Raw genomic sequence first — 72,089 nt, forward strand, 5'->3', positions numbered from 1 at the left:
CAAGCTCTCGTGCGTTAAGAGTAGCTCCCAACGCTATGAGCTTGCGCTTCTAGCCTTGTCTGCGGTACAACATAAGGTGAAACGGAGTATAGAGCGACCAATAGAGACGAACGACAGCGACAAAAAAAATCAAATTTGGGGGTTTTACGTGCCAAACCTACGATGGGCATCTGGCACGCCCCAGCGGAGGACGGAGGATTAATTTCGACCACCTGGGGATCTTTTGATGTGCAACTGAAAGCTCGGTTACACGGCGCCTTCTCCGCAATAAGCCTCCGTCATATTGCGGGCACCTCGGACGGGATTCGAACCCGCCACCTGGGGATCCGTAGGCCGGCGCTCTCGCCTCGGAGCCACCGAGACGGCTTCAACGACAGCGACAAGCCTCAAACCGGAGTTTTTCGAGATTTGACAGGCTTTGTGGAATAAAAGAGGCTATGCTCAAACACGAGCATCATGCAATCACTCGTGCTTACTTCACGAGCACCGAACGACTAAATGCCTGCCCAAAAGTACCATCGCGAGCACGCGAGCATGCTGCGTGTGTTTGAGGCTTGTCGCTGTCGTTTGTTTCTATTTGTCGTTCTAGTGGGACTGGGGCATCGGCGTTAAAATGTAACGACTGAAATATGATAATTTGTGGCCACGAAAGAGTCACGCGGCAACGGCAAACGCAGTGTGGAGTGCACTGCACCGACACCGCGATAAGGTCAGGCCGCCTCGCGAACGCGGGGTAGTTCAAAAGCTGCCGACGCGAGCAGTCGTAACGCCCGTACGAGAGCAAACCTCTTGTCTCGCGATTTGAGTCGCGCGAGTGGAACGACGACGTCGACACGCGCTCGAGCGACAAACGCAGTCTTATATCTAAAAAAACAAAAAAAAAAAAAAAAAAAACTTTTGGAAGCAGCGGGGACTAGATTACGAGGCTTCGCACACGACGACGCTATCGGACCAGACTCAAAAAGGGTTGGCAAGGTCTCTCTCTCTCTCTCTTTGTCTCGCTAGTTCCTTCCTCGGCTTATAGCCGCCCGATGAGCGTTAGATTGCCCGCGCCGGCAACGTCTGCCTGGCATCCTATCACTCTTACTTCGAGGGTGTTGTTGTGCTGACCGAGCTCCCTGTAATCAGGGGAACTGCAAGTCATCCTGGTATCTCTTTTTATTTTGCTCTCTAGCAACTGTCTTATATCAGACAGTGTGGAGTATATTTTTTTTGTGTGTAATATAGCGACACGTTAGGTCGCTAGCCATTTTTATAATGGGAGCATTAAAAAACCTCTGACACGCCAAAAAAAAATTGTTTTTTTTTCATGCTAGGCGTTGAAATGGCATGTCAGGACATTACGAAAAAATTGTTTCGCTATAGAGGTGCGTAGTTTTTTTTTAAATAAAAAATAGAAATAGGAGGCCCAATTCAAAGTTCCCTCCAGTGCAGTGTGACGTAACAGTGTACCGCAAGGTGTCGGGGCGGTCAGAAGGGAGGCATCTACCTACGTCACTAAAAGTGGGTTCGCAGGAAGTCACGTGAGTTTCACTCCTCGTGCTCTCCGCGACCGTGCCTACGACTTTTTTTTTTTTCTGCTTTTTGTACGAGCGATTGTAGGAAACGAAGTTTCAGTTCCACTAGCTCTTTATCGCTGCACCGTTGGTTAGTTTGCGTGCTGTAAAAGTTGAGGACGAAGAGTCAGTGGATCGTCGTGATGGAGGTCAATGATGAAAGCGTTGCGAGCACAAGCCAGTGTACGAGTGCGTGCCGTCAGTCCAATGATACAGAGCTATACTGGGCACAAAAAAAGCTATCAAGTTTTGAAAAAAAAAAAAAAAATTTAGAACGCTCGCAGAAATTAGGATTGCTTGCGTACGACACGTCCAATTGCATTGTTGAAGTTTCGGACACCGAGGTCGTCGAATCATCGTACACTCTCCAGGCTGAAGATGCCTGCCGTCTCTCAGAAATGCATGCAGTGTGATCTCTTCTTCAGTTGCTGAAATACCGGGACAGTCCCTCACACAGCACCTTCTAGGCATTGTAGTTGATCACGTCAATTCACTGACTCCTCTTCTTCTACCGCTACAGCAAAATTAAGCGATGAAAAGCAAATAAAAGAAACCTAGTCTGCTTGGATCGCTCGTGGAGGTGCGGAGAATAACAAAAATATAAAAAAAATTATTACACGTGCTCGCGGTAAGGACGAGGAGGGATACAACTCACGTGGCTTCCGGCGATGCCTCCCTTCTTACCGCCCCGACACCTTGCGGTACACTGTTACGTCACAGTGCACTGGCGGGAACTTTGAATTGACCCTCATATTTCTATTTTTTTATAAAAAAAACCTACGCACCTCTACAGTGAAACAATTCTTTTGTAATGTCCTGACATGCCATTTCAACATCGTTCAAAAGGGGGAAAAAAAAAGGGAAACAACAACCAACGCTGCGCTTTTTTTTTTTTAATGGAAAACAAGAAAGCAGAGGAAGTGACCATCCGGAATACGGAAAATGTATATAGTTTTGATAAAGCATATTTGAGATTTTCGCACAATCAATGCCCACGTGTGGTTCGTTTTTCTTTTCTTTTTCTTCTTTAGAAAGTTTATGGAATTATTTTAGGACTCTCAGATTTCTGTCTAATTCTTGGCTCGTCTTTTCGGGCATATATTTAAGACCTTAAGTCATAAAATTTATCGTTTAAACGCATTTATTGAGTAAAGGGGCTAAATTGCCATCTCTAGATATGTAAGGAATGATAAAATGGCACTGTGCCTGCATGCTATGAAACACGCGCTAATGAAATATACGTGATGCTTATTTTAAGGGGCTGAAAGTTTACATCTACGCTTGCACCGAAAGGTACATCAAAAGTAGCGGAGTGAGTTTCCACAAGCTCCCGTCGGACTCTGAAAGGTGCAGAAGTTAAATAATATCCGTGGATCGAAAAGAATGGTCGCCTCGCGAGGACGACCGTTTGTGGGACAAGCACTTTCTTGAAGGCAAGTGTGGCTTCCATTTCTATCTCCGTCCCGAGGCTTCCTTATGTGAAGGGAAACTGTCGTCTGATCGAGACCACCCAGATTTTGTTCCCACAGTGTTCGCGCACAAAGCACTGGCCAAGCGCTCGTCGGTGGCTCGCTACGCCCGTGCTACCAAACGAAAGGAGATAGGCGACAAAACGGACAAAGCGTTGCCGCTTGTCGTGCCTTGTGGTCATGAGGGTAAGGAAAATGCCATACCTTAGTTGGAAGGTTGCTGTGTATTTAATAAATTAATAAATACACTTTTGCAGACCCACAGTCTGCTGATCCCGCCGGCAGCGCGGAAACCGGCTCGAAGCAATCGTAGGCCTTGAGAGACTTGTACGCCTGCATCGGTCGCGAACTGGCTTGACAAAAACACTAAATAAACGACGACGTGAGCCATCGACGTCGGTGGCAGAAACTTTATGTCGGAAATCCAAGGCCTTGTTTACAGTGTACGGATCGTCCAAGGCAACCCCGTCCATGCACAGTTTGTCTCGATACCGCTGCCGTTCAGGCTCGGGTAGCGAGCTCAAATAGTCGGGCATAACATACTAAACAGGTTGTCAGAAAATACGACGCACAAATAAATTTAGAAGCGTCCCTACAACGGTCAACAACGAGCGCACGCCACACAACGCAATGGCGAAAACACGGAGAGCCTGGCCGCTTTTGCCCACATAGCTTTTGCGGATGCGCTGTTTTCCGGCCGCGTTGGTAAACAGAGTCACGGCGTGTGTCAGTCTGCACTCTAAGAAATGCCTGAGCGTCTACTTACCCGCAAAATACTCGAAGAGCCAATCTCTGATCTACGAAATCAGCTAAATGAATGATGAGGCGGAACATCTGTTTAGGCCTCAAAATGAAGTCTGCGCTGTGGCATCACGCAATGCAAGCATGACGCTTTGCATTGCGTAATGCCCATAGGTCGGCATTTTAAGCTGTCCTCACTCAAACTCACGATCACTATTTTTTCCTCAATCAGAACTCACGCCCACTCACGATCACGATTTATTCAAAATAGGATCATCACCCGGACTCACCCTCACGGCTCAACGCAAAACCAAAACTCACTCGCCGTCATCATCACGGTCGTCACGCTTACAGAACATCACGGTCATCACGCTCACAGGTCATCACGAATCATCAGACTCACAGGTCATCACACTCACAGTTCCTCACGGTCCTCACACTCACAGGTCATCACACTCACAGATCCTCACGGTTTTCATACTCACAGGTCATCACGGTCCTCACGGCACTCACACTCTCAGCTCCTCACAGTCCTCACTGTTACAGGTCATCATGCTCATCACACTCACAGGTCCTCACACTCACAGCTCCTCACGGTCCTCACACTCGCAGGTCCTCGCGGTCCTCACACTCACACAGGTCCTCACGGTCCTCACACAGGTCTTCACGCTCATCACACTCACAAGTCCTCACACTCACAGGTCATCACGATTGCCGGTTGCTTTCTTTGTGCTTTTCTTTTGTTTCTCTCAAGCCTTTGGTTTGTCTTCGCGTGAGTCGTGCGGCGGGGAAACTTCTGAGCCACTAACCCAATTTGAAAGAAATGTACTATGTTAATGTTTATGCTCCGCACATTTCTACCAAATTTCGTAAACCTGGATGAATTACGAAAGAAACTAAATGCAAGCTGACTAAAGTGGGTGCGTTTAACTTTCGCCTGCTGACAAGGGCGGCGGGAAAACAGAAACGCGCCAACAGGTTACACAGACAATGTCGCAGTGATTAGAACATCGCCTCGCTGTGCATACCTCGCTCATTTGTACACAGATAAAGAATTACTACATATATCACCTCCGTTTCTTTTCTTGTGCCACCCACAGGTACTTCTACGGAAGTTTATGCGGAATTTATATATAGTAAACATATGGGCATCGACCCATTTTTTTTTTTTTTTGTGTGTGGGGGGGGGGGGGGGGGGGGGGAGAGAACGGTTATATTAGGTAGGGTGGTTGCACGTGACGACGGTTTGAAATCTCACCATAATCCCTGTTGACAGTGGTGTCTCTCAGTCGTATGCTATTCTATGAACAGAGGCCGCGGTGGCCGAGGTTTCTTCTCACTCGAGTTGCTTCTGATTTTGTTGATCGACCGTGCTTGCCGGAGTAGGCTGCGATTTAAGGAGAATCATCGGCTGGCATTGTTTTTCAGTCATCTCGGCCTTTATAAAATACTGTCAGCATTCATTATCTTGATACATGCAGCCGTCCTTGAATTGATTTCGTTTGGATTGGTTTGACTTTGGCATGACTTTGCTTGGTTTGGTTTGGAGTGGTTTGGGGGTTTGCGGCCGTCCCCATGTGGTTCTTTGTCGCGCTCTCGATCATGTAGGGTGCACCACCTTTCATGCGGCAAACCGCGTCATTCTTGACGCGCAGTTTTATAATGGGCAATCAGTTCGTCGAACAAGGTTTCATAGACAGATTGTTTCATCGACACTGCGATGTTTCATCGGCAGATCATTTCTTCGACATTTGTTTCATTGATGTGTCATCCGAAGATCGTTTCTTCGACATTCAATGCTCGACAGAGCTTATTACTCAGCCACCATATTACTACATTTCGTCGACACTTTTTTTGTTCGTTTTGTTTTACTCGTACGTCTAACGACATTTCTCTTTCTCTCTCTTTCATCGACGCGGCGTTGGCTCCTTGACGTCATGCGTTCTTCGCGTGTTCGCAGCGCACTACGGTGTCCGCTTCGGACAGGGCGCAAGTGGCGCAAGCGCAAATGCTCCTCACTCTTTGTACGCATGCAGTGCGGTGTGCTGTGCGTGGTGTTGGCTGTGCGCTTTCGTCGCTTACGTTGCTCGAGTGGTGCGTGCGGCGCGGCGGCCTTTTGCTCACGTATACGGCCGTTTGGCCGCGTGCTCGGCCTGTCTAGCGGATACTTGTTTACGAAAGGAGCGTGCCCTATAGGGGGGGGGGGGGGGGGGGGGGGGGGGGAGGGGGGGGGGAGCTGAGGCTCGGCGCTCGGCAGCCAGACGGTCGGACGTAATTGTTGCTTTCTGTCGTGCTTTTGGCCGCGTGCACACTTGACGCTCGCGAGATGCTGAATCATTTCAAACTTTTTCTAAAAGGAGTTTTTCTCGACGCAGTGGTGGCTTAGTATACCACTCAATTTTTGTAGCGACATGTGAGTCTTATTTTGTGCCCAGTAATGCACGCGAAATTCCAAAACTGACGTTTTGCAAGTGTTCCGAAATAGGTAGTGACGTAGACGTTAATCTGTCGGTTTCGGTAGTCTTTAAAAGTCCAATGAACGAGGTATTTGCATTGTTATAGAGTCGGAGCATAAGGAGTTTGAGCGAATATAGGGGGCGCTCCGATCGATCCAACATGGCGGAAAATAGGGGATAGATTTGCGACGCCCGTAGATCGGTAGCGTATAAATTAAACAAAGGGTGCTGTTCTCTGTTTGTTTACGTATGCGAGACGATCATCGCATCAACCAAGACCTACCGTGATGCTACAAATGAAGTGTTCAAGCCAGTAGAAGGCAAGCAACCTTGCCATAGTCAAGATATGTGTGCAAGTGTTCGACGTGAGCTCTCACGCTGGTGCAGCTGTTCTCAAGTTGAACCGAATGTACTTGGGTTCAAAGAAAGGTGCACATCAACAATGTTGGCGCGTTGAAACTTTGACGCGTACTTTATCTAAAACTTAACTTATCGGTCTGCGGCTACAAACATTTTCGTTGACGTTGCTTAGATGAAGTAACCATTCAGGCCTCGCATTAAACGGTGTTGCGAACTCTTCGGTTGTTCTAGTTCATTGCGCTAAAAAGCGGTTGGATGGAAAGTATGACAACTACAATATACAAGGGACGATTGAGGTCTTTATCCTGCGTTCTATGTATGGAAACATCGGTATCCTTGGTGTTATATTGCGATCAGCTGGTTGCCGATCGTCCTGTTTTTATGCATAATGTAAACAAGCCCCGGAAGCGCCAATCTCATTTCGATGTGCTTGTGCACCCCTACAAGCCTCCTTTTGGCTCTTGTGGAAAGCTTTATTGTAATAGCAATTAGCGGCGAGAAGTTTTGGTGGCGCCCTCCTACGGTTCCCCCTTGTGACGTCATTACCTTGCGAACAACAAGTTCGATGGTGTTTGTAAATAGCATGGTGGAAGCTTGAAATCATTGCGCTCTCAAAGGAACACTGCCAACACCGTCAAAATTAAAGTTCTTTCATTCCTCTTATTTCGTCAATGATAAATCCCCTTTCCGACGTCATAGTCAGCGTTTGGCCAATCGTGGAAGGCCGACCACAGCGACGCTTTCGGTCGCGCTCGTCGCCAATAGTCTCATTGGCCGTTCGAGTTGTATGTACCACGGTGATATCTGCTGTGATTGATCTGCAAAATAAACAAGTCTGTATTAAATGCCAGAAGGAGAACAAGGGTAAAGCTTTTTTTCCTTTTTTTTTTCTTTTTACAAAAGAGGGCAAAGCTTCTGAAACAAGAGCAACCTAAGCTGATATTTGAGTGTGCTCAAGAATGAATGGCAAAAGGTGCTTATGCTAAGTGGTAGATGTACACAGTTAATTTTCTTTTGCCTCTGCATTGTAAATTGAAAGATATGTATCAGCAGAAGGCACTGTCCTTTTGAAAATGTACTTTATTAGGGCAAAAATAGGTTTTCATACACAACCGAAGAGTTCGCAACACCATTTAATGCGAGGCCTGAATGGTTACATCATCTAAGCAACGTCAACGAAAATGTTTGTAGCCGCAGACCGATAAATTTAAGTTTAGATAAAGTATGCGTCACAGTTTCAGCCTCAAACGCCAAACATTGTTGATATGTACCTTTCTTGATGACAACTGCACCAACGTGAGAGAGCCCACGTCGTCGAACACTTGCACACATATCATGACTAGGGTATGGCAAGATTTCTTGCTTGAAGTGAAGATCATCTCGCTACGACTAGCTACGACCACACACCGCAGCGATGCAGGCGTCGAAGGGGTGCACCGCAGTCAGTCGCCGTCACCCTACGCTGCTCGTTTGACATTCACGGCTTTCCGCCCAGGTGCTTTGTTTGTACTTGGAACCAAGTGTTATTTTCTGTGCTTGTGTCTGTGCTCAGTGGCTGAATATGGGCCTCAAGAGCAGTTCTTCAGGCTCAATAGCATTCGCCGAAGAACTTGCGAAGAAAATGCCACCCACGAAAAAAAGCACGAAGACACAACGCACCAGCTTGGTGGACTATGCACTGGTCGCGGAAACCAGGCCCTGCGGAGTATACACCAAATGCAAACTATCTAAAAAAAAACCATTTTTAGGCTCAAATTGGGTTCTGCGGACTAAACGCCTGGACACTGCCTGTTATCATGCATTGTATAATCACCACTGTTTGTTGCGGCTTGAGACTGCCTTCCTGTAATGATGCAGAGGGGTCAACTGAACCTTGAAATAAACATATTTAAGCACATCTAGACACGATGTTCCTTAAAGCCAGATGGTCAGGGAGAAGGTGTGCCATTACCGAATTTGCCAACAGCACACCAATGGTCACAATCAAAACTCACCGAGTCAATGGGCAGTTTTCCACCGCATTATTGCCGTGTAATCACCCATTTGGTCCATTAAAAACCTTGAGGTTGTAGCCACCAGCACACCCATTCTAGATCTGGAACGCTTATGCTGTAGACGAAATTCTCGTATTATCACATTTTTAGCAAACTGAATGGTCCCACCTGTTACACTTTTAGCTCTGGAAGTAAACCAGTTTACAATACCACCAGTAGCATACATCGTGCCAAGCATTAGTGCCGCGTGTGGCAGCAAAATGTCCTAACTAGGGAAGCAAACTTAATCGATCGTGTTGATTAAAGCATCTAGATACGGGAGAAATTATCAATCAATCAAAGAAGGACCCTCGAAAGGGAAGCTTTCTCGCCGAACGAGCATTACTTTTTATTGGGCGTTCCGCAATGTAAGGCCGAAGACAGTCACTCCGTGATCGGTACAGAAGCATTTGCTCAATAGTCGGTCGTGCGTGATAAAAACAACAGTAAAAACAAAGGTGGATTAGAAACGCGATACATTCGCCTTCGCACGGAGTACTTAAACTTAAAATCGTGTCAACATAAAGCGACTATGGCCCGCCATGCTAGCAGCTTTCTTAAATTTTACCCGTGTAGTCGTCACACCCGTGCACCAAACGAAAGCGTTGCTGCAAGCCCCTCCGCCGTCAACTTTGAGTCGCTGTTGAGTCGGAAGAACTGCTCTATGAGGTCCGTATCCAACCACTGAGCACATACACAAGCACAGGAAATAAAACTCGGTTCCAAGTACAAGCGAAGAATCCGGGGCGGAAAGCCGTGAATGCCAGACGATCTGCGTCGGGCGACGGCGACTGACTGCGGTTGCGCTCCTTCGACGTCTGCATCGCTGCGGCGGGTGGTCGTAGCTAGTCGTAGCAGATCCTGTCAGCTCTGTTGCTCGTACCGGAACACTAGAGCCGCGTAATATTCTTGCTGCCGAAGTTTATAAGCCTACGTTCGTGGCCAACGCATTTACACAAAGCCAACGCCCAGCTAACCTACCCCCCTCTTTCTCTTTCGGCGACCGGCCGCCAGGGCGGTGACATCGTCGCTGAAACTCCTCAATCGTCTACGTCGTCTTCTTTGCCATAGGGCAGCTGACCGATTCTACGTGCGCGAGCTCTCGCTGGAAGCGTAATCCTATTTATATAGTGCTCATCCGTGTGTACTGTAGCGAATATTTCAGGCCCAACATATCAATAGTTTATTGTTATCAACCAGGAAAACGCAATATCTGTAAACACCCCCCGACAAAGAAAGAAAACGAGAGCTCGCCGTTCGCTTTGACCAACGTTGGCTTTGACCAATAGACCGATCTCACCAATCGTCTAGAGCGTGCGTGACGCAGCCATAGTTGTACTCCACAGGAGGCAGCGGTAGTGCACGAGACGGCTCGTCTCGTGCACTACCGTGGCGTTTACCCTCGTGCGGAAAGACCACAAGTTAAAGTCTTCCCGGTGGTGTGGGAGGCAGGTTCCACTTCGATGGTCTGGAACGTGGTGGCACGAACGTGGCTGAGTGACGGGTCGACTCACTGCTTGAATAGAACTATGTGCATTTATTTACACTCTAGTTACAAGTCCCAACTTGGGAAACCATCCTGCCTCGTCTAAAGTCTCGACCCCCGTCCCCAATTTCTCTCCATCAAATCCAAAGTTCGAATCCCTCAAAATCCTCTCCGCGCTCCTTTTGTAGGCCCGTAGTGGCCTCCTTTCCCCTCAGGAACCGACCAATCTCTTCAAATTCCGCCACTCACACGTGGTACACTGTTCTCCAATGGTCGGCGAGCTGTCATTTTGGTGTCCTAACCGCCAAACCCAAACTCCTTGTGGAGTTGTTCTCTGCTATTTTCCCAGCCTGACTGGCGCCAACCGCTAAATTATTGCGTCGGGCAAAAAGGACAATTTTACACTAAGCGGCAAAACCCTCTGCATACACGCACATTCGGTTATAAGCCACAAGCATCTTCCAGAGCGGGCTCTTTCGGTCCCGGTCCGAGCAGACCCCCGAAACCCGAGACGCTTCTTAACGACCGCGGGGGGGACCGCTCCCGCACCGCGGCCGCTCTGGCCCCACTGACCCAAACGTAGAAAGCTAAAAAAACACAATGCCGACGCAACTCTGGAAAGATAAACTTTCCTAACCAAAAGAAAACACCTTAATTAATAAGCATGACTCCTAAATACTTAACTCCACAGTTCCCGCAATTCATTGCGACAGAGGAGGCATTGCGAAACTGGCGATGAGGTCGGTCTATTATCCCAAGCCCGGTTCACAAATCTGCGTTTCGAGCGACAGAAACGACAGAAACAACACGAACGACATGACAAAGGGGACGATTATGTTCGTATTGCAGAGCGTGACAGATAATGCAATGAGCAGCTTTGTCAAGCAATCATGTGTCACGGTTGTCCCGGTGTCATGTCGTTCATGTCGTTTCTGTCGTTCCTGTACCTCGGAACGCAGATGTGTGAACCGGCCTTTACGAGCCTACTCTGTTGGTACGCTTGAACGTCACGGAAAATCGGTCTCCTCGCTTTTCGAGGTGTCGCCACGGGTTGAAATACTGGCGGGGTATTAAGTGATTTGTTCGGCACACAAGCGTCACTACAGGTTATGACTCTGTCAACATTGCCTGAATCCTATTCTAACTGTAAAATAAAATATCGAAGGTGTCTTCCCGGGCACAATGTCCGCCTATATCAAAATCGAACTTGGCGGTTTTTTTAAATACAATATTTAGCATTATTTCGCGCATTAAGTTCCCGGAAATTAGCAGCACATTCGAAAAGTTGAAGTTGAGTGTTTTTTTTTTTTTTGTTTTTTTTTTATAACTCGCGGAAATGATGACAAACGGTTTCTCCGTACATTTAGTTGCACATTCACAAGATATATTATAATTTATGTTGCATAATTATCAAACCCGCGGCCTTTCTGTAACCATCGGTTCGAGACAGATTCTCTGTCGCTCGGTTAACAAGTGTTCATTCAACGCAGTAGCGCACTTCAACGACCCACTGATCAATCTTGCCGTCCGCTACACCATTGTAAAAATTCATTACGGGCTTGAATCATCGCGATATGTGTCATATGCCTTCCAACGATAAGAAGTGTTTCAGAATTGAATTGTAAAAAGTTGGTTATCAGATATATTATTTTTATTTTGCAAGAAATTCTTGCCTCACTCTGAGCACCTATGCATTCGACCATAACAACGTAAAAAAGAAACGTGAATAAACAACGGCCAAGGTGAGCACAGCTTCACGCACGAAGCCCGAGAAGCCCGGGGAATTGGCGCCTCGGAGTCGCGTCCAGCCGGCGCGCCGGCAACCCGGCCGTGGCCGTGGAGCAGGCGCCGCGACGTTGCGGCCACTGCGCGCCTCCGTCACCGAAGGCACACGGCACACGGCGAATTCTGCGAATCCCGATGAGCCAGTAGATTTATTGGAGTAAGACACATGGCAGCGTGGCAGCGTCTCACAGGCGTCCATTCTAGATGCCACTTGTCTCTATGCGACGCTCTAATTGGCCCACTGAGTCGTAGCTTCCACAGTTTGCTAAGTGTGCCCTTAGGCAACCAGCCCAACCAGCAATGCAGCTTGGAAGTTGGCACGGCACGTTGCGCCATCTAGCGACTGAAAAATAAAACAAATTGGATAGTCCAGGACGGCCTGGGTCGCGAGGACTGTGGGCGGGCGCATTTAGAAACCACGTGTGAACGTGGCCCTTTGGATCGGCGTGAGCCTTTTTAGAACTGTTTTTTCATAAAATTAAGTCTCAACTTCACGTCTCTATGACCTTTCCGGGTTCCTGTGACGCCTCTCCTAAGCCTTGAGTTTCCCCAAAAATAAACGCCGCTATTGCTGCGTGAAAGACTGCCACGGTCGTGCAGGTGACCCAAGCGTCAGACTTTACCGTTTCCTTTTAAGGCCTTGGGAAGCGACACGGCGACAAAGTGGATTACTGGAGGGCGATGCATCAAGTAAGTGAATTTTACATTAATTGTTGAAGTGAACGAAAATAGATGTGCAGGCTTGAAAAGTGGTCTGACAGACTCCTCTTGCAAAATAACGTATTTATACTAGTTTTTTTACGAGTCTCCGAGACAAACCATTTAGAGAAATACAGTAGGAAAATTTGGGCCGATTGTTGCTTCGCTTTGACGTCGAGAATCAGGCGATCAGGTCTTCAAGCGAGATGCCCTTCGACCTGTTCCGGCACTCGTAGTTGTAGGCGTGCATTTGGTTGCGACCGCTCGCGCCGTTCGGCACGCGCGGTCGCAACCAAAACCTTTTAAGCATGCAAGTTTTTAAATAGTGGATTTTCGTAGAACAAATTTTTGTTTGCTTCGGCTACCAAATTTAATGCTGAGTCTGGTAACAAATGTGACGGCGTGCAGAAAACAGTATGCAATTCTTTTTCCAAAAAAAGCTCATGCGAAGCGTAAATATCTTTCTCACACGCACACTTTTTTGCCTGTCGCCAGACTTGTGCACTGTTTTCTAGCACGGAGAGTTTGGTTCTAATTACCCACATTTTATTCTAGTGTCGTGGGGGCGCCGGGAGAAGAAGAAGACGGTCGAGCAAAGCGCGAGCGGGGGCCAGCCGGCGAGGAAAGAGGAAGAGCGTGCTGCACGAGGCTGGGGCCGGGCAGGAACGATAGAGCCGTTCTGGCTGGTGTGGCCCATGTCGGTCCTCGGAGCGTTCCACCAGCGAGCTTCGGATCAGGACCGGCGGAAACGGCGAGCCTGGCCTTATCGGCCTAGTCCATTGCGATCCAGGAGTGGTTCTGCAGCGAAACTCTGGCTGTGATAGCCCGGAACAGCTAGCGTACGCAGTGCGTGGGAAGGACGATCCGCAGGCGTGGACACGGACTCCGACTGCCAGCAATGAACGACGGGCGACAACTAGGGTCGGCGGGTCCGGACTGCCGGCTCTCGAAGACGGGCAACCGGGAAGTACAGTAAACCCATTCGCTGCCTTCTCATTGCGTTGTGTCACTTCCTGGGAGACGAGCGAAGCGCAGACCGATCGGGCGGCGATTATTATAGAGCGACGCCGCAAGCGCACGAAGACAGTTCAAACAGGTGTCCAAATGACAGCTCCAGATTATGCTCTCAACGCTTGGACCTATCAAGGCTCCCGATGGTCTTAAAAAACCGCATAAAATAAAAAGGGACATGGCGCGCACGTGCACACGGGGACTGCTGAAATCGGGTTCGTCGCCGCTCGCCACGGCCCGACGGGCATTAAGAGAGACCCCTCCGCTTGTGGCGCCGAATGCAGCACTCTCGTGGCGCCGCCTGGCCATTGCCGGCTGGCTGTCATGCACTTGCGCCATTTTGCCCCAAACAACACTTAAAAGCATGATATCGCACAATGTGAAAGACCTCACTCGAAGCTTCGATCGATCATGACGCCGCCTTTGTCGCACTTCCTGAGTGATGACTCATTGCGAAAGGTACGTTGAGGTGCGCGGAGAAATAAAATTCCGGGTGCTGATGAGGATCATGCGAGTCATTTAATTTTATTGCAGCTGTGCAAACGTTATAGTTGACGCAATCATAAAATTCTGTGCCCACTGACACCAACTTGACAACAGGAACCGAAATCCACACGAACCTTTCTATGCCACAGAGAGAGGAGCGCTAGCCGTTTGGAGCGCTCCCCCAACTCCGACGTTACAGCGCCGCCTCGAGGCGCCGTCAGTCCGTCGGCGTCTCGCAGTCTACCGTGAAGCGAAGAGCGAACGCCGAGGAGAAACGAAAGCGACCCCCCCCCCCCCCCCCCCCCCCCCCTTTCCTCATACCCCTCTGCTTTCTACAGCTGGTTGAGACATTGCGGAGGGCGCTGGCAAGGAGGAGCCTGCAAGAACAAGCACCCCCCCCCCCCTCCTCCGCCCTCCACAGGAACCGGCGCGTTCACATGGCGAAGGAGCAGGCGAGCGACACCCAAACCAACCCTGAAGGCCCGAACCCCACGCAGTAGTTGCGAAGCGAGTCTCCTCGCCCACTAAGACGGCCCGGGAGCTCACGTGACCAACCCAGCTAAGAATATACCAGCGCTCACCGCGACTCATCATGGCCATGGTCCTCAGGCTCACGCCATCACGCAGACTAATGCGATCACCGGACTCATATCCACCCAAAGACTCACGTCTTGATTCAGGCTCATGCTCATGAGCCTCGAAACGCACAATCACACTCATGAGTACTTCACTTAGCGCTCAAGCTCACACTCACACTCAAGAGTTTTAAGAACTAACAATCACACTCACGGTCAAACTCACGTTCATGAGTTCGTAGGGCTCACACTCGCACTCACACTCAAAGAGTTTTAAGAACTCACAATCACACTCACGATCAAACTCACGCTCATAAGTTCGCAGGGCTCACACTCGCACTCACACTCATTAGTTCTCAGAACTCGCGATCACACTCGCGATCAGACTCACGCTCATCAGTTCTCAGGACTCACACTCACACTCACACTCTTAAGTTCACGTAACTCACGATCACACTCACACTCACACTCACAATTTTTAGAGACTCGCGGCCTCACTCACGATCACCTCAAATCTGATGGTGAGCGTGAGTGATCGTGAGTGATCGCACTCATGAGTGAGAATGCCGAGGTATGGTAATGCCACAGCGCAGACTTCATTTTTAGGCCCTAAAGGATGTTCCGCCTAATCATTCGCTGAGCTGATTTTGTAGATCGCAGATATTGGCTCTTTGAGTGTTTTGCGAGTAAGTACACGCGCAGGCATTTCTTAGAGTGTATATGCCACGCTCGGACGGTTACGTAGAGACGTCTGCCTAACTTTAGCGAGCAGTTTAAACTATCTTCCCACATTTATGAAGTCATTTTCATGGAACGACGTTCTGAATGCAACAACACAGGCAGCACTTCTGCTTGACAATTTCGTAGGTGCATCACCACTGGTTGTGGGTTCCTTCCACAAATAACACTCATCTGGCCACCACTATCTAAAGAGACGCAAATGCTAATGTATTGGCAGATCTGCTGTCTTCGAAGAAATGGAACGCCGGGTCTGGGGGGTCCTGTGCCTTTTATTATCTCTTCGCAGTCAGTAAGATCGCGGCACTAGCAGAAAGCCGAAGGACGGATCGCGAAGCGAGTAGCATAAATTAACATATTGAGTCACGCCCCGCGTTTCTTAATAAGCTGCCAGGAACTATATATAGACCGTCCCAATAATCGTCTTAGGTGTGCTGCCATCTTAGTCCACGGGATTGTGGGACGCTCGTACGCAGTAGCTCTCCCCTGCGAAATAGCGGACGACGTCGCGCATGCCTGCACAGTTCAGGTACTCGACATTGCTCGCCTGGGTGATACGCGCCGGAAAGCTGTGTGGAAGGCGCCACAAGGCAGCTTAAGGCAAAGATAAGGTGTCATCATCTACAGTACAAAGCGTGGCGTCGGAACGGTGAAGGGGGGGGGCAGATATTAAAAAAAAATAATGTAAACAATACGAAGGAGGGGGGGAAACTTGCTCTCCCCCATCTCCCAAATGGTTCCGACGCTTCTGCCTGAACGAGGACCTCTGCGTGCATGCTCGGTGAGATCATAATCTCCTCAACGTACTGGAGCTAGACAAGGCAGGTCGACGTGATGGGCGAGATACACCCCTGACGTCCAGTATACCGACGCGCCTCAAGCCGATGACCGTCCATCGTTCGCCCTGCAGGCAAGCCGACCGCCTGGCAGAAGCAATCTCTAGAAGAATCCTTGACCTTTTCTGAGAATATATTCCGAAGGCTTCCAGGGGTGGCTTGGTCTTCGCTGTTCGAAATTGTAGGGGCGAAGCCACAATTGACGTCATCGGTGACGTCGATGCTGACGTCACGAATGGTGCGAGCTGAAGGGTGGTCATTTATAGTCCTTGCGTGCAGCGTGGCGAATGCTGGAAGCCAGCACGGCGAACGTTGCGATTTGTTTTGCACTTTGTTTAGGGTTGCAAAATAAACAAGCAGCCGCAAGGACGAGTTCGTCGCGCATTCCTGACGCAATCGTGCTGTTTTTTTTTTGTTTTTTTTTTTTAAATGATTTTTTTTTTTATTGTGAGATAGCGTTATTCCGCAGGCGGTATTTTAGTCCTGGGATTCCTTGGAGATTTTCTTTTTGTGTTTTCTTAATTGCGGATTATCTGTACTAATCAATAAACTAAAAATTGTGCATAACTTGGAAAAAAACAACAACAAAAAAAACAGGCTTTGAGTGCCGTTTATTCGTAATTCAATGCGTAAAGGAGCATGCTGCGGAATTTACAGAGTTTCGAATGTAAACAACGGTTTTCTTAACGAACTCGAATGTTATGCTTTTGTGCAAGCCTTTTAGAGCCGTGCTTCGGACGTTTCCTCTTGCAAACTAAGATGAATAAAATATGCGTGCAATCTATCCGAGCGCGCAGGCTCCTACGTGCATGCAGCAATCATTGAGTTTGCACATGAACGTTCTAACAACAATAACATTACGGAAAATAAATTATTGATTACTCTGGTTGCCCTTAGAGGACCCGCTTTCTCAGTGGAAAGTGTACTGTTTGTTTCGGTTTTCTACGCTTCCTAACAATATTATTCTTTAAGGCCACGGTCCCACTGAATGTGGCAGTTTAGGTACTTTTTGGTAGGCCATTACTCATCTCCTTTTAAATACTGTTTTGTGGGATTGATGTCATTCGAAAGGCAATGAAATCTTCTTTCATTTGATATTATGTATGTGTTGGTTTTTACTGTTCATGCGCATTTGTAGCGTTGCGAATATGATGGCGCGGACCCTCACTTGCTCCGCTAGTTCATGTTTTATGAACGATCCATTAAAGATAGCACGGTTCCAATATAGCAGTTTTGTTAAGATGATGTCGGAGCAGAATCTGACGATCCACTTTTTTTATATTTGCACTACTTTGTTTTTTTCATCCCTCCAAATATTGCCCTAAAATTGACATTTTTCAGCACAAATGTGTTTTTAATGACAAGCGGTAGGGCAATGAAATTAGCTACAGATGTAGTGCTTATAATCGGTAATATGCAGAAAAAAATTTAATGTTGTGTAAAATTTTTTTGTTTAGATATTTTATATCAAACGTAGCACTTTTTTGTGCTTCGAGACATGGTAGTTCAAATGCCGCTGAAGAAATAATTTAACTATGATAAAATCTTTTATAACATTTAGAGCTACAATGGTTCCCCAAGAGGTGGACGATGGCTTTTTTTCATTTTCAAAGTCATAACGCTCCAGGAGCCCTTCAAACTTACCTGTTTTTGACGCATATCTGTTTTGGACATCAAGCAGATTTATTGGCATTTAATAACATTTATTGTTTGGAATAGATATACATTGTGATGTATTAAATTTTCCCAATGATCTTGCTTCGGTTTCTTAATAGGTGTAGAGCTTAGCTAATTTTAAAACCAATTAAAAACTGTTTGGGTGTTTTGTTGCGCTACCTGGCGGACGGCAGACAAACTGCTGATTTCTAGTGTTCAAAAAATTTCCGAGGGCGGCGTTGGCGTCTGTATCATCATCAATCTCCGTGTCTTTTTACCTTCACATTTAAAAAATATATTGGAAGATTTACTATCGATAAATGAATGGTTTAACTATTGGGTCAGGCTAATAAATCTAAGACAAATAATTACACAAGCGTAGCGTGATATAATGCGTTCATTATTCGATATGATTGAAATCAATAAACAATAAAGACGAAGAGGAAAATAAAACACCCGAGTTCACTTTATGCCTAGAGTCACTACATGAGCTTTAAAGTATCGGCACTCAGATCCCCAAAATTGGTTTGGGCGCCGCCATTTTGGGTCTTGCTCAGAGCAAACGCACCTGCCGATCATCATGATCCAAAAGTACGACTTCCTCAGCATTAGATGCGGTGCTAGGAAGCTGATGCAATATTGAAATGCTCTGTCGCGGGTTGTTTAAACATTTGTGAGGGACGGAAAAGCGTTTCCTGTGATTTTAGATAAAGCTCCATATAACTGGCAACCATGATTTTAAGCCACAATTTTAAGCCAAGTGTCGTTACTCGGAACCGCAGCTTATTTACTGGCAAAAGCGGGAACAATGAAGAAGAGGCAAGTGTCAAAAGGTAGTGGCTTGTGGAATCCACGGTGCCTACGTCATGGCCCCTCCAGGTATTACAAGCCTCTTGAACAAAAGCATGAATAGTGTCATTAAATAAGCTACGCTTCAGAGTAGCGACACTTGGCCTTATTGTGGCTTAAAATCATGGTTGCCAGTTATTTGAAGCTTTATCTAAAATCACAAGAAACGCTTTTCCGTCCTCCACTTTAAACAGTTTTCGACAAAGCAAAGCAACATTACATGAGCTTCCTAACACCGAATCTAATGCTGAGGACGTCGCACTTTTGAATTATGACGATCGCCAGTTGCGCCTGCTCTGCACAAGCAACAAAATGGCGGCGTTCACAGCACTGTCGGGGAAGAGAGTGCCGATACTCTAAGCGCAGCTCATTTATTGGCTCTAGTTCCCGCGAAACTCCTTTTCCCTGACTGAAACTGAAAGTAAATATGAATAATACACCATCATTATAGCTTATTTAGTTATAACAAAATACACATAATGAGAGGAGGAAGCGGGCGGGTAGGAGAAACGCGGGTTTTATGTGCGACCGTTGTAACCGTCTCAAAAGGAAGAACGCACGAGCTTGCGCAGGTTAAAAAAAAAAAAAAGGCACCAAAAGAAAAGATGCGGCACGCTGTGTTCTTTGTTATTATGCGTCTAATTGCAAATTGTTGTGTGTATGTTTATACAGCCGGAAGTTAGTCTGCCTTAGTGGGCGTCTGGTGTCTCAGCTTTAGATGAACAATTTAGCCAGTGCGGTACAGCCGCAAACCTGGGGTCTTTAACGTGCACGACGCAGTAGTGATACACGACCGCACGCCGGTACGATGCTCTTCCAGATCGAAACGGGCAGGGGCGGGGTGGGTTCTGCAGCGCGAGCTTTCGCTCCAAGTGCTCCGAGCTGGTGTGCGCTAGACCATGCACTCGGCCACCGACCCCCCCCCCCCCTCCCCCTTGTGCGTCTAATTTATATACAGGTATAAGTATTTGAAGATCGACGATGGACGTCGATCGTCTCCAAGTAATGTAACGTAGTAACAATGTATAAATAATAAACTTGTTGAAGGACTGAACGACTAAATTTTTCCATTCTTGGATTGTAATATGGCGGTAGCCTATTGTACTTACTGTTGATGAAGAGCAATATGAGGTGACGAGGTAATTATTAATTGATGAGGCTCCATAAGGACGGCGACATTAGTGGGTGTCGAACCACAACGTACAGTGCCAGATTTGTTTCAAGTATCGTGTACCCAAAGACTTTCTTCACCCGCAACATTATAAGGTAGAATCAACAAGGATGCTGCTTTACAACTGCACGTTGAACAGGACAACTGCACTGTGCAGAAGTGCGGCTTATTCGTTAATATGAGGGACAGATTTCTAGCAGCATTCCCTGATTGACTACTTGGAACAAATGGCCTCGTTGACGTAAAGTGTCCCCGTTCCAAAATATTCTTGAAGCATACTTAAACCGCAAAGGAGTATGAGGCGAAAAATAAGAAAAAGGAGCCTGGTGTGAAAGGTCCATATCACCTAGCTTCTACTATCAAATACAAGGGCAGTTATACAATACACAAAGAGAGTTTTGTAATTTAGTTATATTTACACTGAAGGTCATTGATATCCAACGTATTCAGAGAGATGACACCTCCTGGTCAACCAACATAGAGCCTTTTCTACTCAAGTTTTACATGGAAGGCCCCACTTCCGCTGAAATTCCTCACGTAGACGAGTTGTCCGACCGATTAAACTGCCATTACTCTCTATCTGGGAATCTCTCGATCTTTGTTCGTAGGCTACAGTAATATGATATCGAGGGGTGTGGCTCTTCGTCCGCCGAATATTGCTTCGGCGGGTTTTTTTTCGTGTAAGATGAGACCGTCGCGTCCTGCCGGAACAAGAACCTGGCGATTCTTCACTGAACCGCTTCTTCCGTAAGCTTCAAAAGGGCTTTTTTTCGTTTCGCACATCATCTGCTCTGCTTGCCCGTTAGTTGCAGCATGGTATGGTGCACTAATGTGATGCCTCATGCCGGTTTTTTTTTCTTCAAAACCTTGTTTATTTTATTTGAAGCAAAATTTTGCGCGTTATTAGAGAAAAGTATTTTCGGTAAGGCAAAAGTAGGTAAAAGAGACCGTAGAACGTCAATGACGTGTTTGGACGTCGTGGCAGCCATCGCGTAAACTTCCAGCCACTTAGAGCACGCATCGCCCATGACTCCGTAGAGGGATACGTTTCGCCACCCACCGACTGAATAGTGGATCGTTTTCAGTTACTGTTCATGATGGCGTTGGATTCAAGGAGGACCTCGAGTCTTTCCACAAAGTTAGCCCAGGTGCCAGGACTTTTGTCGAAAGCGGCAAGTGTTCGAAATGTCGACAACGTTGGTAGCCACGTGTTGTGCTTGACACTGGACACTTACCATTCGCTGAGAAGAAACTTGTTGTTCGTCTGCCATGAGTCGTCCGATATCAGTTCATCACCGCAACACCATCTCCCGACAAAACTGGTCTTCATTGTTCGCATGTCCATAGTTAGCAATCACGTCAACTTATTAATTCCCGAACGCTCATAACTTGGCGTCGCTAAACGCCGTTCATTCATAGCGCCTTCATTGCAAATAAACGTCTTCCTATTTCTTCTGATGGTTTTCCTAAGCTGTACTTACATCATTATGTGTGTCGGTACTTCCGAAAATATTGCAACGGCGTTTGTTTTCAGGGAACTATAATGTAACAACCTTTACAACATCTTCCGGACCCCGTGAAACACAATATTTCGTGACGTTATTTTAGTCGTCATTAAAATGGTGAGGTAAGTACCGTAAATCGCGAAGCAGTTTACTTGACGTCCGCTTCCACTGGTTGAGTCTACTGAGCGTGCATTCCTGCAGAGGAAATTTTCATTGATAGAATATTGACACGTCAATCAACATTTGATTCCTTCTTGGTAAGATTTATTGCGAAAGCCCGTTACAACCGCCGAACCGCATCTCCCTATATCAGAGAACAATTTATACCCAGCCTGACATTCTCGCATACATCCGTTTGCTGGGCTACGGTACTTGAGCTATCTGAGCACAGCTGGCAGCGGCGCGAGCAAGGCCACGAGGGGAACGTGATGGTGCTCGAGCCATCCCACTGTGAACCAATGTTTCGGCCACCCCACGGGTGCGTGTCGCCATCTATTGGTTGAACTAACGCCTTGTTCAAGATGGCTGCCGTGGGACCGCAGCCTTAAGTCATGATCACAGGGCCGAATCCTTGCTGAAATCGCCATTTAATGGGGCGGTGCAACGATATTCAGTTGGTATCTTTTTGTGTGTTTTTTTTTGTTTACTTTATACGAGCTTATTGGCAATAGTGGGACCCAAGTATACGCGCACATAGCGCCAGTGACCAAGAAACCTCTTTGTTGCTGATAAATTAAAAAAAAAAAAATAATAAAGCCGAGCGTTTTCTTTTTAGTATCTCCTTTGCAAAACTCTGTGACGTTTTGGAGGTCGCTGTGCCCCCCACTGACGATATCTTATTGCGGCTCATAGAATGAACCCGAACATTGCGTAGCGCCCGGTGCTCTCCGCAGGCCCTTGGCCGACAATCAAAGCCATGACCAGAGGGGGCACGTTTATTGTGAATAGGACACAGAAGGCGCGCGTTTGAATGCAAAGATCTTTGTGGACGTTAGTAGGCTCATAATCGAAGTAGTTAGCTCGTTTACGAGCGCAAATTGAGAAATAATACTATTAAGTTGAGTATGATACAACACCGACTGTCGCAATTTATTGTTTAGATAAAACTGTGTACTTGCCAGTGAAAAGAAATGATGGGTTTTATAAGCAATCTGGTACGTGTCCCCCAACATCCCTGCGCAGCACCATCAAGCCCGCGTCAGCGTCGCCGCCAGCGTGTATTGCAGTGTCTCGAACATAGTTGCAGTTGCGCACACAAGGACAAGGACAGGGAAGAGAAACAAGTGGACGACAGACAGTTCCTCTTCTCTGTCCTAGTCCTTGTGTGCGCAACTGTAATTATGTTCAATATCTACCAACTCGCCCAACTGCCTACTCTATAGGCAACCTGCAATGCAGTTGGGCGCTACACGTTGCGCCATCTAGCGGCTGCAAAATAAAGAAACTGGGTAGTCCAGGCCTGCGCGAGTCGCGGGTGCAGCGGGCGAACGCATCCAGAAACCACGTGTGAACGTTGCACTCGGGTCGGCGTGCCCTTTTCTTTGGAAATGTTTTTCGTAAAAGTAAGTTTCAACTTCACGTCTCTACGACCTCACCGGGTTCCTGTAACATATCGCCTACCCTCTCAGAGTTCCCCCAAAAGATAAACGTTGTTACTGCTGCGTGAATGACGGCCACAGTCGCGAAGGTGATTCAAGCGTCAAACTTCACCGCTTCCCTTCGAGATCTTGGGAAGCGACATGGCGACAGAAGTGGATTACTGCAGTGCGACGCATCAAGTAAGTGAATTTTACAGAAACTATTGGGGGGGAAGTGAAGGAAAATATGTGTGCAGGCTCGGGAAAGTGGTCGGACTAACTCGTTTTGCAGACTACTCGGCAAAATAACATATTAAAAGTTGTATTACGAGTCGCTTTGACAGCCGCATAGGGAAATACGATAGGAACAATCGTGCCGATTGTTTATTCGCTGTGACGTCGAGAATCGGGCGATCAGGTCTTCAAGCGAAAGGACCGTCGGCCCGTTCCGGCACCCCTAATGCCGTTCGGCACGCGTGGTCGCAACCAAAACCTTCTAAACCTGCGAGTTTTCAAATAATGGATTTTCGTAGCACAAAATTTTGTTTGTTTCAGTAACCAAATTTAATGCTGAGTCTGGTAACAATTGTGACGGCATGCAGAAAGCAGGATGGTGAAGTTTTTCTTTAGAAAAATCTCGTGCGAAGCGTAAATATCCTTCTTACGCGTACACTTCGTTGCCCGTTGCCATTTTACACCAGGCTTTGCAATGTGCGTACGGTTCTTCAGCATGCAGAGTTTGGTTCTAATTACCCAAATTTTATTCTAGTGTGTGTGGCCGTCGGGAGGAGAGAACGGCCGAGCGAGGCGCGAGCGGGGGCCAGCCGGCAAGGAAGAGCGTGCTGCACGAGGCTGGGGCCGGGCAGGAACGATAGAGCCGTTCTGGCTAGTCTGGCCCATGGCGATTCCCGGGAGCATTCCACCAGCGAAGTTCGGATCAGGACCGGCGGAAGCGGCGAACCCTGACCATACTGGCCTAGTCCATGACAATCCCGAGTGGTTCCGCAGCGAGACTCTGGCAGTGATAGCCCAGAACAGCTAGCCTACGCAGCGCTGGCGTGGGAAGGGCGATTCGCAGGCCTGGACGCGGGCTCCGACTGTGAGCTCTGAACGACGGGCGACAACTAAGGTCGGCGGGTCCGGAGTGCCGGCTCTCGAAGACAGGCAACCGGGATGTACAATAAACCGGGATAAACCGGGCAACCGGGATGTACAATGTATACATAAATGATTGTGTCACTTCCTGGGAAACGAGCGAAGCACAGACCGATCGGGCGCCGGGCGGCCACAAGTAGTGAAGACATTTCAAACTGGTGTCCAAATGACGACTCTAGAATATTCTCTCAGCACTTGGACCTAGCAAGGTTCCTGATTAAAAAACCGCGTAAAAGAACCAGGGACGCAGGTACACACGGGGACTGCTGAAATCGGGGTCGCCGCCGCTCGCAACGGCCCGACGGAAAAACTGGCCGCCCCATTAACAGAGACGCCTCCGCTTGTGGCGCTGAGTGCAGTGCTCTCGTGGCGCCGCCTGGCCATTGCCGGCTGCCTATTGCAGTGTCTCACCGAGCGTGCGACGCGGCGACGCCAAGAGCCAAGACGCACACGTCTGCCAGATTGCGGCGTATACTCTCGTAGAGTTTCAGCGTGTTTGCCGCTTAAGGGGGGGGGGGGGGGGGGGGTGCCCTAGTTATGATGTAAGGCACAGGAATTGTCCTCTCAGGTGCTATTGGTACTGTTCAAGGTGGACGGGTCTCTGGGAGAGCAAAAGTCTGAAGACACGGAGGTAAAGAAAACTTCAGTATTCGTTTTGCTTTAGCCAAATATGAGCTCTGACTTTGCCATTGTGCACTTTATCGCGCTGTCCACGAGCTAGTTTGGCCGTTTCCACGATTGGTCAATTAGTGTATCCGCCCTCAAGAACGAACTGAACCTCCCATTACTAAACGTCCGCCGCAAGATAGCGTGCCTTCGCCTCTTTCACCAGATTTACCACTCCTTCCGGCGCTCCGAGACTCTTTTCTCCTTCTCCCGAGGCGATCCTCTTCGCCACTTTGAAGAAATGTGTCTATTTTTCGGTACTAATATAAGTAACGACGACATTAACCGTTGGAAGAACTTAAAACACCGCCGAAGGGAAAACTTGACAGACAATAGAGTTTGAAAGCAGATTGTGTCGTGCGTGATCCTACAGGGGGTATTTCAACTGACGCCATATTTGAGGGCGATGTTTAGAGCGCATGCTCATAAGGAGCTCAGATTAATAGATTGATAAGACCGACAGTCTTGGTAGTGCGAAAGGCACGTTGCAGAAGAACTGTGGAAGCTCTCGGTCAGCGAGAGGTCAGCAGTCGCGCACACAGCAATGACCTCCAGTGAACACGCCCTAGAGCTTGCATGTGCACAATTAAAGGAGCAATGCAACAATTTTTGTACTTTGCACAAATACCGCGTAAAACAGATCCCTAACGTTAATGACCTATGAAACACGCGTTCGTTTTTCACCTCACGCAATAGAAGTCCCAGAAAAAAATTTAAGAAAAACGAGCAGCATTCACCCCCTCAACTCGCAGCCAGAACAAGCGGCCACGTGATCTGGAGCCGATTATATGCCGCCAATGTTGATCACAGCCACGCGCTGGGGTTGGCAAAGCGCAGGACACGCGCTGAGTTCCAGACATTGTTATGGCTCGGCTATTGTCGTCGTTGCAGCGATTGGACACGGGTTACAACCCGAATGCTCCTCGAGATAGCAATTGACACGAGCCCAAGTCGAGTGCCCACGCAATGCTCGGGTCCAATCTATGAGCCGCATTCAAATATCGTCACTTGGGTGTACTGCGATCCCCGAGTTACGTCATCGAATTTTGCGAAGGAGAGATTGAATGAAAATGATCGCTTTTGTCCTTGAAATTACACCGCAACAAAGAAGTTTCTTGGCCAGTGGCGTTGCGTGTGAGTATCCTTGAGTCCCAGGTGTGCCAGTAAGCTCGTGTAGAGAGAAAAACATTCCAATTGAATATCGTTGCACAGCTCCTTTAATACTTTCCCAAATAAAGAGTACAATACCTTCGGACTGCCAGGCATTTCAGCGCTGCTACGGGCCAATCGGCTGCTCATATTGGTCGACCAATTCGTTTAAAAAGCTGTGTAAATTATACGTCCTGAATGATCATGCCCCACAATCAAATATTTTCCCATGTGCTCCGGGCTGCGCTGGGCCAGCGCACTCGTCCACAATATTTTTAAATTACACCGAAGTTAGACCTGTTTCCAAGGAGCGTAGTGCAAATGCCACTTTTTAACCCAGAATCTGTTACATAGCTGGCTTCTACAGCAGTTTCCGGTAAAGCAACCCTGTAACGAGAGAGTGCCATAAGGGTGCTGTCTCAGCGGTTGGCTGGAATTCCTATCCTCAGTGATTAAACAGGAGTCCCACGCGAACACTGACCGGACAAGCAAGTAAATTAACTTAAATTTGCAAGTAATCTAAATTACTATTTAATCTCTTGAGATATTTATTGACATTAAGTTGTCTTGTATTAGATCACTGAGCAAGAAATTTATTTAGATACTTCTTTATTTCGTAAGCATATTTGCAAAAAGGTATACTTCTTTGACGTTTGTACACCACTCTAAAAAGAGAACAAAGTTTCCTAACGAACTGAAGAAAGATCCACAAACCATACAGATTCTTCGCCAATTCCATCTCTGGTAAGTGCCAACAAACGTTCAGAAGCAACGACATCAATGGTCTACCGAGACTCAAGGGCGGCAACAGCAGCAACCAGCAAGACCGAAACTTTTTCCTTCATGAAGTCTCTCACAAAGGCTAGGCTCATTTCTGTTTGATCCCAATCATAGCTTTAATATACTCTTCAAGGCCCAAACACCGTAATACAGAAGGTGATACGATACTATTTAAGACGATTGTTCTGACTCATTAGCGTGAGAAAATCTAGAGCGACGTTACTTTTAGTCGTATTTAGAGTGCCCCCTGAATCTTGAGCACCCAAGCCCACGGTGTAGGCAGGAGATCCGGGGTGAGTGATGGAAGCTCGATGGTCAGCTTTCTCGAACTGGTAGCACTCTTCCCACGTTTGTTGTGATGCCACTCGAGCTGGTCACCCTCAAAGCCCAACATGGTGATCGTTGCTCCAGGTGACAATTCGAGCGTTTCTAGTGAGAGCTTGTTGGCCTTCGGCCACTTGAGGACAAATACGTATACCGCATCCATGTCCTTGTTGGCTGTGTACCAGATTCCCTGCGTAAGCGTGTCATTCTGGTACCTCCATGGTTTTGAACCGTAAACAGCCTCACCGTTCACACCCAGCCATCTGCCCAGCTGAAGCAATCTCTCTTCAAAAACAGGTTCAATGATGCCATCTTTGGTGGGCCCTACGTTGATGAGGATGTTGCCGTTGCAGCTTATGGTTCTCGCCAACTCTTCAAGAAGTTCTTCGATGGTGTGGTAGTCACTTAGCTTCGCGTTCCTCCGGTATCCCCACGATTCCTTGTCGATGGTCATGGCATTCTCCCACTTGTGCTTCTGCAGTACTCCTGGGTTGTAGTGGTCCTTGCAGTTGTAGAAGTCGCCATGTTTGCAGGGTATGCCAACGCCCCAACGGTCATTGACCACTACGCTGGAGCTCACTGGGCTGTCGTTGTAGAGCCAAGCTAGGAATTCAGTACTGTTCCAGTAGGTGTCTGAAGCCTCCCAGTCTCCGTCGGACCAGATGACGTCCGGCTTGTACCTGAATTTTTTTTAACGTGGCATTAGGATATTTGTAACTTCAGAGATGAATCGATACGATCGTCTAAATATTTTTTATGCGCAACGAAGTAAACTAAGCAAAGAAATTAAGAAATAACTCTTGGAAACGGCTTCATGTAGTGGACGTTGCAAAAAAAAAAAAAAAAGTTTCGAGGATAAGACATTTAGACATTAACACATATCAGACGGTCAGACGAATATCTGCATATTTTTTAATCGTATCCGAAGATGATACTTTTCTACGAGCCCGGGGGGGGGGGGGGGGGGGGGGGACTGGGAAGTAGCGACGTTCTAAGTCCATGCCATATCAAAAAAGCGCAATGCCAGTTTACAATTCTTGCAAAAAGCAGGAATAGCCCGACACAAAATGTTGTCGTACACCTCTACTTTATCGCAAGAAGTGACATTATATCGATCAAGTATTTTCTGCTATGACAGACCACACGGTATTATTGGAATAACTCTGTAACTGAGACGTTATAAGTTATAACTAACTTTCCACCAGGGCCCCAAGATAGCAATTATCTTAACCAAATTACAGAATTTGGTAAAAGAACACTTACTATAAATAGAAAGCTGTAATGATTACCGCTTTCTATATACCTGTTATTTTACAATGAATGACCCGATACTTAAAACGTTTTGTCCTATCGGTTTTCATAAATTTAGACAATTCATCATGTTTCCTACACCTCGTCGTTCTGAAACGGGCCCACAACAAGATACTCAATATTTTGAGTGAATACTGTTCATACCGATCAGAGAAAAGAAAAACGCACACACACACACACACACACACACACACATACACACAAAACAATGGGATACAATAAGGCAACATTTACCTTTCGACAACCTCTCTGAGCTCCGGCATGGTCTTTCCCTTGACAAAGTCATTCGTTGTCCACTTGGCAGCTTTGTCAGCGAGGTAAAGCGGGTTGTACCACTCATAAAGCGAATGGTACAGACCAAAGCGAACTTTTTCTCCCTTCTTCCGAATGGCCGCTGCAAGGTCACCAACCAGATCCCTCTTGGGCCCGACGTCCCCAGCATTCCAGTTCCAAGACACTTTCGATGGCCACAGCGTGTACCCTTCGTGATGCTTGCTCGTTAACACCACGTACCTAGCTCCAGACTTGTAGAACAGGTCCGCCCAGCGGTCCGGATCAAAGAACTGCGCCGTAAATTGGGGCGCGAACTCCGGATAGGTGAAGCCGGGCTTGTAGTTCTCAAGCATAAATTTCAGGTACGCGACATTCATGTCGTGCTGCCAGTGCCACCAGAACCACTCGCTTCCAAAGCTGGGGACCGAGAATACTCCCCAGTGTAGGAAGATGCCGACTTTGGCATCGTCGTACCAGGTAGGCAACGGCCGAGTGTCCAGAGAACTCCAGTCTGGAGAATAGCGCCCGGCGTCTGCAAGTACCCCTCCGGCTACAAGAAACAGCACGATGCAGGAAGGTCTCATAGTTCTCACAGACACTTGTTCCAAAGGGAGTTGTTAATGTGGGATGCCGCTTCGCTTTCGACTGATTTCTCGGTGGCGACGACGTATCAATGAGGGGGAATAGGCTTCCCACCGATGATAAGGTGGGAACCGCCGCTTCGTGATTGCGGTCGACGAGGAGAAGCGATTACATATCTGCATCTGTCCTGTGGCGAAAATAGAGACTGTCGTCAACTTCTTTATCCAAAGTATGAGGACGAGGACGAAAGTCCCGATAGAGTGGAGGTTGAAATTTCAACAGAAGGAGATGGGAAGAAAGGCGAGGAAGAAGACGGAAACTTTGTTGGTGTATATACATAAAAATATAAAAAAAGGATTTTTTTCTTAATTATTATTAGTCGCCATTAAACTATTATAGGTAGGTGTCGGTGTCCGCGATTACTCCATGCCGGAGTGATGAACCCGGGAATTCTTCATTTGAAACAAATGGTGCCGAAACGTGGGGCAGTCAACGCGCAGTAAACAAGGATAATCACTGGGAAGAACGCCATTGTTGACTAAACAGGATGGAGAGAGACAATATGTACCGTAATTATGCCGGCAAGAGCCAGAGGTTCTCACGGTGAGAGGACTTCCTGTATGTAATACCCTCTCACGAGGGCCTTTAGGGGTAATATGAATAAATATGTTGATGTAGCCCTGCTTATCAAAAAACATTCAAAATTGATTTATGGATATATCAAAACTGATAGAACGATATAACACATAAAACATAAAAGACAGCTCACAGATATAAATTCAGCCATCGAAAAACCTTTGTGAATCAAATATTTGAAAATGAGATTAAAGACACCGACGTCTCGAACGTACTGGAATCATATATCCTTCGCTTGATAGTATCTTCAGCTTCTTCCTTCATCAGCCCTAAAAAAAAAAAGACCGTTATTATGCTCCGTTTCATCTTATGTTGTACCGCAGCAAAGGCTAGAAGCGCGAGCTCATAGCGTTGGCAGCCGCTCTTAAGTCACGAGAGCTTGTGCCGCCGAGATGGGCCCCAGAGCAAGGAGCTCGCGCTTGTAGCCTTTCCTGCGGTACATCATAAGGCGAAACAAAGTATATTATGGTGGGCAAGAAGAGGTATGTCTCCCGATCGCACTTGCGAAAGTGACTCGGTGATTCAGCATGCGGAGCTGTGGAGGGTTAGAGCGGGCGCCGGAGGGCCATCGATCAGTGGATAACGGCGCCACCCTGCACTACAGGGAAGGTGAAAGAAGAAGTACGCCGAGGGGCTACACAGTCCTACAATATTGCTTCACTGCAGCCTGTATCCGTTGCGTTGTGTTCAGTGTGCCGTGCCCAAATTCATTATGCGGCACGACGCGGCACTTCACTATAGGGAGTATTCACTGGCGACCATATCCGTGTGCGCTGCTGCTGAGCGCGTGCTGACGGCGAGCTTCCGCAGTCTTTTTGGAGCGTGCATTTAGCACCATCAAGGTTGCCGGTCTTAGCAGGCTATTTTTGTGAGCTCGTTCTGAGCATGCGCTCTAAACATCGCCCTCAAAGATGGCGTCCAGTGAATACCTCCTATTGTGACCAACGGTGAATACATTTTCTTCTTCTTTAGTCATGGCCTCCAGGATGCTCCACCGGCCGTCCCATTCGACTCAGCCCCCAGCAGGAGGAGCGTGTCATGCTAACACCTTCGCGCTCCGCAAGTGGCGCCATAAACCCAGCCAAGCTAAGCCAAGCTATTTAAGCCAAGCAAGCAAAGAGTAATATACAGAAGGGAAAGAGCGGAAAGTCGGGCCGGTTCGCGGGCCCAGATACGCCTCCAATCCCGTCCGCGAAGCGGCGCTACTATAAAAAGTAGTTTGAAAGATTACGGTTAAAAAATGCTCCCGCTAAAAATTGTGGTGCTTTAATAATATTTAAAGAATTTAAAACGGTCATAGATGTCGACTCGGTTCCTCGCCAGGAAGCTTTGCACGAGGTGCGTGCCACGTGAGAGAAGAAGGCGACGACTGATTGTCGTGTCAAATGGAACGCTACTGAGTAGGCCTCAGGGCAGACATTCCACTTGTAAATATACTTTTAACACTTCCGCTCTTAAATATATAACATCGGCGACGAGGTAAAGAAATAAGCGACGACGGCAACGGGGGACGAAGCGGACGCGCTCAGCCAGCAAGGCACTATGGCGGCAGCCACGACATTTGGCACCATCGACGAGTTCGCGCCGGGTACCGACGCGACATGGCCTTCGTACCTGGAGAGAGTTCCCTCTGTTCGCCGGCTCTTCCGTCCGATGCAAGCTACGAGCATATCGTCTCAAAGCTGACGGCTCACTTCAACCCTAGGCCGTCCGTCATCGTGCAGCGGTTTCAGTTCGGGAAACGCGACCAGCGACCGGATGAGAGCACCGCTGACTAGGTCGCCAAGCTTCGTCGACTGTCGGAGCACTGCGACTTCGGGGACGACGCTGGACGATATGCTCCGAGACAAGTTGGTGTGCGGTCTCTTGGATGAATCACTTCACCATATTCCACGTGAATCACGGTTACTGTCTAATTAACTGCCAAGACTGTCTTTGTTCGTTTGGCAGGGTTGCACCTCTCAGAGGAGCAAGGAGGAAAGCTCTGTCAGTACACTACGCGTCGCAGGGGGCACGCGGAGTGAAATCCGGTTATGTTCCACGTTATACGCCGATTGAGATCCAGAGTGCAATCTCAGGCGCTGTCTGCTTCGATTTGGATAGGCCTGTTGCTATGTGTTGCTGTCTGGAAAAAAAGAGGGGGGGGGGGGGTAGTTCGCGTCAGCAAGGATGCTAGGATAAAGTACAGCTACAGGGTCCGCCAGATACGACCATGTAAGGTATGGCTAAAAAAAAAAAAAAAAAAAAAAGAAAAACGTAGTGTTAATTTTAATATATCAAAAAGTGTAATGCGTGGAAGTTGTAAATAAACTGGTTATTTTTTGCGACTTTCTATTGTCTGTTTTCCCAGCGAGCTGCGTCAGAGTGGTGAAATTGTTTGTGCCAGATTTGCCTCATAACACCAAGTTTGTTGGCGAGCCAGCCCCATTTTATAATCGCCTTTAAATATTGCCCAGTTTAAACTGGCTAGTACTGCCCGGTTTACGAACACTGGCTGATTAATTGCCAGGCGGTTACTCTCATAATCGATGTATAAGGCGTAAATAAGCACCACAATGTGACTAGTGAAGGTTAAGTAATAACGAGGAAACCAGCGCCGGAAGAAATAATAAAGAAAGGATTTCTCGTATTTTGAGAAACCCTAATTTGTTAGCGCTGCACAGCCGACACGTTCCTGAAAGTTCATTCATTGTAAAAGCGCTTGCATGTAGTTCCAGCTGTCATACCTCAAAACATATGCAACATTTCATAAGCGCAACATCTTCGTTATATTAAGACGTAAGTGTAAATCGTAGGCAAGCTGGCTAACAACTTTAATGCCAAACCCAGGATAAAAACACACACATATTCCAAAAAAAAAAAACGGATTCGCGTATTGTGTCTGTTCAAGATTACGCGAGTTATCAGACAATAAGGACTTTTAGCAAACCACTGCCGCGTTCCGAGTACCGCACTACCGGAGTCTTCGAAGCATGCTTTTAAGCGCGCGCCCGAGTGATACCGTGGCAGCGGGGCGCTGGCTTAAAAACATGCTTCAAAGGCTCCAGCAGTACGGTACTCTGAACGCTGGCAGCGGTTTTCTAAAGGTCCCTAATCTCGCTAAGCATGATCAAGATGAATTAGCTCAGGTACAATCAGCACGGAATGAAACCCGAACGCCGGAACGCGTGGCCATCGATACGGGCTGCTCCACCTGGAGGGCCCGTGAGAACTAATGAAAATGCACCTGGGAGCGAGGGTGCGGGTCCTACTAAGGTGTCCTCAACCCTCGCGCGGGGCGTCTGGGACTTCCGCGTTTCGCCGGTGGTGCGCCAGAGGCGCCGTCACTCGGGGTGCTTTTCTGTCGCCGCACTGTCGCCCCGCTGTCGCCCGGTTGACACCGGGCGGCCGCTTAACATGGATATAGCTCTCTGCGATAGGCCCTGCTCAAACAGGGTGATGAATCTATTCCGATACGCCTAGCATATCGGTGGTTACCAAAGAGAGCGTTAGCAAGCGATTCCTCGCTTTTTAAGAATCGACTGATAAGCTAGCTCGCACGAAAACATGCGCATTGCTCATAAAAACCGAGGCATGCGCGTCGGTCTGTTGCAGCATTCTTTTTTTTTTTTTTTTTTCATGAAGAGTATGGTCGTGCGAACAAACGAATTTTATTTTGCGTTTATGACGTTTCACTATTTCTCAGAAACTGCGCGTGGCACGTTGTTCACCGGAGCCCCAGTGCGGTTCCGGCGACACGTCATCAAGCACTACGGGTCTTCGGTGCACGAAATGTTTCAACTTTTATTTCGCCCTTGCGATACACAAAACGATAATGAATGACAGCGCTGAAGAGATATCGCTGGGAATCCGATACACAAAGCGAGTGACTGTGCTTTTTGTATCGGATATGACGGCGCGTACAGCGCCTCACCGGCGAAACACGGAACTCCCAGACGCGCCTCGCGAGGGTCGAGCTCATCTTAGTAGTACCCGCACCCTCGCACCCCGGCAGATTTTCCTTACTTCTCAGGGGCCCTCCAGGTGAAACAGCCTGTATCAACGGCCACGCGTTCCGGCGTTCGGGTTTCATTTCGTGCTGACTGCACGCTCATGTATGCACATCGCTTCGCAACCGAACAAAACATCGAGCGCCGATAGCGGTGTGACTTGACGTATGTACGAATTAAGCTAATAAAAAGTTCGTAAAGAGAGCGGAACATACGCGTGCCCGTATAATGATAGTGTGACCAGTGGTGTACGTAGACTCTGTTCTACACTTACGCTTATGACATTACGGGTTGTTCTTACCGCAATGACAGCTTTTGTGCAGGCACACGGAGAGCTAGATCGCTTCGAAAACCGACATTGGTACCGCCACTCGCCGGTTCTTCACCGATCCTGTCGAGAGTTCTTCGGTGTCAAACAAAATCTTTCGTTACTCGGCGTCGTGTTCTCCCATTTTAGTTGGCTCCTGCACGCATGGAAAGTGGCTTTCCCGCACAATTAGCTAGGTCCCCAGCGCTGCGGGCATATCGATGCTAACGCTGCGTGCTCAAAAGCCTTGCATTTTTCCCCGCTGGACGAAGCCTAGCAATCGCCACACCTCCCATCCTAGCCCACGATACTATTAGTTTGTCACATATATGTTGTACGCTGAGATGATGATAGCGATCAAAGTTGCCAGACTGAATTTCAGAAACGTTTTATTGCTTCAATGAATCTTGAACTTCATGCCTTACAAGCTCCTCCTACACGTTCCTTCAGGGAGAAAAAAAGAAAATGGAAGGGACAGGGAAAATAAGGCTTGCTTACACAACGGACCCTCAGAAACACTTGGACTGGTTGAAACCTATCGAATACGATTGCTCATGGTACCTAACAGTGTAAACCTTGCGCAATGTTTTGCAGATGCCAAGGGGAAAGGTATCACAATCTGTGATACATGCGCATGCAAATTGCGCGCGGGGTTATTAAAAGGATGCGGTAAGAACCATGTTAGAGCTGAGACTGGATTAAAAATAATACATGACTTGAACTGACTTCACATCTGTGACCATTGTGGTGGTCTTGCAGCTGAACGCGTACTTTTTGCAGCACACATTTCGCTCCACCGAATTTGTTTCTTTTTTCTACAGAAGAACAACTAGGAAGGACCAGCGGCACGGTGTAATGACGCGACGTGAAAGACACGTATAGGCAAAGAAGAAAGCCTAAATACACAGCTGGGTATGAATTAAGGGCCTGGAGTAACAAACGAGAGAACAACATGTTTGCCCATTACCGTGTATGCAGGTTGCTAGTAAAGCTCTAATTGTTTTAAGCTTATAATAAAGCAATAAGTAACAACAAGTGGTACATGAATGCAGCGGGAATATTTGTCGTGGTCGAACTGAAAAGACGATTAGTTAAAACGAGCAATGTCCCCATGCTATTTCGACGTGATACTCGTACAGCCAGCAATATTTATAAAAAAAAAATACAGGTATAGTCGGTGCCTAACGATCGATCGACTGATCGAGTATGTATTCTGGTTACATTGGAGTGTACTAGTGGAAGAAAAACGTCGTCAAGTAAGTACTTGGTTAACGTCATTTAAACGCAAGCAGATACGCTGACAGATCCTCTCGTCAAGGGAACGACTGGAGGCATCTTTCTGGCAAAAGTGCCTAAATGGCTCCTTTTACTTTAAGCACCCAAGCCCAGGGCGTCGGAAGCAGGTCGGGAGTGAGTGACGGAAAAACGATCGTCAGTTTTCCCCGAACAGAATTCTCCCTACTTCGGTTTTGATGCCATTCAAACTGGTCACTCCCTAGACCCAGCATGGTGATGCTCGCGGAAGGTGACAGGTCGAGTGATCCTAGGTAAAGCTTGTTTGCCTTGGGCCATTTGAGGACAAACACGTAGACAGTGTCGTTCGCCTTGTTCGCCGTGTACCAGATACTCGAGGTGAGCGTGTCATTCTGGTGCTTCCAGGGCTTCGAACCATAGACTGCTTCTCCGTTCACACCAAGCCAGATGCCCAGTTGGAGCAGCCTCTCCTCGAATATCGGATCGATGATGCCGTCTTTAGTGGGTCCGACATTGATGAGGATGTTGCCGTAGCAGCTCACGGTGCTGGCCAGCTCCCTTATGAGCCCTTGGACAGTGCGATAGTTGCTGAGCTTGGCGTTCCTCCTGTATCCCCAAGAGGACTTGTCGATGGTCATGCAGTTCTCCCACTTGTGTTTCTGCAGGACCCCGGGGTTGTAATGGTCGTCGCAGTTATAGAAGTCGCCGTGCTTGCAGCACAGTCCCTTGCCCCAACGATCGTTGACGACCACACTGGACTTGACGGGCTGTCATTGTAGAGCCAGGCGAGGAATTGAGTACTGTTCCAGTAGCTGTCTGGGGCCTCCCACTCTCCGTCGGACCAGACTACGTCGGGTTTGTACCTGCGATTGAGTCGACGTTGCGAGATTATATTTTTGAAAACGCAAGTCTTTAGAAACAGAAGTTACAATAAATGTTTGAGTGCCCTTATAGTAACAAACAGCGTAGGCAGTGGAAAAAAAAAAAAGAAATTCACGGTGATATTCTTGCTAGGGGTGCTTCTGTTTTCCTCAGTGAACTTGCTCTTGTTCTGTTGAAAACTGCCATCATGTTGACATTTTAAATTGTGTTATCACATTAGGCGTGGACGCAAAGTAGTTGTATATGCAAATAAAAACTAAATATGTCATTGGCAAAACGGCAAGCTTACATAATGCAGAGAGCACGAGTACTCCCCCTAAGAAAATTCCTAGGGTATTACTGGGACAGTTTGCTGCTTTGCAACATGAAGCATCATGGCTCTTATTTTGTCCAAAAATACCAAAGATCTCCTTGGACGTCGGCTCGCCCATGCATTTCCGACGTCGCGAAAAACGCCGCGGCGATTTGCTTTTATCTGCGCCGCCGTTCAGGCGAGGTTGTGGGAAATGGGAGGTTTTGCATCCATGTAACCTAAGAGTGACTGCGAATGTCTTCCTTGAGTTATTAAGAAAACCAGCCGAGATCAACGAGGGCAAGATAAGGACCGGGTATTGTATTTAGAACCGCAACGGTAGACATCATCGATTAGTAAAGGGAAACACATTATATTTAATGTTCCATATTTAGCTTGAGCGCTCAAATTTTGAATTAGCTCAGCTGGATTAGAAGGTGATTAAAAATATGAATAGTTGTTGAGGTGGGAAACAACTGGCTCATATCCGCAAAAATGGCGCTTCGGTTCAGTTCTGAGCGAGTTTTTCCTTCGACGAGCTTTATTGTTCTCAGTGTTGCTATTAATTAACACATTTTGCGTGCAATATAGACGCTTTGCAGCAGCTGTGCATGAACGCCGCCATAACTGACCTACAGTTTTTGTTTCCTCTTATTTCGTTTATTTCACTTCCTCATTACCATAGCGGGCCAGGTTATTGCCACATTAGATTCAACTGTGTCCTTTTCTAAAGCATCGGCCTTTGTAGAGGATTGTCAACTGCCGTTTCAGTTGTTCGGCATCTCGGTAAGACAAGAGAAGGTCAGCAATGGCGGCTGTAATTTGGCGCGTGTGTAAAGCGTCTATACAATAATGTTACAGCACGTAATGAATCGCTCTTTTGGCTCGTCAAGCATTAAGGTCACGACGTACAATTAGTGGCAGCAGCAACCTCCGGTAAGCTCAAAAGCACAATTCGTTTTTGTTATATTTTTCCGAAATAATTATTTTCTAATCAGTTTATATACAGTAATACAGTATCAGAGTAAACGTCCACCTGAAAGCTGAAACCGTTTCTTCGAAGCAGGAAAACTATTTTCTGCTTGGCCCAGATGTACTACCAGGCATATATCAATTCTGAATTAAATGAAATAGACCAATGTCACCAGCCAGTTTGACTACGCCACCGCTGTGGCCATGCACCGAGAAAACCTTTAATCTTTCTGCACGTGCGGCAACCCCGCTGGAGCTCTGAGTGTGTGCAGCACGAGACGGCACAAGCCCTCGCATCCACGGTCGTCTGCTATCTGTGAACTAAACTTATGGCGGCGTCACGCATGCGCCTAACGCTTAGTGAGATCGGTCTATTGCTCACAGAGAATAAAAATAAAGAAGAGTAATATGTACTTGGCGACGACTGTGCGTGATATATCGAGCATCAGGACGCACTTTTTGATGTGGGGATTTCATTCATTGTTTGGACGTAGCAGACGACGGTAAGAGGCTTCGGTATGTCGGGTTAAAAGCTGGCTTGAAAGGCACTCGTGCTAATCATTACGAATATGAACGATGGTAAGCTGTTAAAAGATTACATTAATATTTTTGTCCGATATTTTATAAGGTAACGCTATACTTCGCTTCACGTCCCAGCGCAAACGACAGTTTGTGCTGATGAGGTAAGTAAACGATAAGTTTTTGGCAGGATGAAAACGGCAGGGAGGTCTTTCAGTTCATCGTTAAGAAAGAAATCCTCCATCGGTAATCGACCGCAACATAAAGCTTACTAAACATTTATTATTTTAGTTTAAAACAAAAGAAAGCAACAAATATCTGCAGATTTCGTACTACCAATTGTCAAAAGTCGATCAGATGAAGTTTAAAAATATCGAAAGTAACAATTTCTTAAATTGTTGCTCAAAGCTTGCAGTATTTTGACTTTTTTTATTTTTAAACAACTTACGGGCACAACGACAAAAAAAAAAAAAAAAGAAATAAAAAAAAACCACAGGCAACAGTGAACCTTAAAGTATATATATTTTTTTAAATACACATAGCAAGATATACTTGGCACAAGAAGTTTCAGCTCGAAAGCATGATTAACACAACCTTAAATTCCCCCCCCCCCCCCCCCCCCCCCCCGAAATTCTTCAATACGACAGGGTTGCTCAAAAACCAAAGTTTGAATTTTTTTTTCTTTTGAAATATGAATTCAAGTAAAGTGAATTTAATTATATTTAGAAGAACAGCTTCCATGCATTGTATATACAAATATGAACGGTTTGGAAAGTTCCTATTTGTTTTCCCGGTGCCCTCAAAGTTTTGTCAACGCGCAATCGGAAAAGTTATTGCTTCAACCTCCTCTCAGACGCGATTTTTTTTTTCTCGCGAAAAGAAGGAAGTATCGTATTTTTCGGTGTATAGTCGGCGGAGTATACATGTTCAAAAACTCAACTTTTACCCGGTGCGGTGTATCTACAGGTGCGGACTACACAAGGTGGTGTATTTTTCTAGATCGTTTACTGTGCAAAGACGTGAAGAGGTTTATGAATAACGGAGCACATTAATGGTGATTTATGTAGGGTACAAGCCCCTTTGTGAGCTAACACAGCAGGCATTTGCCAATATGTGCTGTCTATGATCACGTTTACGTTCTGATTAGGCACTATAGGTACCGACTATACACCGGGTGTGGAGAATCTAAGCGAACACTTTTACTTTTGGTTTCAAATTTGCCTCCGCGGACTGTACACCGGAAGAAGCGGAAAATACGGTACCTTGCAAAAAGCAAGGTTTGTTCTGCTATGTAGACATGCTTTGCTACCTCGTATAAAATTTGAATGAAAAAAAAAAAAAAATAAACATGACACCCCTATGACTGTTTTTGCCTGAACAAACCTGCCAGTCATGGTGTAAAAAAGTCGCGATTCAAAGGCAAACTAAATAAACCAAATCTATTTGATTTAAATCAAATTAATTTGATTGAAATCACTGTAGCTAAAAATAATGATTTTTTAACCGTGTACGTATTTTTCAACATTATTGATTGACTGATAATTTCGTCCGATCACTATTAATAATGCAGAAGAATTACCGTAAATGTAAAGTACACTGTAAGGAACAACTTTTAGTTACTGTAATCCCCGCCCTACTAACACGAAAACAACCTGACTTTTTTTTAGTTAAATACAAAAAAGACATCGTTCGATTTTTGTTTTTCAGGTTATTGTAATATAATATTACTTTTCTCGACTTGGTTTCTTTATTTTGCATTTTCATCTTGTTGCAATCGGACGTTACATAGCTGACGAACAAAATGGAAAGTAAAAATCAAGCTCAGTACAGTCCGAATTTCTAAAAAGATCGCTTCTTTTTGCTTCTGTTTAGTCGTATATAAATCTTTCTTGTCTGGCGATTCTTTGCGTTAAATACAAAACACATGCACATCGAAAGCAGAAACAAAAAAAAATATTTTCGGGAATATTATTGTGGGTTAAATCACTATATATAGTAACGGGTGTCATTTAAACAACAATTTAATCGCGATTTAAGTCATGATTTAAATTATATTGATTTTTATTCTGCACCTTGCTCCCAGTGCTGGGGCAGCTTCCTGGGTAGCATGAAAAGGGTGTGTGATTTTATTTCGATACAAAAATTTATACCAAAATCTTCGTGAACTAATTCGGTTTATGCAGGTGAGTTATACAGCCCGGGGGACATGATACAGGTGTAACCGCGGACTTGTACGCGACAAGTTACAAGTAAATGATTACTGATAATCAATTACACTTTTTTTTTTTACTTTTTAACGCTTCAATAATTTTTTATGCGGTAACGTTCGCTGTAGTTCAGTTACTATTTTTTTCTGATCAATTACAAGTAAGCAGTTATGTTTCTGAAAGAGCTAAAACTACTGAGTTGAGGTTTTTCACGTACAAAAATTATCTGTCTGCCCGTGTGCGACTCGTCTCTGCGGGTACTCCGGAGAATCTGTCCACGGTCGAGTTTTTCGGCTTTTCGCTGCTCTCACCTGAGACGCTTCCAGCAGGCAGTCGCGACAGTGAAGCGCTTCGCTTCCTAGAGGGCTCGGAAGCGCCCGTCGAAATACTGCACAACCACGAACTGGTACGCCAAGTATTTGTGCGCTGCAACACCGCTCTTCCCTCGAGCGCATCCGTCGAGAAAGTCATCAGCAGCGCTGCAGATGTCCTCCCCAGGAAGCGTGGGATAGATGACTGACGAGGACTTCGAACGACAAGGTGTGAATGACAAAAGCGAACATATGTATGCATTTTTGATTTTGTAACAGTAAAAAGAAAAAGAAAAAAAAGTAGTGTGAAAAGTAATCAATTACTCTCTGGCAATCATTTCAGATTACGCTCATCAGGTTTCTAATTGAAGAATGTGTTTGTACGAGTAACTATAAAGTTAATGAACAAGTTTTGGCTGATTATGCGACTTATTGCGGCGGTTATATAACTCACCTGCACAAACCGCATTACTTCGTTTTTTTCTTTTTAAATTTTCTAATTAAACATAAACATCCTGAATATTTGCGCAACTGAGCCTTTTTATTTCTAAAACATACAATTTGTATTAATACACACTTTTCGAGTAGTTTTTTTGACCATTTCTTGTTTAAAAGAAAACAAACAAGGTTTGGAATAGATTATCAATGAATTTCGTTATAGTGAGCTGGCACACATTTGATTGCAATAAAAAAGTACGTATAGCACTCACGAAAAAAACCTTGCACCCCCTAAAATGTGCATCAGGTGTAAAAGCGTGTTTCACAAAACGTTGCACCAAAAATTATAGCTTCCACGGGAACAGTTGGACCTGCGTTTTGTGAATCACCGTGTACGCGTTTGCCAGAACGGCCTCTGGGTGCCGCTCTTCTGCTGCAGGCGCATGCAGATCGTCTGATAGTCAGGCCTGGCTAAGGAGTGCCCACTACTGCAAGACTAATGCATCAACAGAGCATTTTCCACGCACAATGGTCAGACTAGCTTTTGAAGCGGGGCTGTATGCAAACATCTATATAGATACACTTACCAATAAAAAGTATTCCCATGTCATCAGCACGATCTGTCAGTAAAGCCACATAGAGTCTGCCGAGCATAATTGACACTTTAAGTGCGCGCCATCTAGCAGCTGCCGCGACAACTACCCGAGTCCGCCATTTTTGGGCACGCACTCTGTGCATGTATTGCGGACAAGCACTCGGATCCAATCACACGCTTCGTGTCTAAGCAATGGCGGCGTTCAGTTTTGCTTGATGGACTTTTGAAAAGGGTCTATTGCTTCGACGACATGAAATGAGTCTGGTGAAAGCTCGCTTTTAGCACGCGATCGACAGCGACACACACAACTATGGCAGCCACTATACGTTCCAACTTTACTGGATTAGCACAGCTACGGAACTGCCCGTAGACTGCTTCCACGAACAGTGCCCTCCATCGCTTGCCTCCCATCGTTCGACGCGCCACAGCCAACTGCTATGGCATCTGCAATGTATTCGTTTACTCATTTATGTTTCGAAGCACAGCCCCCGTCTATATGTCGTTTCATCATACTCAATCGAACACAGTTTTGAAACGAAAATCTAGATGGCGCTTCAAACGTTTGAAGGCTATAACAGGAGGCGGGCTGAGCAGAGTGAAAGGGCGGGGGGGCGGGGGGGGGGGGGGGGGGGGGGGGGGGTCTTTCTCCGGCCGAGTTCTATAACTGAAGTAAATCTAGTAACGTTGACATGTGTCCGGCACTGACGTCACACAAGAGGCCATTGAGGTGGCCTTGTTGCTGAGCACGTTTTTATCCCACATTTGACACTATCTAATTTGGTTACCTCGGCAAGAGCAAGCTAGAATGACTGCCAGCACAATGCGGTGACATCAAGTGTGAGCTATGTAAACAAAAGGAAGCTTGCCTTATACAACATGACATTGAAACAAACTCAGATTTGAGGCAATGAAAGCAGTTAACAAGACGTCGGACATTTTCTGCATCAAACGCATTTTCCAGATGATGCCCTCTCTAGAGCGCCCCTTCGACTTTAAGCACCCAAGCCCATGGAGTCGGCAGAAGGTCTGGCGTAAGGGGTGGGAACAGGATCGTCACTGTTCTCCGGGAGGAATCGTCGCTCCCTCCAGCATGATCCCACTGAAACAGGCCATCGTTAAGACCCAACATGGTAATCCTCGCTTTCCGGGAAAGAACTAGAGACTCCAGCGTCAACTTATTGAGCCTGGGCCACTTGAGGACGAACACGTAGACCACGTCCATGTCCTTGTTGGTCGTGTACCAGATGCCCGGGGTGAGTGTGTCGTTCTGGTGCTTCCAGGGCTTCGAGCCGTAGACGGCCTCTCCGTTCACACCCAGCCATCTGCCTAGCTGAAGCAGTCTCTCTTCGAAGACGGGTTCGATGACGCCGTCTTTGGTCGGCCCGACGTTGATGAGAATGTTGCCGTTGCAGCTCACGGTTGAAGCCAGTTTCTCGATGAGTTGCTCGATGCTGAGGTAGTCGCTCAGATTGGCGTTCCTCCGGTATCCCCACGAGTGCTTGTCGATGGTCATGGCGTTTTCCCACTTGTGCTTCAGCAGGATTCCCGGGTTGTAGCGGTCCTTGCAGTTGTAGAAGTCACCGTGATGGCAGGGAATGCCGATTCCCCAGCGATCGTTGACCACGACGCTTGACTTGACGGGACTGTCGTTGTACAACCAGGCGAGGAACTCGGTACTGTTCCAGTAAGTGTCGTTGGCCTCCCAGTCGCCGTCGGACCAGATCACATCGGGTTTGTACCTGCAGTTTAATTTTTGCATGAGGACGTTTGTGACGATGAACATCACTCTATAGCCGCTGACAGCCGAAGAGACACAGGGTGAGGTTTAATATATTTATGCTTTTTACGTCGTGATTTTTTTTCTTCAGCGTTCTTGTAATTAGCTGTGGGACTATAATAAGAAGCTTCGGACTCGCTAGCGTTCCTTAGGCTGTCATTAACTATAGTCACTATTTAGAAGGATACAAACTACTGAAGGTGTTAAACTAAAGTGAGAGTGCGGGCGAGCTGGTTTAAGACTGAAAAACCTTGGCGCAAGTGGAAAATGGGACGGCAAAAACAAAGCACCAAACTTCCGTTGTACTTCCTCCTGTACAAATTACGGTTGACGACGTTCTAGAATTACGTACCTTACTATCCCGAGAGATAGCCCACCTAAAATAGAAAGCCAATCGGGTGAAAATATGGAGTGGGCTAACTTTCGGTGCGTAATAAAAGAAGTTGAATGAATATTAGCTCTTTATTTTGTGACCTGCGAAACTTGAGATATCAAGGAGGGCTGATGAACCTAAGATGACTGTCCTTCTCAGTCAGCAATTTTTCTTTTATGTCCCTCTTTGGCTAAGTAACACGATTTCAGCCGAGGTAACCATTGATCAGGGCCCTATACTTACTAAAAGTGGGCTATATTTCGGCGTTTTTGAGAAAATAGAAAATCATGCCAAAAATAAGAGTGGGTTATATTTCGGGGGTGGGGCATCTCTAGGGATATTACGGTACGATTCGGCTGTGCATGATGACCACAGGGCAAAAGGGAACAAACACCTCACTCGTTCAAAATGCTAAACTGTTCAGTGAGGGCCTCAAGATGAAGCGCCTTTCTCCATTCAAATAACTGGTTTTGGGGCGATGAAAGCATGTTACTCTGCAGTTGTTACTTCAAAACAGTCCTTGAGACGCTAATAATGACTTTAGTGCAGACAAGAAGGAATGCGAGAATGAACATGGCGACATGTGAATAGTAGAGTCAGCCGATCCTCTTCAGGGGCATTGGTGTGAATTTAATAATGCCAGAAAACCTTACTAATATACTGTATAAACAAGGCAGTTTAATTTTTATTGTGTTGATGTCAATATATCTCTTTCGAAAGTCACGTGCCGATTATTAGAAGGTCGGAACCACTGCACAATTGCGGAACAACAGCATCGACGAACGTGCACGCCATTCTATAAAATAGCGAACGTCGGAACGTGGCCAACACTACGAGCCGACAAGCCAAACAAACACCGTCGAAAGTGCACCGTCACTACGCTCATTACCTTTTCTCCGGATTTGTTTTTTTACTTTTTTCTAGTGTGCCTTGACGTTGAAGTTTTAGTACGCCATTGTGTAGGGATTCCGTAGCTGCCAACCGAGGGAAGTATTTCGAAAGGGGTCTTTTAGAAGAATTTGTGTACGTTAAATATTATTAATTATTAAAACAAAAAGCATCTGAATCCCACATGATGACTAGTTTGCTGGTTACTCCTCTCACTGCCTTCCTTTATTCTTCCAAAATACGCTTTTTATATGCGCACTGAGTTAGTACAAATAAAAACGTGTGTAATTTTCCCCACAAGTTCATAGGTCACTAGCGTCGCAAGTTTCGCGATGTTCACAAAATAGTACGAACACAGAACTTTGGTGGGCTGACAACCAGGGGAAACGTTTCTCTTGATGAGGCAATTCAACAATGTTGAGGAAAAGTCACGGTTACCAAATCGTCATTGATTCCAAAATTCCCCAAAGAAACATCAACAGGAAGTTTTTAAACTCCAAGTCGTTTTTCGCGTGACGTTTAATGAAAGAAGTTTAACAACGCGGGCGGAGAATTCATGCTTCCTTCAAGGAATCAATGGGAGCCGTCGGCTCGTGGATGAATTGAACTGCTCCGAGGAAAATTCAGGGGTGTTCATGCTCGAGCGTACCTGCGTGCGTGATAGCACTTGGTGCGTTCCTTATTTTCAAAGCGTTTCGTTGTACTCATCACTTACACAAAGAACGATGTTGCTTTGCTGACGGTCTGAGGTTTAGGGCATTGTATCCAGAGCCATTATTCGGGCAAAAGTGCGTTTTCGTTTCATAGTTGCTGAAGTTTTAGGCACAACATCTAATAGAGTAGAGAAAAATGGCAGCAAAATACACTCTAAGAAACCCAAAAAAGTATTTTTGTTGCCTTTCCCGAAGAACACATAGATGTATCCAGTCGTGCGAAGAACGGGAGTATCTCAGTCAAATGGTGCTAAAATATAGCATTAGACCTGTAAAATCCGATAGACGCAGGGACAATAAGATATTGAAACGTCATGCTTGTTGTCCCTGTGTAAACCGCGTTTTTGAAGTCTAATGGTATTCTTAGCTTCGTCATTCGCTGCGATACTGCAGTAGTTTGCGGTGATTTAGTATATCTTCCTCTTAGACAGGAAAATTCAACAGTTAACTTTTTTAGAGTGTATAATTGATAATTTAAGTCACACTATGTTAGTAATAAAAAAATTTTCAGGATAACTAACATGTAAAGTAAGGTAACCATAAAACTGACCTATTCTTGTTACATGAGTTTATAGAGAACAAGTTAGAAGGTTTGATGACTGAGTGCGTTGATGTACGGTAAATCACCCCCCCCCCCCCCCCCCCCCCCCCTCTGTAGAGCGAAGGCTCGGCATGCAGACTGCCATATTAAGACTGATTTTCGCTCCCATTGACTTAGACATGAACAATGCATTCTATTAAAGTCCATTGATACTTCCTTTTACAAGTAACGACAACCGATAGAAATGACAAAAAAACATTCCACTGGAACAAAATGGTATCATTCAGTTCAGTCTTCTGCTGTGCGCCACCATTCACTTCCTAAAACCTGCATCGTCACGCAGTCGGCGCTTCAATGAGTGTCGCTGCTTGTAGGAAACTGTAAAAACTTTACACTGTACCGGTATGCGTATGTACTATGTGTAGCGCGTGATGCAGGTCAGCAGTGGCAGCTTAGTAGAAGGCAATGATTAAATTCTCCCTCCTTCAGGGGAAACGCCTCTAAACCTCCAGTGCAACAGATTTGCAAGTACGCCCAACCAAGCTCGAAAGTTTGATCTTCGAATATTTTTACAAGAAAACTACTTCGTTTCACCTTAAACCCAGACGTAGCTGACGCTACGAGCTGATGGTATCAATCGGACAGCATAAAAAGCGCACCATTATGGTGTTGCGTTCATCATGTTTCTCTACGTGTTCTATCATTGCTGTACCAATCATAAATAGAAAAAGCCCAGTGACTCACACTTTTTCACGTTGCTTGGTTGGTTACATTACCGTGTAGCGTCTTCTGTGTCTAGACTTCTGCTGATCCGCATTCAGAGATTTGTATACCTACTCGCATTCGCTCACTTCATTCGCGACTCCAGCAAAACGAACCGCACCCAGTGGGAAAACACCGAACTGGCCGGAACAGGTTTTTTTCGCGATTTGTGCTTGTCTTCTGTAGCTCCCGTGATTGCATGTTGTGGGTGTCTGCGCGATGGAAAAGCTGTCCCTGTAACTCTGTCGTCACTGTCGTATCAGCTTGCTTCCAGGATGCCCTGTACGCAACCCATGCAAGCGCGTGAACGAGACCTCGAAGAAACTCAAGCTTCTGGGGGCTCGCTTACGCCGACAGATCGCCGCAAGTTCGAAACGTGGAGGTTAAAAATCGGGGCCAACCATTTTGGGTCCAACGCTTGCTTGCTGGTACCCCAGCGTTGTGCGTTGAGCTGGCACTTGACACAGCACGACCTGTTTTAGACCGCCATATTACCGCCATATTTGCCCGATAGGGGTGCCCCCTATAGGTCGCTGGAGTCGCGAATACCGAGGTCGTCCTCGGACAGTTCAATCCTCGTTTGTAATGTTCCAAACAACACGTCCACTTTAGCGTGATACGTGGATACACACCTTTCTACGTTTGCAACTACGGCTTCTGGGCGCCGCCATCTTGCTGCGGTGTGGATAGGTCGTCTGATAATCAAGCATTGGGTGCGTTAGGTGGAGACTTTCGACTCGTGTCTGTCCGTCGAAGTTTCCCCTAAGCGGGCTTTTAGTGCACCTCCGGATGCAGTTCGCGCCTTTTATGTGAATTTCTGGTTGCTTTCCTTTTGCTTTTCTAGGAGAAAAAAGCCCTAGCAACGAACCTTTGCTAGGGACGTTGTTATGGACAAATACATGATGGCTCGACGTGAGGTTAGGAATTAGCAGAGAAAAAAGTAAATATATATATATATATATATATATATATATATATACATATATATATATATATATTTTGCAAGCATTGTGTTCTCTCAATATCAAATCTTGAAGACATTTTCTATCGTTGCAGTACTATAAAGCGGCAACAAAAGCCCGTAATAAAGTTTCACAACCGGTTTTGCCTTGCTAGCAGATGACACAATGGCTTGGTGGGTTCAGTGGTTCTTTTTGAGTTAGTGCGCGATTGCATTGAATGAAGTTGGTGACGATCAACGAAACTTCTATACTCGGGGTCAACTTCCTGTGGGATTTGGGAAGCGAAGAGTGCCAGTGCGCAGCTTTGATCGACGCTCGAGGTGCGCCAGCGCGCAAACGCCTTCCTACGAAGCTTGCTTCCGCAATATTTTAGGTGAAAACACTGTGAAGCCGGATCACGTACGACGACGACGTGAAGTATATCAAGGTCTATGTGCAGGCCAGCACACGTTTCAAGAAATTCTGATAGCACAGAAGTTGCTTCGCTGCACATTTGTGGGATCAAACGAACTGCCCGTAACGTAGATATATAACTTACTGGATGCGATATACAGCTCCTTCGTTATTTGAGGTCTTACTTAAAACTAAAGAATGAGTTGGATTTTTCCTCAGTGCGATGATCACAAGCAAGTACAAGACACACGAACCTGAAGAACGAACTTTGGGGTCTCGAGCCGCTCATGTTACAGTTAAAATAATTCTTCATTGCAATGCACGTCAACTGCAAAATCAAAAAGAGGGCCCGACGCTGCTTTGATGTTACGTTCTAAATAGATTCTTTTCTCGCTTTATTTTTAGCATATCTCCATGCGTGTGATGATTTTCGTCAGACAGTATCCCATATCGCACGCAAATACAATTCGTATATATAAACCCGATGAGTTGTCTTAGGCTTGCCAGGCTCCAAATAAATACAAAGTCAAAATCGTACCATTGTGCAAACGACTCAAACTGTTGCAGTCGTAATACTTCACTCATTCCGTGCGCGTTCATCATGCGTTCGTAGTCTGCAGCAGGCATCTTGAGACGTCTTGAGGACCGCAAGTTGTTGTCACAGATATTTCAGAGACAGCCGATTCTCGGCAAACACCTGTCGTGGTCAGTGTGAAATCTGGGCTTCCCATATCTATTCTTTCGAGACGTTCAAATTCCACGTCTGATTCTTGACCGACCGTTCTTTCGGAGCGAAATCCAGTCCCATGTATTCGACCATAACAATGACCGTAGCAACGGTTTGTTTGGATCGGTGACGTCACAATTACGGGGTCAATTGCTGAGACGTACCCAAGGTTCCCAGACTAGCGCGCAAACAAAGCGTTTTCCCATCCACGGTGGCCAGACCAGCTCTCGAAGCGCGTCTGTTTACAAGCGTCTATAGTTGGTGCCAGAGCCGTATAGGTAGAGAGTTTGGTCAATGGGAGGCGCGGCCAGAGCCAGGGCGTGCGGCAGACTCGGAAAGAGGGCTTGGCATGCTCTCTTGACCAACCAGAAGCCGAAAAGAATCCCCTAGCAGTGGTAGCGAGAAACAGTTCTGATCAAAAGTCTATGTTCGTATATGGTTTTAATAAGCGCGTAAGAGTGAGGTGTAGTAACTCATTGTGGTTGAAAATAGGGTTCACGTGTTATTTTGATCATGATCATGCAGAAAGATGTAAGAAACGAATGCGCCGCTCAACTCTGTTTTGCGCAGACAGTGTGTGACCGCTCGGACGGCAGATTCCTGGCTTTCGGCGCTTGGCGTACGGATTATATCGATCGTTCCGCTAGTCGCGCTCTTCCACCATCATTTCGGATGAGCGTGATTGAAACATCACGTGTACCATATTTTCAGCCATCGAGAGTTACTCCAATGCAGTTATCAGGTTTGTTTCTCCCGACCACCGCCAGGGTATTATTTCCGGCTTCTGGTTGGTCAAATCCGAATTTCTGAAGACGCCCTGGAACACGCCCAGTCCGCTTTCGGCCAGTGGCGCCTCCGCATTTGTCTCCTATACTACCCAACGAATGGCCAAACTCTCTACATATACGGCTCTGGTTGGTGCCAGCGATTCTCCGGCGTCTTATTATTCGACAAGAACGCATCAGTCGACAAGAACGCCGAAGAACGAAGCAAGAAGTGTGATCATAGTAATTTCCGCAGTGCGTTTTTTAAGCTGTCACTGACCTTACATGTATACGAAATCAGGTACAATAGACCATTTTCAAAAGCCCGTCAAGCAACATTGCCGGTTTTCATTTTTTTGGCCGTGAAGCGTGTGATTGGATGCGAGTCATCGCCGAACCATCCAGTTTAGTACGTACTCTGAGTACGTGTATAGGTAACGGCCGACTGAAATGACTGCCGCAGCAGCTACCAGATGGCACGCGCTCTTGGGAAGAGTCCAACATTAAACTAGGTCGGATTTCCATACAGTAAGGCAGAAAGAAGTATATGATGGTCACGTCTTACCTTTCGACAATTTCCCTCAACTCGGGCATGGTCTTTCGGACGACAAAGTCGTTCGTCGTCCAGCGGGCAGCCTTGTCTGCCAGGTACAACGGATTGAACCACTCGTAGAGCGAGTGGTACAGCCCGAAGTGCACACCGCCTCCTTTCTTCCTGATGGCCGTGGCGAGGTCTCCAACCAGGTCCCTCTTGGGTCCAACGTCTCCGGCGTTCCAGTTCCAGGACACGCTTGAAGGCCAGAGCGTGTAACCATCATGATGCTTGCTGGTCAGCACCACGTAACGAGCACCGGACTTGTAGAAGAGGTCCGCCCAACGGTCCGGGTCGAAGAACTGCGCCGTGAACTCGGGCGCAAACTCCGGGTAGGTAAAGTTGGGCTTGTAGTTCTGTCTCATGAACTCCACGACCTTCGGATCTTTATTGCTCCATTCGGACCAGAACCATTCGCTTTTAAAGCTGGGCACCGAGAACACTCCCCAGTGGAGGAAGATGCCGACCTTGGCTTCATCGAACCAGCTTGGCGAAGGACGCCTGTCCAGGGACTTCCAGTCCGGAGTGTAGCGTCTGGAACTTGTGGATCCCAGACTGGCTAGAAAAAGTAAGAGCAATGAGCCTTGCATCATCTCGCTGGCACACCCGCGACTCTTAGAAAAAAAAGTTTAAAGAAAAACATGGACTTCGCACAAGGGTTCGCTGTTCTATTAGGTTCATATGGTCACTATGAAATGGCGAGGAAACAACAGGAGTCAATATATTGCTTAGGGTAGCAAGAGCGCGGTCACTTGGAGGTCGTCCGCCTTGGGTCTATACTACAGTGCCTGCCTCCGTATCTGTGTGCTTAGGAACGTGATAGTAAGAAGTGGAAGCTGCAAGAGGCGGAAGATACGCCGGTGTTTGATTTCACCCTCCAAATCTAGAGATTGGAAGCGGGGGCCAAGGTTTTATCTCTCTTGCAGCATTTACGTGAACCTTGTGCTGAAGTTGATGGATCTACAACACGCGACGTGTTCACATCTTGTTTTACATCCAGCTCGGATTATAGTTTTTTTTCTTGATTGTTTATTGTGAATTCAGGAGTAAGAAGACCGCATAGCCTTCGGTATTGTTATTTTTAACACAGTGCTCTTTGTTCCTAATAATTCAGAAACGTGTTACTGAACGAAGAACAAGGGTTAAAAAAAAAAAAAAACAAGGCAGTGCGAAATTTGCGCGCTCTGCGCCAAAAAAAGCCATATCTAATATTCTAAACAGGTAGTAGGCATAGCCGAATGACGCTTAAAGCACTACTTAATTACACAACTTTTTCTTAAAGAGAAACTAAAACGGTTTTGTATTTTAGTAGAAACATTTAAATCGTCTTCATTTGGCCTTCAGGGTAACGAATATCGAGATTATTTTTCAATTTGGTGCGCGGAGGCTGGAGAAGATTATTTTCAAAGTACCGCTGAAGCCCCTCTTCCCGGAGCATAGAGCCATAGCCATAAAAAATGTTTACAAAATCTTCGTAAAAAAAAATAAATAAAAAAAAGTCGTCTTGACTGGTGTCAATGCGGGGGAATATACCTGGCAAGCTGGGAACTGCACGTGCTTTCCACACAAGCGACGCGCGCTTGGTGGTCAAAAAATCATTTTATGGCGTAGCGAGTGGTCGGAGGTTTTTCGTGTTTCTCGCCTTTAGTTGCATCTTCGGAAGAAACGAACGTTATGTTCAGATTCACGGGATAAAACTACTCTACAGTTCACCTCTAACTCGTTTTTCTTCAAGAACCTCTTCAGCTTCCCTTTAATAACCGAGGAAAAAATAAATGAAAGGAGACATTAGCTGCTGGCTGATGGTTTAGGGGCGTCGGATGCTTTTTAGTGGCATTGCTAACTTTATATAGGTTCGTAATACATTCACATTCAATTAAATTTCCACGGCAATTGTCATGTGATCAAAGTAATGAAGCTTGAATTACAAACATTAACGGAAAAAGCGTTTTCGTTGAGTAAAATTTAATAAGATACTAGCTTACACGGCAGTGCGCCAACTCTTGATATTGTGTATTCAAAATGACGCGTTCTAAATTTGACAGCACGGACTACCAGATGTACATTCTTTAAAATGCCCGCGCGTGTAATTTCCCGCCAAGCACTCAAAGGGCACACCGACCGCGATCCAGGACGAGGCTGAAGATGTGTTGAGAGCTGAAACTGAACCCTACCATGCGACACTGAGCCTGACGAGACGCGAAAAGCCCTGCTCGGTGTCACATCGCAAACTGTATAGCTGCCCCCGTGATAAGCAGTCATTACGACCTTCTTGTAGATCGTACGCAAGAGCTTAGTGTTACTAGCAGGAGCTCATCCTGTCACTTTAACGTCGTGCTGAGCCATGGCCTCCTCTATACTGACCAAGCCTGACAGATCGCCACAAGACGCGGCCGCCGGAAGCAGGGCCGTAACCAGGGGGGGGGGGGGATAGGGGGTTCTGACCCCCCCCGAAATTTTTTTCTGGGTGCGGCCCTGGTCGGTGCACTTGCAGCCAGCCGATTTTAATCTCCACCTCTGCGCACGCGCAGTGGCACCGGTCGGCTACCGGGTACCAAACCGGGACCGGTTCTCCGGTTTGCTGCAACTCTCCATTATATACCACCGATGCACATGATTCATAGGCGAAAATAAGACAATAGACACTTTCAAAATGGCCGCCGTTGTCCCCGAAAACCCCCCCCCCCCCCCCCCCCCCCCCCCGAAATGTTTTTCTGGGTACGGCCGGTCCGGAAGTGACAAGGTAGAGCGGCAGACAACGGATAAGAGGAGAGTCATGTAACGGGCGCCCCGCTGCGGCGAGACGCCAAAACACACTTCTCCCGAGCGATGGAATGTCCGCTCGGGCTCCTCGCGTTCCTCGCGCTAGCGCTCCTTTTCTCGTCGGGTTTGAAAACCATTTTTCGGTTCCTCGCCGCTGCAAAAAGCTGTGCGCTGAATACCAGGTCCCCCAAGAAATGCTCTGTGCTACCAGATCCTCGCGCTCCAAATCTGTGACCGTGCACTCTATGGCTCCGTCGTCGAACTGCCAGGCTTTGTGAAATAGAGGAGGCTATGGTTGAGCACTTGCTCGCATGGCCAGCAATCTGCAGATTACGATCTACGAAAAGTTCCTACTGATGCTACTAATGCTTCGTTGGAAAGTGCGGCATGTAACCTAACGCTTTTTAGGCACTTTAGACAGCACACAACCATCGGTTTCTCAACGCATCGTGCTGCGATTTACTACAGAAGTGAAAGCAGGCGGTTAAAGTTTACAATGAAAACAAATAAAAAAATACCTACCTTGCTCAAAAAAAAAAAAAAAAAGGGGGGAAGGAAACAACAGAATTTTGTTTTGGGTATTCTGCGCCGCCACTTCGCAGACGATGCCCGCGTTACGAGAAGCAAGGGCAGAGGCAGGGGCGGAAATGGTGGTGGGGAGTGAGCGTATCATATGTTTAAAGGTGTACTCTACAGGTCTTATCATCGTCCCCGATTTGTTTGAAATTTTGCTAAACTCACCAACAAACACCGCTAAAATAATATCCCAAATATTAGGTCAAAATATTGTATTTTCGCGATGTTATTGAACTTACAGTTTTGGTCTTCACCGTGTTTTTCAAACTGGAAGTCCCTACTGGCAACAACGAAAAAGTGACGTCAGTGGAAGGCAGGGGTTCACTCTTTGGACTGTAGAATTTGTTCCCAACTGATTTCAAGCAGTTTCATGGTGTCAAATGAGTACTTTGGAAGCTCGGTCCAGTACCCGCGCTCCAGCTCAGTACAAATGATTGGAATATTCTATTTTTTTAGACTGCTTACTCGACTAGCAAGCCTGCCGGCCACAGACGTCACGGCGCGCTAAAAAGTGCAAGTATAACTGAACGTTGGTTTCTGCATCATTTTCATTTGCCGATTTCACAATAACTATTATGAATTCCGCGATGCTGAATAGCATACCGGAAAGCGTAAATGCCGGGGAGTCAGAAGATATAGTTAGTTGAGGTAGCTTGAAAAACCTGTGGAGCAGCCCTTTAAGAGCCCCCTCCACACCCGTTTCCCCGTCCTAAATTTTTACATGCAGAATGTAAGAGGCATCTCAGGACATCCGGACCCCCCTCCCTGAATCCGCCACTGGTGAGAAGTGGTGCCGAAAGATGGCGTACGCCGCGTCGAGGGAACTCCGGCCGATTCGGGTTATAATAGCACGCATCCCGCAACCCAAATCGGCTGGCGCACCCTCGGCGTGGCGTACGCCATCTGTCGGCAACACTTCTCGCTACGCGTGCATCGTCGGCGAATTGACGGCGTAGAATGCCCGAAACAGATTTATTTCTGTTTTATTTCTTCTGAACGAGGTAAGTTCATTCCTTGATTTGTTTTCATCGTAAACTTCCACCACCTGCCTGCACCTCTGTAGTAAATTGCAGCGCGATACGTTGAGAAGCCGACTTGTGCGGGTCTTCTAAAGTGCCTTCAAAGCGTTTGCTTAGATGCTGTAGTTATAGTCGCAGGTTAAGAACGAAGTGGAAGTTCCTCCCACTTCTTTTCAGGTTAGCAGAGCGAAGGCTGGAGAGAAGGCAACCTCCTTTCCAGCGTTCTCACTGCTAAAGTGGAAAAAGATGAGACTGCAGTCATGCACACGTTACTCGAAAACAAATATCGTTTACAACTACAATTACTCTTGCTAAAAGAGTACTCAATTAGATTACTTGATTAATTGAAAATAAAAGTACCGTTACTTGAACAAGTAACTGTTACTTCTCAGATTAGATCAGATTTTCAAAACGACAGAGTTTTCTGCAGGTTTGAAAACCGGTACTTTGTTTTGTGTATTATCGGATTAGAACTACCGAATTATGAACTACTTATCTTCTTAATCCGCCAATATTGGTAAACCGTCCCCTCGTCGGAGATTCGGTTCGAATTTCGAGGATTCCTCAAGGAAATTTGTGCGAACAAAGGGTGCCATTAGAAATGGGGGGCGAAAAAAGTAACTGTTACAAGTTATGTAAGTACTTTCAAAAGTAAGCGGATTACTCTTGCGATTTACCTCCTAATAAAAGCAATGAAATTATTACGAAATTACACAAAAATCTAATCGATTACAAGCACTCTGATTACATTTGGAATGAGTATACCGTCCAAGTCCACTTCACCCTTAACGTGTCACCTACTACAAGAGCTGAATACTCTTCAAAACATTACACAATTGCTTGACGATTTTTGTGCGGAAGATTGTACTTGCTTGTTTCAACTAAAATATTATAAATCACCCTTCTCAAATACCGATGCGCACCCATACGACCCACATCCCAAGATACCAAACGAAAGACACACATGAGAAATTAAAGAAAACCTGGGAAAAGGAAGAGGGAAGAGGGTAGGGGTTTTGGGAAATCGAAGAGAAAAAGAGGGGTACCAAGGGGTGGCGAGTGACTTATATGTTTGTCCTGTGAAATAAAGGTCGTAGCTGCATTTGAGCCTTCGGCTGTGTCGTTCTGTGTTTTGTCTCTTGTCCATATCCCCAGTCTCGGGTTTACAACCACGCTCAATTTACACCAGCTAGCCTGCACCCTCACTCACCATTGCTTCATAAGAAGTTTTGTTAGTCGACTTCACAATTTCAAGCGAGTCACAACAACCACCCTTATTTTTTGATTAAAGTGTGCATCCAGTCTATAGCCGATGCTTTGCGCCAGGACTATTTTATTAAAATATTGCAAAATGGAAAGCTATTAGAAACGGGTGCAAGAAAATAAATGTCATTTACGTGCGTTTGACCAGGAATGTACGGTAGACAACCGTGGCTAAGCACACGTGATTTCTTCATTCAATAATCTGTCATATGGCATTATAAAATATAAGTCGTACGCTTGCATGCACGTGTTTTTACTTGTATTGTTTGTTTGGCCTTAACGCAATATCGTTTAGGAGCTCGCGTCGCAGAAAAGCCAGCGTCAGTGGGACGGAAAAATTATGATTGGTCGATAGGGTTACGACGTCACAACCACGTAAGACGTCACGCCCCGTGACATCGCGCGAGAATTTCAAACAACCTACAACGCTCACGTGTGATGTCACGTGTGACGTCACACACACGCGCGTGGCCAAACGTGTGACGTCACGCGGAGGCGGGATTCAGTTTAGTTTGTTTATTTCTCTCTAAACAAAGGGAGGAAGGGAGGTAGAGAAAAAAGCTGCCATTTCAGCTTGATTAGGCCTCTACCTCCCTTTAGAATACAGCGCAAAACAGGACATCTGCAAATGCACATGCAGAACCAAACAAATTCATAATAAACACTATTGTACCAGATTTAACACGGTTGAGAAAAGAATACATCAACAAGGACTTTTTCACATTCTTTTCCTCATTCATAAACAATATCACACTCCACTAGGAGTTCTTTATTATTTCTCCTGAAAATCGTAAAGGAACACTGAAAGTTTACCTTTTCTTCAATTTTGTTTACCAAGGAGAAAACTTGATAATCCAATTGTTGCTTGCCATAATTGGTTCTTACTTTAGGTTTTTTTCAAATATTTTTTTTCAAATCCACGGCCCTTCGGTTGCGAGCCAGACTTGGCCAGACACGCTACCAACTAGGCTACGCAGACATTTTTTTCTTCTTTTTGACTGTCTAGGCTACGCAGACACGCTGGCTTTAGCTGAAGTACCCGTATGCAGTCGTAGCACGTAAAATATCGACATCTGTATCTTTTATTGCTCCAGCTTCTCTAGTTATATTGTCTAGGCGAGAGAATGTGGGCGCAAAATCTAATCCGCAAATAGCCGAGTCACGAAGATCGTTGAAATACTTATCGTTGCCCGTTGCAAAAAAGAAAAAAAAAAGAACAAAAGGACAGCGGAATTTTGAGTTATCGGCTATTTTCGTTCCATAGCCACTCCACAAACTTCTCGAATCAGATAGCCTTCCTATTGTGTAGAGTAGATGAGGGGCGTTGTTTGTTCGCTGCACAGCCTACAACCGTGGTCACAGACACTAGAAAAGGTGTTTTTTTTTTTGTTTGTTTTTTATTGCATTATTTGGATATTCTGACTAAAATTCACTAAAGCCGCCTAAACGTTCCTATAGTTTAGCAAGGCTTGTGGTTGGGCTAGTTAGTGCGTCTTGCTAGAAAAAAAAACAAAAAAAAAGAACATGTAAGAGCAAACAACCACAGCCACGAAGCAGGGGACACAAATGGGGATCGTGGCCGACTGTTAAAGCTCACTGCGGTTCTGAGCATCGAAAGTTGTAGCGCTGCAGAACTCAGGGATCCTGGTTCTATCCCCACCACGGCACGTTTCGATCTGGATGAGCGTTGCACCGGCATGCGGTCATGTATGGCCACTGCGAGATGCAGGTTAAAGACCCCAGCCTATGGCAGTGGTACTGTACTCCGAAAGTACGAGGTGTGACTGATCAATCCGCGGAAGCTTGTATGGTGCACTTAATCAGACTGAACTTATTATGCGATCAATTCTGTGCCATTAGCAATAACCCTTACCCAATATTGGTAGCCACAGCCGTCGCAGGTAAGATGACACCAGCTGAGATTGTGAGAACTAAACCCACGGGGACATAGTTAGTTATCTGTGGGGTAGCGCTCTGCTGATGCCATCGAAAGCTATAACGCAGCGCTCGTGTCGAGAAAGATGGCGTCGAAAATCCGGTCAACAGTTTTTGACTTGGGTTAGGACTGTGCTCTGTGGAAAACCAGCTAGACAAAGCGCCCCCTATGGTTTGATGTTTCATTTCTTTTTGTGATGGAGGAAACATCGCAATTTTAAGTCATAAATGCAATAAGGAAACTGTCAACGCATCTCACTCGGCTATTTCAAGGTATAGGCGATCGTCCACCACCCTAAGAGATACGAAAGCGCTGTCTGCGTGCGCGTTTCTCTTCCCGTGTCATTGCGAAAGCGCCCATGCGAACAGACTGCGCATATGGTTGATGTACCTTTTTTTTCCTCTATTGTTGACGCTGGAATGTTTACTGCGTGGGTAAATACGTTTATGACGCAAATAACTTCACTTGGGCATTCTCTTAGCTTTTTCTTCCATTATTTTCAACCATAACAGAATTGAGACATTGCACATGGGGCGTCCAAAAATGAACTGTAGCAGCTCGTCGCTTGCTTATACGTTCGCTATCACTGTGATGCCGATGTCGTTTCTGTGCCGCCTATTGGCGACGTGAGCGATCGAAAGCGTCGCTGTTGTCGGCCCACCACATTTGGCCGAATGCTGACTATGATGTCAGCGAAGGATGTCTCATCGACGTAAATAAGAGGAATGTAAGAACTTCAATTTCGACGGTGTTGGCAGTGTTGCTTTGAGAGTGCTATGATTTCAGGCTTCCACCATGCCCATTACAAACGCCATCGAACTTGTCGTTCACAAGGTAATGACGTTACGAAAGGTAACCGAACGAGGGCGCCACCGAAACATCTCGCCGCTAATAGACCCTTTCCGAAATTCAGTGCCATCTGGTGGCTGAAATGGCGGTTTAACTTTTGCCATACGAATGGCTGCAATGAACTTGTAGCTTGCAGTATTTTATCGGGCACCGTCACTTTTGCATGTCAACGGCAGACGAGAATAAACTTTTGCTATACAGTTTTTTTCTGGATCATCTCCTCCGGTATCGATTCCCACAACGATGCAACCAGTCAGAACGAAGCGCCAACCCAGATAGACACCTTGATAAAGTTCTATAAGCCAAGGGGTTTCGAAGTCGATTTTGTGCCACTAACAGGTTCACTGGGCTTGAATTAGAGAAATGAACACTTACGCAGCGCTTGCATTCAATTCCGGTTTCGCAACGTGCTAACGTCTAGAATGTATAGGCCTTGAATCCTCAGCTTAGGAGTACTTTCAACATGTTCCTTCATCAGTAAATAGAAAGCCGCCATTGATATGGCACATGCCATTTTTCAGATGGTGATGATAGTGATCAAAGTGGCCAGACTGAATTCGGAAAGGGTCTATTGAGCTCGATCCTGAGGATTTCCATGACGTCTTTACTTCCGCTCAATTAATTCCGTACGCGTGCCTCATCCGTACTTCGTCTACGACGAGCCTCCTCGGTCTACTGAACACTGTATGAGATCACGTGTCTGCCTACTGCATTCCTATTCTTTAAAGCCGGTGCCACGCTGCTTATACATCGTACAAAAGACAATCCGCATGCGTACAGATTCGAACCCGAGGCACCGCGAGATCCGTGCTTCGAGTGCCGCATGGCCCGGCAGGCGCCCGACTTCCGGGACAAACACCAAACCTCCGGTGGCTTCACTTGCACCTGGCTCGGACCCAGTACCCTATGTGGTATAGAAGTCAGTGTGTGCAAGGTACACTTAGAATTCCTGTATATGCTACCTACGGTAGGGAGCCTATACAGGAACTCTAGGTACACTCTTTGTATTTTTTTTTTTTTTTTTGTATATATAACGGGAGAAAAGGTAGCGGCGAAGGCGCGCATGCAGGTAAAAGAATTCGGGAGTGCCTACTTTCCCATAGAACACATGAAAGGGCCAATCTGTGGCATTGAGCATGCTTCGAAGCATGATCAATGCTTCCAAGCGTATAAAAGCTTATGCCTACTTTGTAAAAAAAAAATTATGTTCGGTATTGTAACGCATACCGTTTTTTTTTTTTTTTTTTTCCTTTGCTTTTTAGGTTTCCACGCGTTTATGAGCCCCTTCATTCGCCGTGGTACCTCCGCACAGATTGCAGCGATTCGGCTCTCACCGAGTGCTGTGCGATTTCTGAGTGCACGCCCAACTTACGGAATGCAATATACAGTGAACTTGCAAGAAAGAACAAGAAAAGAAATCCAACCTCGCCGTTCATCGCAGAAAAAGGTATCGGTTTTATTCGAAGAACAGACTACGAATCCTACAAGGACCCGGTGGGAGCCTCGTGAGATGGCAGCGCACTCTCTCTTTTTTGCGTAGTTCTCGTCGGTGTGTCTGTAAACAAAATAAATCCTGCCAAGCGCACGAGAAGAGAGGGAATGCTACTTTTATCCGGGGAAAACAAGTTAAATGTTTGAAAACAACAGCCAAAAAGAAAGAAATTGGACGAGGAAAGCCCCCTCTGAGATGAAATGTATACTACGTTGGGAGCGGTGGTCGGATTTACGGAGTCACGCTACGGTGCAAGGCCGTAAGCCTTTCCATGCTTTGTGTGCGTCTCAAGGGCTGTTTCTCTCTCTCTCTCTCTTAGTGTCTCTTGTCTCGACCGGCTCTGATGTCACGCTGCTCCAGTGACGCTACGGTCGGCACGACGCATGCGCAGAGACGAATTCGCCTCACGCGATCAATTATGGTTTTGGTTTCTGCGCGTGGGCATTGCCCACTCCTGGTGCGGGCAAGCGCGGGCTTGGTCGAAGAGTACCTGTGGCCGTGCACTGCGTGACTGTTAGCGCGCAAACACGACTTCGGCGCTTATTTTTTTTTTAAATTTTACTTCGAAGGTATATTGGCGGCCATCAAACTTTACCGCAAGGGCTAACACCGTAACAAAACAAAAATTTCAACCACTGTAATATATATACATATATATATATTTTACAGTGGGTGAAATTTTTGTTTATATATATATATATATATAACGGGCATGGTGGCGGGGAGCCCAAGGAGTGGGTATAGAAGAAGATAAGAACCCTTAGTGAAAAGAGCAGCAACGGACGATTTAATCTTCGACGCTTCGGCCGGAGTCCGGCCGGAGTCCGGCCGAAGCGTCGAAGATTAAATCGTCCGTTGCTGCTCTTTTCACTAAGGGTTCTTATCTTCTTCTCTCTCTCTCTCTCTCTCTATATATATATATGCATTTTTAGCTTGGGAGCAGCATGAACTCCACCTTTTAACTACGAAGTACGCTAAAAGGTATATTAAAAGGTGGAGTTAAGCATACTAAAAAATACTTCGGGTGCACTTTATTTTTTTTTTCATTAATTTTCATGGCCAAGGCAATGAAACCAAGGCAAGGCAATGAAACCAACTACCAAGGCAAGTATTTGACCTGTTCTCGTATTCGGTCCGTGCTTCGGAAATCGGGGACACGAGTCCCACCCGAAAGCTGCTGCGTCGGAAACAAAAAGTAACCTAGAGGGTTGTTGCCCGCACTGCCAAAAGTAAACCTCCGCGGGGGCGTGACTGTTTGACTTCCCGCCCAATACACCATTGTAGGGGGCGCTGCTCATATATACGCATCGCGCAAAAGACACGATGACAGACATGATGTAGGCATGACGAGAAAAGCATCTTCGGACGAGCCTTTGATGTTGGAAGCTTATTTGCTTTATACATTTTTATGCTTCCAACGTGACTGCATATGCTATCTTTTGTGTGACGTATACAGTGGCGGTGTGATCGCTACTGAACGTTCTATTTTTGTTGCGGTTTTTGATATATCGCGGTTCCTTCTGTTTTTCTCTGTTTTTTTTTTTTTTTCAAACTTTTATGTTTTTTTGTTCTTTCTGGAATTGTTGCGCCATGTGTTTGAATTCCGAATCCAAACCAAATCGAGAGCTCTGGAAGGCCCTGTATTCCATCTCGTGGCTTTAGAAAGTTGCTTTGATTGTGCAGCTTCCCTCCGCAAACAGTTTTTTTTTTTTTTTACAGGGTCATTTGTTGTCACGTCTGTGCCTTTGCTTGCTTGCCACATGTGCTCCGAAATCGGGACACAGAGTAGAGACATAATATCCCCATCATTGGCGTCATCGCAAAACAAACAGAAAAAAAAAAAAAAAAACAGCGTTTAACCGTAATATACTATGTACTGGCGAAAACAGTCCCTCCTAAATCACGATTCATGACAATTTCAGATTCCAGCGCCCCCGTTTATGTTCCCGTGGACCTCTTTTGTTGCCTAATTTCTCTCACTCGCACCTGCGGGTTCCTTTAATAACTCGCCCACTCGGCCAAGCACAAGGCAGGTTCGCGAATTTGCGTCTGACTGTGATCGAATGCGTTGCGTTCCCGCGTAACCACTCGTAACTGTATACGTTGACGTAAACAAACATGTGACTGTATTCCTAACCGTACGCGAAACCGTTCGTAACCGCACACTGGCGCCACCTGTCGGGCGGCCCTGGAACACTTCCGACCCGTGTGCAACTATAAACTTAAAAGTTTCGCAGTGTGTGGGAAATGAAAGCACTATTTATGAGAACTAGCCGCTTATAACATTGCCAGGATTATTTCGAGCCCAGCGTGAAAGAGGGACGCGTATTATATACGCAGATGAGAACTGCTCCAAGGCTATCCGATAGATGGCGCCAGTGTGCAGTTACGAGCAGAAACATGGATAGGTTACGAGCGATTACATATACGGTTACGTGTATGGTTACCTGTATGTTTACGCCAGTGTACGGTTACGAGTGGTTACGAGAGAACGCAACACTTCAAACACAGTCGAACTTTAACAAACTCCCCGTGCGAACGTCGGTTCGACGACTACCACTTCGTGACGATTGAAAGCGCTAAAAACACGAGGACCAGTAAAAGAACACCTACACACACCAAGAGCGCTCTTGCAACTGAAGTTTAATGTGGAATTGATCAAACGGGCGAAAATATAAATAAATGCCTTACTAACAAAAGCAGCCGTGTCATGTTTACGCACATCGTCCTACTAATGTACATTTATTCTTACTAGCTCGGCCTAAGAAAGAACTGTAAATACGCCACTTCTGAACAGACTTGTACACGTTACTGCAAAAAAGTAAGCGATTACAATTACAATTACTTCACTGTAAAAAGTAACCGATTACAATTACAATTACAGCCTCAAAAAAGCAATCGAAAAATTACTCAAGTAATTATTTACTTGACACGTTACTTTTCATTCATTTTTTTTTTTTTTATTACGGCAGCATAATCTTTGGGGTCTCGCGCTCAGCTGTTCCAAAAGAGAGAGAGAGAGAAAAAAAGAAAGCCTTGGCCGTTTTTGCTTAGAGCTGAATGAGTGACGCCAATACACTTAATCCCTCAGGTAAAATTAAATAAAATAAAAATAGCGCTGTGTACATACATTACTCCCAAGAGGCTGGATAAGGTCACTTTTCATACCCCGACGTAATCTCCGGTGTACAAAAAAAAAAAAAAAACAAACACAGGAAAAACAATGTGCTCAGGAAACGAAGACAGGTCAAGAACGAAGTGGAAGCTCCTCCCACCTCTTTCCACTTTAGTAGAGCGAACGTGGAGAGGAGGCGACCTCGTCTCCACCGTTCGCTCCGCTGAAGTGGAAAGGGGTGGGAGGGGCTTCCACTTCGTTCTTGACCTGTCACCGTCTATAAACGCGCGCAGCGCCGCTAGCGGAGGAGCTGGCGTTCGACAGTGAGACGCGCTTAGCTGCCTGCGGCGCATTTTCGCGTGCGAAGCTGTGGCGGCGGAAGCGCGCACGGACGGAACTTTTGCTTTTTGAGCCGATACGTTGAGTGTGACGTTGCATGAGTGCTGGGGCAGATTTAAGAAGGGCATTTAGCTGTTCTTCGCTTCTTATATATTCAGCTTGAGCCGTTATTAGGGGTAATTTCTTTAGTTGCGGTCGAAGAAGGGGTTTGAGCTATTTTCCGAAAAGCAAGACGGCCGCCACCATTAATTGCTCTCAGTGGGAAATTCGTTTCGCTCGTCGCTGTAAACGTAGGACAGCTGGGACGATGATATTTGGAGGCGAGTGAGATGTTCACTAAGCTTGCGCACTAAGTGGGCCAAATTTTGTTAAGACAGCAAGTGTGAAAGTTATGGTTCGAATGAATAAAGGAATAAAGCTGTCCGGAATATCCAATATTGGACCCAAAATGTTGTGTTATAACCGGGCTGTGCGAAGTTCAGATTTGTACACACATGTTCTTGGACATGACCGTAACTTGACACAACAGTTATAATACCGAAAATATGTGGCATAGGGAAACCAGGTGGAAATTCGGTTTGGGCGGCGTAACTGAATGGCAAACGGTTTTCACCGTGAAAAGGCTGTCAAGAGAATACCACTCTTCGTGGGAGATAGAGACTTTACAGGTAGGAAGGAACTAGAGGCACTGTACTTCCAATTCAGACATCTTTACGAAAGGTGGCTTCAAAGCCGAGAAAACCAAGTTGCCGGCCAACACACGGTTTGGCCGTCAAAAGCTTTTGCGGTCAGCTGTTGTGTAGTAACCTGGTTGTGCGAGGTGCTGATTTTCGGCACACAGGTACTTTGACAACCGTAACTTGACAAAACACTTATTATACCTAAACGTTTTGGGTGGCGTAACTAAATGGGAACCGATTTTGACCGTCTAAGACTGTCAAGAGTATACCACTCATCATGACCGGGAGATGCACACTTTACAGGTAGGAAGGGACAAGTGGAACGGTACTTCCAGTTCAACCAACTTTGCGATAGGTGGCTCTAAAGCCGAGAAAGAAATTATTTTCTACAAGACGCGGGGTGTCAGCGTTTCCATATCCAAAAGGAGGCTGATCAGAAAAGAAAGCACAATAAACTTAAATATTCAAACATTGATTGTCCAGTGATTCCAAGTTTCATTGTATTTTTCCTTAGACTCATATTTGTCACTTTTTGCACCGTCCGAATCTTTCTTAATGAAGTACAGACTGCGTGCCATACTTGTCCGGAAATATCATCGACACGTACGATGGCGACGAAACTTCTTTGGAGGGCATTCCTTCAACGAAATTCGCTCTGCATACCCGCGAGTGTGGGATGGCATTTCAGTTCGAGCTGAGATATGTAAGCGTTACTGGTACAAAAACAAACGCAGAGTGCAAAGCGGCGGTGTAGAATATGTACGCCGTGCCGACACAGTGGCAGACATGATCGGCGGACAAAATTTCTCGCGTCGTGCGGCACGGGTCCATCGTTGTCGCTGTCCCACAAAGCATCGGCGAGGTGAAAAACTGTGAAACTTCGTCCCCACGAGATACGACGCAGAACTATTGGAGCACTTAACAACACAGCAGTTCATGCTGTCAACCCAGCGCAACCGTACCGCTCCGGCTTAATGCGTACGAGTGTACGCGGCGTGGTTTCGTTTCGCTGGGGCTCTCACTGCCTGCCTTCGGTAACGGCCGCGCGGCGGCGCGCCGGTCGCGTCGCACGGAGTGTATAGTGAAGTTGCCTACTAATCTTCGAGGTCCCGTGCTTAGTGGCTTAGAAAAAGAAGAAAATTTGCCTCTTGCCGAGAGCTGAGTGACTCCAGCCCAACTAACCCCCCCCCCCCCCCCCCCCAAAAAAAAAAAAAAAAAAAAAAAAAAAAGAAAAATTGTACTGGGTAATTTTGTAATCGATTACAGGCAAAAAAGTACCTCAATTACAAGGGTCGTTACTCTTTAAAGAAAGTGATTGCGGCGTTAAAAACTTACAGTAAAATGTAATCGATTACAAGTAATCCTTTACTTGTAACGCGTTACGTACAAGTCTGCTTCTAAATCATACAGGGCAATCGACAGGGCGACATTATACTGCCAGTACAACAACAGGAGTTGTTTTCCATTCATCATTTTCCAAAATCAGCATCGGCGACATTAGTATAAGGGGGGGGGGGGGGGGGTATTCACGGGTAAGTATAAGCAACCTGCCACCGTTTTTTTTTTTTTTTTTTCTTATCGCTTTTGATGCACGGCAGCCTAAGCACAGGGCCGTGTAAAGGGAAGATACACGCTCGTAACTTATTTTATTTATATTATTATTATTATTTAGTTTTTATTCCGCACTCCTCCCCAGTTCTGCCTGTCCCGTCTTCCGACCCTGAACATTGCGCTCTCCTGAGCCGCGAGGTTTTATCCGCGAGCGGAGAAAACAGCCGGTAATATACATATCCACAAAGATCGACGCAAATCATCGCTGCGATTTCTGCTCTATATATCATTTTGTCAGGATCTCGATATAGTTCCTACACGCGGGTAAAGTTGGATTTCACGGCGAAAGCCGTCAAAGCCCCGGCCACTAACCGGTCACACCGCTGCTCCTACGCCACGCGAGAGACACGGAGTTTCTCCGCTGACACGACGAAAGAATTATCCGCGGCCAGGCCTCCTGCTCGTTCGAAACATGCATTTGCTTCGTATATACACGTGCATGCGTCCAACAAGTATGCGAACATTTTTTTTTTTATGGACAGTTAGAGAAAACCGTCATACAAGAAAAAATAAATAAATAAAATGAAAGCCGTTTACAATTCCCTGTAACGCCGGTTAGAGCGCAGCTCTTGAGGAGGAAGATGGAAGCGTACTGAGGGATAGGTGACCCCTTGAGGTCACGTGACCTCAAGGAGGTCACGTGACTTCAGGGGGTCACGTGACCTCCGGGGGTCACGTGATCTCCGGGGGTCACGTGACCTCAGGGGCTCACGTGACCTTTGGGGGTCACGTGACCTGAAGGGTCACATGACCTTAGGGGGTCACGTGACCTCAGGGGGTCAGGTGACCTCAAGGGGGTCACGTGACTTCAGGGGGTCACGTGACCTGGGTGGGTCACGTGACCTAGGGGTGTCACGTGACCTGGGTGCGTCACGTGACCTCGGGGGGGGGGGGGTCACGTGACCTCGGGGGATCACGTGACCTCGCGGTTACGCCGACGGCGACGGCGACGCCGACGCTGCTCAAGCCGGAAACGGGCCCCTATGAGCTGCGCTCTAAAACGCCTTAGGCAGTGTTTGCCGTCTGTATTTTGTATTATGCATTATAGACGCGTGATGGCGGCTTTTCCGTGCGCATCTCTCCCGGGGTGAACGGTCATCTCACGTGTCCCTCACGGCCCGCCAAAATATAGAGCGGGCAAACTCCTCCGCTAAAATTCGGCAAGGGATAGCTACGTCACGTTACGCTGTGACGTCACAGCGTCAATGTGACGTCACAGGGTTTCATCGCTTCATTTAGCGGGATAATCTATTCGGTATATACATTTTTAGAGGGAACGGGAATCCTAGAGCCAGTCCATGCGCTGCGAAACATCATCGAGTGTGTGTACGTGCATACGGCTCACTGCACGCGTCGCTCTACACCCCTAGGCCACGTGACGCTCAGGCGGCATCGGATTGACTTCGATGTCTCGTATAACATCCCCCCGCCTGGTTCACCGTATGGTGAAGAGATGGAGTATAGCGCGGTATAATTGGATAATTATTCCGCGCTATACTGAGATGGAGTATAGCGCGGGATAATTGGCAACCGTTATTTTATGACAGATGCCCGGGGTGTTGGTTCTCTGAAACGTGGCTGATGTAGTGGCTCTAAGTTTGACCATCATACAATTTACACGCGCCAGGAGAAAGATGGCGACCCCCAGAGGCCGCACTTACTAAACACAGACCAAATTGGCGACATTGTTGTTACCCACTGTAGATGAGAAATGTAGTCAACGCAATATGTCTGCTAGTCTGTTTGTTTTTTTTTGTTTTCTTTTACGTGAATTACGCAATAATGATACATGACCGCACGCCGGTACGATGCTCATCCAGGTTAAAACGGGTAAATGAGTCCTTGAGTATATGCCCTGATTTCGCTCCCTGTGCTCCGAGCTGCGGTGCGTTAGCACACTTGGCCACTGATCTGCCCCGCACTTGCGAACATCGATAGTCAGCCGTGGCAAGGAAATGGCGAAGAGAATACGACGAGCACAGACGGGAAGTCTTCTCGAATCCATTCTGACGTAGGAGGAAAAAACGCTGGGAAGATGTGGAGCGAATAACCACTCCGGTGACCGGTTATTTCGCGGATGAGAAGCGAGCAGATTATAGCTTGCGCGGCCGGTTATCGTATTTTCCTGCGCGTAACGCGACCGCACTTTATGGTCAAAAGTATGGTGCCTGGAACCATTGGCGTCACTAAAAGGGGGGGGGGGGGGGGGGTGTCTGGAACACGACTCCGACTGGAACGCGACTCCGACTGGCGTGTTTAGCGTTTTCCTATAGACCTTTTCACCGTCCGTCTCATGGGCGCTGCCACCTTGGTACCACGTGATGCGGCCGCCATAATGTGCGGCTTCAACTCGTCACTCCGCTCTCCTCTCCGCGCCTTGGCAAAGCCGTTGTATTCGTGTTGCTCACCGCGTTTCATTGCGTTTCTTGCCTTACTCGGTAAAGCGTCGTCTGATACTTCTCCTTGCTACCTAACTGCGTACCAGTATTATGTGCGTAACTTCTGCAGCTAATTTTATGACATGTTTTGAGTACTTTTACAGTCGGCGGGCCGGATACATGTGAGGAGGTTAGAGGGACTATATGAATCAGTACTGACGCAGATTGAGTATGTAGGTGACTACAGGACAGCAACACGGTTTAAAGGTCAATTATGACAACTTTGGTTTCCTCAGGAATAATCGCCGTATAAAGCCACTATGTGTGCTTTCTGAAAGCATCGTGCTTTGCCTTCATATGAAATCAAAAACAGTTGCTTTCTATTATATATAGGATATATAAGGTAGGCGACGAATGTTAAACTTGTGTTTCATCTGATGCTCGCAATAATGGTAACCTCGAGATCAGGTGATTTGTTTGTTTATAATATTACACCTAAGTGCGTTAGATGTTCATTATTTTTGCGACAGAAACATTCGCTGGATCGGTTCACTTGTAAATTTAAGGAACCTACACCCACTGCCCGGTCACATTTCTACGCTTTAAATATTTTCTTCTGATATCAAAACTTAATTAAAGCGGTTAATTTGAACATAAAAGCTGGGAATTCCCGCGTGAAAAAGTCTACACAAATTGAAAGCGCATAAAAAACGACGTAACGGAAAAAAACAAAACAAAACAAAAAAACATTTGTATGTGATTTACTCGAGTGCTGCTTTGCTGTCGATTCCGGATATGGATTTGCCTTGAGTAGATGGTGAGGCCGAAATGTACAAAGCGCATGAGTCCAAGTATATTCGAAAACGCGTGCGTTGCGTTCTGGGAGCCTGTGGGCCAGGAGCGATGCGCGTATGGATTTTGCTTACCACTGAAGGCCTGTTCACACATACAGCGGAGCGCTAAGTTAGAGCTACGTGAGCGCTCCAAGGAGCGCTCATGTGGCGCTTCCAGCGCGTTACTTCGTTCTAATATAGCGCGTGGTTAGCGCTTTAGTAGCGCCTTGTTTGCGCTCCTATAACGCTTCAGTAGCGCCGTGTTAGCGCTTCAGTAGCGCTTTGTTAGCGCTCCAGTAGCGCTTTGTTAGCACTTCAGTAGCGCTTCTTGTACCGCGGTGCTGCGGATTAGCAGGTGCACTGCGGTCTCGGTTCCTGCGGTTCGGTGTGCATCAGCAGCACCTTGGCGGACATGTGGGATGCCGAAATAGAAATGCGACAAATGCTCTTACTTACGCGATTCGTGCATATCTGTGTGGACGGCTTAACTCCCAGAAGAGCCTTCTGGGTGCGCGAAATCTTTCGCCACCGAGATACCGACGGGTACCCGGCGAACCTTGTTCCTATAGGCTGAGGGACCGAGACAGAGCTCTTTCGAAGGCGATTATTTTTACCTGCGTGTCCTTGAAACGAGCGTCACACATATCGAATTGAAAGCTATGAGGTCGTACCCAATCAATTAGTCGCTCAGAGTCCATGACTCTGGGTCCCCTGCCCGATTCTCTGCTTAGAGAGCGGCTCTTTTACTTCCTCTTCTTTCAATGCCAAAGGAAAAACAACAACCAAGGAATCGCCGTGCACGCGCTATTCCGCAGCAGCAAGCACGGCACAAGGGGCGTGAGAGCGCTAACAGAGCGCTTCTGTAGCGCTAACAGAGCGCTAACAAAGCGCTTCTGAAGCGCTAACAGAGCGCTACATCACGCGCCAGGAAGCGCCACATGAGCGCTCCTTGGAGCGCTCACGTAGCGCTAACTTAGCGCTCCGCTGTATGTGTGAACCGGCCTTGATTCCCAGAATGCGTACCGTCGCATGACGCCACGATGAGGCGCTTCGAGTTCTGGAATTGGGAATAGCCGAACTCTAACAACGTCTGAAGCTCAGCATGTAATCGTAATCGTAATCATAATCTTTATTTGCTCAGGAGAGCCGTGGCACCGCGGAAAGGCGACAGCCCGTACCATCGAGGCCCGCGGTGCCACGTCTAGTGATGATGATTATGATATGATATATACAAGGGGGGGGGGGGGGGGGGGGGGGGGACGCCGCCTTCTCAACATCGCAAGCACCGTTGCTTGAAGGTTCGGGGTTTGCCAAGACACTTCTACCAGCTGAAAGAAGTGCCTGGGCAAAGGGTGCTGTCCGGAGGCTTCACCGTGCGGCTGGGAAAGCCTTGGCGGTTTGATGGCGTTCAGGACGACGTGCTCTTCTGACCCGCCGCACGAGTCTTGGATGTTCGGCGGCGGTTCAGGCCAGTAGGCAACGAGCCAAGGTGACCTTCGGTAGGCTTTTCAATGGACGCTCTGGATGGTAAAGCTCTGCTGTTGATGGTGCGCTCGCTCGCTTCGTTGACGGCAGCGGCTCCAGGTGGTGGCCCAGTCAAAGTAGACAGCTGCCACCCCCGATGCATTGACGTCCAGGGCTAGAACGTAGCGCCCCGGTCACCCGGTGTAGCTTCCTGGCATCGTCGTCGTCATGTGCTTTGCCAGCCCCAGCGCTTGGCTATAATAAGCATTAGCTGCATATAATAGGCACCAGATCACCTGGTCATTTGTTCTGCTGCAAGTTAAAGAGATAAACGCCGCTCGTTTTTTTCATTTTTTTTTTTCATTTTTTGTATGCGGATCTTATTGCGATGAGTGAAGGAGTAATGCGTGCTTCGTTGGTTATGATTCATGAACGTCAACGCAGTATTTGCGGAAAGTACAACATTTCTCTGCAATAACTCTAACGAAAACCCCCTTTAACCCAACAAACAAACAAACACGTAGAATCCACTTCTCAAATCAAAGGGGGAAAATCGCAGATATTATTAGCCATACTCGCACCGATTTCGGCAAATATAGCGTTACAGGAGGCGGTTGCGATGCACGGAACATATTGCGCAATCGTGAGCCACGATCCACAGAAGGGCGACACTGAGACGCGGAAGTTCCTCGGCGTGATGGCGGCGTCTATTTCCGCACCATCCGACACCACTACCGCCGCTGTTATGTACCTGCCCTAAGACTTCCAGCTTCCGCATTGAGGAACAAGCGAAGTATAGCCCCAGGGGTATATATATATACATATATGCCACATCTATATCATCAAGATGCTACATCACACGCTCGCGCGCACTGACGATCAGCTTTCCACCGAAAGGGTCAGAGCTTTAGTCACCATGAGGCGCACCATGTTAGATAAAATACCCAGGAGTCAGAACAAGAAGAAAATAAAATGCGTCGGGTCTTATGATGGGGAAGGAAACAAAAAGGAAGACGGAACGACGGAGAAAACGTAAACCTGTCTATCCTTGTTCCTCTTTTGTTTTTCGTATTTCACCAGTTTATTATTTTTTTTTTTGCATTTACCTGCTGCGACAAATAAAAATAAGCAAAAATAATACAAGACGGCCAGCGAAAGTGAAAATAAATCGGTAAGCGGAATTGCGCAATTTCCTCGTTTTCTGGTATGCCTCTCCGTGACGCAATGTTTTGTTGATATTTTGTGCGTTTTATGCCCGGACGTGCACATCTCGATATTGGTGCATCTGCGCGCGCCAGTCCTGCGTACGTGCGTTGCGTGCGTGTATGTGTGTTGTGTGCGTGCATGAGTGCGTGCGTGCATGCGCGGGTCTGTGTGCATCTGTGAGTGCGCGCGCGCTTTTTGCCAGCTTAGTTTCAGTTTGAAGCCGTGCACAAGGATATTTCTCGCACCCTGGTACCCGCTATGAAATTTTTAACCAAAGTTTCACGTCACGGCTCGGGTATAAGGAGGTTTGAGGCGCGAGCCATCGGGAGTTTGCTTGCCAACCGAGGCACGCGCAATCAATTGTCCAACTGCATTGCACCGCCAAAGATAAAAAAATAATAGAAAGTTAATTAAGCGATTGAGTTAGTTAACTGTCTAATTA

The 72,089-nt window shown here is 46.7% G+C and overlaps 3 protein-coding genes across 3 annotated transcripts; all 3 read right to left on the minus strand.

Annotated features, from left to right (window-relative positions):
* Positions 1-26,830: 26,830 nt before the first annotated feature.
* LOC121837913 (alpha-L-fucosidase-like) lies at positions 26,831-29,308 on the minus strand. The gene is made up of 2 exons (XM_042293780.1): positions 28,609-29,308; positions 26,831-27,743 (listed from the first exon to the last, which is right to left on the minus strand). The coding sequence occupies exons 1-2, from the start codon at positions 29,229-29,231 to the stop codon at positions 26,975-26,977; spliced, it is 1,392 nt and encodes a 463-aa protein (XP_042149714.1). The 5' UTR covers positions 29,232-29,308; the 3' UTR covers positions 26,831-26,974.
* Positions 29,309-35,337: 6,029 nt separating this feature from the next.
* Positions 35,338-39,474, minus strand: LOC120843361 (alpha-L-fucosidase). The gene is given in 3 exon segments (XM_042294202.1): positions 35,338-36,184; positions 36,187-36,278; positions 39,464-39,474. Coding segments are annotated over 3 exon segments (774 nt in total). The 3' UTR covers positions 35,338-35,513.
* A 1,606-nt stretch (positions 39,475-41,080) lies between these two features.
* On the minus strand, positions 41,081-50,938 carry LOC115313048 (alpha-L-fucosidase). The gene is made up of 2 exons (XM_029971947.4): positions 50,097-50,938; positions 41,081-43,370 (listed from the first exon to the last, which is right to left on the minus strand). The coding sequence occupies exons 1-2, from the start codon at positions 50,714-50,716 to the stop codon at positions 42,605-42,607; spliced, it is 1,386 nt and encodes a 461-aa protein (XP_029827807.2). The 5' UTR covers positions 50,717-50,938; the 3' UTR covers positions 41,081-42,604.
* Positions 50,939-72,089: the final 21,151 nt, after the last annotated feature.

The sequence above is a fragment of the Ixodes scapularis genome, unplaced genomic scaffold (assembly GCF_016920785.2).
Source record: "Ixodes scapularis isolate PalLabHiFi unplaced genomic scaffold, ASM1692078v2 PGA_scaffold5__190_contigs__length_132052651, whole genome shotgun sequence".
Lineage (NCBI taxonomy): Eukaryota > Metazoa > Arthropoda > Arachnida > Ixodida > Ixodidae > Ixodes > Ixodes scapularis.

Excerpts from the sequence above, each read along its gene's own strand:
- LOC121837913 (XM_042293780.1), bottom strand. The coding sequence starts at position 29,231 with ATGAGACCTTCCTGCATCGTGCTGTTTCTTGTAGCCGGAGGGGTACTT. Across the intron at positions 27,744-28,608 it reads CTCAGAGAGGTTGTCGAAAG|GTACAAGCCGGACGTCATCT; the intron begins GTAAATGTTGCC and ends AAAAAAATTCAG.
- LOC115313048 (XM_029971947.4), bottom strand. The coding sequence starts at position 50,716 with ATGATGCAAGGCTCATTGCTCTTACTTTTTCTAGCCAGTCTGGGATCC. Across the intron at positions 43,371-50,096 it reads TTGAGGGAAATTGTCGAAAG|GTACAAACCCGATGTGATCT; the intron begins GTAAGACGTGAC and ends ATTAAACTGCAG.